Source organism: Helianthus annuus, chromosome 15 (genome assembly GCF_002127325.2).
Source record: "Helianthus annuus cultivar XRQ/B chromosome 15, HanXRQr2.0-SUNRISE, whole genome shotgun sequence".
Lineage (NCBI taxonomy): Eukaryota > Viridiplantae > Streptophyta > Magnoliopsida > Asterales > Asteraceae > Helianthus > Helianthus annuus.
The window spans coordinates 24,761,634-24,833,722 of record NC_035447.2 but is presented as its reverse complement, the minus strand read 5'-3'; the positions used below and the strand labels follow the sequence as shown (position 1 = coordinate 24,833,722).

General features: G+C 35.8%; 2 protein-coding genes and 2 non-coding genes across 6 annotated transcripts; all 4 read left to right on the top strand.

Moving 5' to 3' along the window:
- Positions 1–9,708: 9,708 nt before the first annotated feature.
- On the top strand, positions 9,709–13,860 carry LOC110911035 (cytochrome P450 85A1). Of its 2 annotated transcripts, none has more exons than XM_022155597.2 (8): positions 9,709–9,980; positions 10,543–10,864; positions 11,295–11,444; positions 11,518–11,763; positions 12,394–12,480; positions 12,569–12,647; positions 13,268–13,499; positions 13,608–13,855. In XM_022155597.2, exons 1-8 carry the CDS (start codon positions 9,790–9,792, stop codon positions 13,693–13,695), a joined length of 1,395 nt encoding a protein of 464 aa, XP_022011289.1. In that variant the 5' UTR covers positions 9,709–9,789; the 3' UTR covers positions 13,696–13,855. The 2 variants fall into 2 exon arrangements, with proteins under 2 accessions (XP_022011289.1, XP_035839629.1); XM_035983736.1 differs by lacking the exon at positions 9,709–9,980 and adding an exon at positions 10,271–10,424 and having other exon boundaries at positions 13,608–13,860.
- A 7,382-nt stretch (positions 13,861–21,242) lies between these two features.
- Positions 21,243–21,349, top strand: LOC118487797. Its single transcript, XR_004882740.1, has one exon. It is a non-coding gene; the product is annotated as a small nucleolar RNA R71 (small nucleolar RNA).
- A 30,162-nt stretch (positions 21,350–51,511) lies between these two features.
- On the top strand, positions 51,512–51,613 carry LOC118487700. Its single transcript, XR_004882643.1, has one exon. It is a non-coding gene; the product is annotated as a small nucleolar RNA R71 (small nucleolar RNA).
- Positions 51,614–59,878: 8,265 nt separating this feature from the next.
- Positions 59,879–71,532, top strand: LOC110911036 (truncated transcription factor CAULIFLOWER A). 2 transcript variants are annotated; one of them, XM_022155598.2, is made up of 8 exons: positions 59,879–60,161; positions 60,251–60,454; positions 64,145–64,226; positions 64,829–64,893; positions 68,529–68,628; positions 68,709–68,750; positions 68,915–68,956; positions 69,490–71,532. In XM_022155598.2, exons 2-8 carry the CDS (start codon positions 60,270–60,272, stop codon positions 69,601–69,603), a joined length of 630 nt encoding a protein of 209 aa, XP_022011290.1. In that variant the 5' UTR covers positions 59,879–60,161; positions 60,251–60,269; the 3' UTR covers positions 69,604–71,532. The 2 variants fall into 2 exon arrangements, with proteins under 2 accessions (XP_022011290.1, XP_022011291.1); XM_022155599.2 differs by having other exon boundaries at positions 59,884–60,161; positions 64,148–64,226.
- Positions 71,533–72,089: the final 557 nt, after the last annotated feature.

The window sequence follows — 72,089 nt, the reverse complement described above, 5'->3', positions numbered from 1 at the left end:
CCAATATGCAATAATAAGATGATATTAAAAATTACATAATAATACTTATTCAGCTTAAAATTACAACGAAACTTTAAAATCTAACAACACCACCAAGAAATTTATGAACCTAACAGCAAAAATTTAGTGCTTTTAGCTTAAAATTTAGTGCTTTTAGCTTTAAACTCCATCAATGTATATCTTCGACAATCGCCATGAACTCCACTGAAGTACTTAATGCATCAACATCAGGTTTCTAGAAACCTGATCTCTCGTGAACAGATCAAGATGCAGTATATGAAAACACTTCTTCAACTGTTGAAGAGTAGCCCTGTCCTCATATACGTAATCCTTATCTTTGTTCATAAAGAGCTGCTTTAAACCAAACTTTATGCTTCTTTTAACACAAAAAAGGCAGGAAAGCCCATTACTCTAGTAAGATAAAATCTTATCTTACAGCAGTAGCAGATCCTTTCTTGCGTTTAGTAGGAACTACTGCGGGTTCTACATCATCATCATCTGCCCAAAAGCATATATATAATCATCATTTAAATGTACATTATTAATAATCTTTCTTTGTGTTTAATTTAACTTTATGCTTCTTTTAATACAAACCTATAATAACCCACAGCAGATTGTATGAATTTCAAACAACTTGGATTAGACTGAAATATAAACCGAGAATTAGAGTATATCACTTGAAAATTAAGAATTCAAAATTTCAAAACTGGAGTAGCAAAAAACACATACTTTACACGCTGTTGAAACAATGACACTGGAAACAACTGTAGAACAATCATCATCATCATTATCATCTGCAGCAGACCATTCACAATCATCATTTAGTCATAACTCAGATAACAAAACTTTAGTAAAAATCAAAAAGAAAAACAAACATAATCATATATATCACATTACCATGATCAAGGCAAACCACATATCCCCAAAATTTTTTCTGAAAGTGGGACAGAGAGAGCTTCAGTTTTCTGTTATCCTTTATGAACAAATGCCGAGTATTGAGAAGAAGGGATTTGAGGGAGAGATACATTAGAAATGTGGTTTGAAAATACAAAAGTAGAGAACACGTTTATATAAGAAGATAATTGACAGAAGTGAGTGAGTGACATGCATTAATTGAGAATTACATATCCCCATGCATTTTGAATTTCAAATTACCCGCAATTCCAAAACATCTGCTGCTAGGTATACATTTGCCAAAGGAAGCATCTGCTACTTTCTTATAGAAGAGCAGTGGTTTGCCCTTTGGAATGTGGGCCAGACCATTTGAATACACAAGACAGTGATCTGAAATCAAATTAAAGTGATTTATATATTAGGCATTATGATGTAATAATGACATAAGAAAAGCCTTGTTGGACATGGTCTCCTGCTGACACATCAGATTTTCTTATGTCACTTGGATTTCTCCTTTTATAGAAAGTATAGATAAATAATAAATTAATATTAAATATTATCATACTTTAATAAAATAATATTATCCTTAAATCTAAATTGTTAATTTAATATATTTTTAAAACAAATACCTCTCTTTCCTACTTATCTTATATTAAATATATAAATAATAAATTAATATTAAATGTTATTCTAATTTATTAAAAATATAACTTTTTTATTATTTGGTATACAAAATTATATTTATTCGACATGTGTAAAATGCGGGGTTTTGAAAAATATAACTTTTTTTTTATTATTTACTATACAAAGTTACATTTATATAACCCATGTAATACACGAAGTTTTTAAAGATATAACTTTTTATCATTTGCTATGTAAAATTAGATTTATTCAACACGTGTAATACACGGGGGTTTTAAGATATAATGTTTTTATTATTTGGTAGATTTTTCAACCCAACTATATACGAGTTTTTTAAAGATACGACGTTTTTAGTATTTAATATACAAAATTACATTTATTTAATATGTGTAATACACATGGTTTTTAAAGATATAACTCTTTTTTAGATCTACGGGTTTTTAAAGATACGATGTTTTTAGTATTTAATATACAAAATTACATTTATTTAATATGTATAATACACATGGTTTTTAAAGATATAACTCTTTTTTAAATCTATTCAACACGTGTAACATACGGGGGTTTAAAGGATGTAATTTTTTTTATTATTTGGTAGATTTATTCAACCCGATTATACACGGATTTTTTTAAACATACGACGTTTTTAGTATTTAGTATTCAAAATTACATTTATTTAATCTGTGTAATACACATGGTTTTTAAAGAGATAACTTTTTTATTATTATTTGATATATAAAATCATTTTTATTTAACCCGTACAATTTACAGGGTCCATAAAAATATAACTTTTTATTATTTAATATATAAAATTATATTTATTCAACCCGTGTAATACACGTGGTTTTACCTAGTAAACTTATAAGTCTAAATCGCATTTTAAGTAAGATAATTTTATATGTTTATTAATATATTATTTTTACTTCAATAAAACAAGATATAAATCTGAACTATAAAGTAAGTTAATAATATAAATCTGAACTATAAAATAAATTAATAACAGAGTAAGTGACTAAAAAGATCTAAACTATAAAATATTCTTATATGTTTTTTAATATATTATTTTTTTTAGTTTCAATATAACAAGATATAAATAATTATGGGTGCATTTAGGCATGTAAACGAATCGAACGAACACGAACATAGGCATGTTCGTGTTTCTTCATTTAACTTTAACCGAACACGAACACGAACACGAACATATAATCGAACACATTTTTATGTTCGTGTTTGTTCATTAAGAAATCGGGCATGTTCGTGTTCGTTCGTTTAAAGCCTAAACAAACAGTTCACAAACATAAGCGCACACAAACAAACATAAATTAATATGATTGAACAAACATAACTGAAGATAACTGAACAAATATAAACAAACATAATTTATCATTAGTGAACACAAACAAACAAGTCTAATATATTACAGTTTTTCCGAAAACACATCTAAATGTGGGTTCATAGATGCTAAAATTAAGTTGGTTTTTATATAAATATTAAGTAACGATCTAAGAAAAATTTTAAAATTTCATTTTTCTACTAGAAAACTTAATTACTAATTAGTTATATTCATATAAGTAGTTAGAAAAGCTAATATTCATATAAATATAACTATTTATGTATTTACTAAAATTTAAACAAACGTTGAAGAATATAAACGAACGTTCACGAACATTAATAAACGAACACAAGGTGTGTTCATGTTCGTTCATTTAATTAAACGAACAAAATTTTTTGTTCGTGTTCGTTTGTTTATTAAATAAACGAACATAAACGAATTTCCCGCCGAACAAGTTCACGAACAGTTCATGAACGTTCGGTTCGTTTACAGGCCTAGGTGCATTCTCAAAGTGTCGAATATATTTTTAACTAATGTAGTTAGTAAAAAAAGAAATATATACTATATTGTCTGATTTATATAAAAAACAAGTAAGGAATTATAACAACAAACCGTATACACATTTGAGTAAACTTTTCAAATTTTAATTAAATACATAATTACGATGGTATAACTACACTTCTTCAAATCACATGTAGGTTTTTCTGTTTTTCAAAATAGGTTTTATAAAAAAATATAGATTATTTTTAAGATTCTTAAAAAATAAGTTTGGCGAGAGACACAATACCATGATTTGATCAATAGTTATTTAGTAAATTAGATTTATCTAATAAGATTAGGAGTGAGAAAAAAAAATTAAAAACACCATTTTGATAAATACTTTTCCAACAACACTATTTTGGTAAATACTTTTTCCACCAACACCATTATGGAAAAAAACTCCATTTTTTGTACTCTTTATTCATCGATTTCAGAACAAAAGTTACCTTCTTCATTTTTTTTCCATTTATTGATCTACAATAATACACAACCCATAAGATAACCAAACATACAAACTTAATGCATATATGCATTAACATTAATTCTCTCATTACTATATAAATAATGCATATGTGCATCAATATGAATGACCTTAGTGATTTTATAAAAATATTTATATGGGTTTTAATTTTATAATTGTAGTGTAGACGGAAGGGAAATTGTATAACATTTGTAATATATTACGGATGGTAGTGATCGTATAGGTTTTGTCAAGAAATATGACATATGCACATGTGAATTAATAATTGTTATTCAGATTAAAGAAAAATCAATTTTTTTATAAACAAAATGTTGCGATTTTTAATAGAAATTTAAAAAAAGTATTGTGTGTTTTTAAGCTTTTTTAAGTAGTTTTGGTTGTGTTCACACTTGTTCTCTTGGTTCTCGCGATAAAGGTGATTCTCGCATGAACCCTACCTGTCGCCGCCACCACCACCGACCCCACCTACCACTGTTACCCTCTGCTGCCGACCATTGGCGCCACAGCCGACCACCCCCACTGTCACCCTCGTAGCCGTTGCCACCCGTCGTTATCGTTGACCATCGCCACCTTCTGCCACTAACCACTGGCACCACCGCTGACCATCGCCTCCACGCGCCACCACCATTAAGCACCCACCGGCACCGACCACCGTCGCAATCCACCGCTACCCGTCGCCGCCACCCCCACCACTACCACCCATTACGACCACCACCATCACCCACTAGCGCTACATACCCCTGATTTTATTCATTCGTCTTTACCATACCAAATAACACAACTTAATGATTCATTCCATTTTCACGTGGTAACCAAACAAGACCATGTATAACATCCGCCAAAAACAGATCTTATAAAAAACCGACTCATTTGAAAACCGTATCCTAAACGAATTAAATAAAAATGAGAATTTTTATTACTATTTGTTATCTATAATAGTGTCAGGTGGCATAAGGCTATGGGGTATACTTTCACGCCCCTTAACTACATCTAGGCACCACATCACCTATTTGACCCTCTTTCACTTCACCGCATACCAAGGAAATGGTTTAACCCCTAACGCCCCTTAAAATTAATTAAAATACATATATATAGATATAACATGTTGTTGTGTGTGTGTGTACAAATTTTGTAATGCTTGATTCTCTCACTCTCTCTCTCCTAGTTAACTTCTTAACATGTGAAGCTTTTAATGCCTCTTAACACCTTTCAGGAGCGGTTTAACAGGTGTTAACGGATGCCAACTAGGATTAACACCTATGGATGTTAGAGTATACCATGTGGCCTAATTGACAGAAAACCCAAACTTCAGCGCGTTGCACGAGTCATACGCACCTGTTGACCTCACCCCCCCCCCACGCGCTCTAATGCTCCTCACTCAATAATTTTTCATGCTCTACAAGACCCCACTATCCATTTCTGTGATAGAGGACATTATGAATCTGGATTTAATTTTTTGTTATTCTAGTGTTCTTAGTTTATAGAATTTGGGGATTTTGATCTTAGACGTGTGTTTATAGAATTTGGGGCTTTTTGATCTTAGACGTGTGTTTTAATTTGAATGAAAAATGAATGTTGAGTGACCTGTTTGGAACACTTTTAAAACTTAAGTGACCTAATTGTAACACTTTTAAAATTTGGTTAGTATTCTACAAAATTATCTTTTTCATCTACATGGCAATCAAATATCTTACTCAACAATGCCAATTTAGAATGGTATAAAATTTGTAAACACAAGTTATGCAATCAATTCGTTATTTTTATTATACATTTATACCATAACTTTTATACGTGTATATTTGGTAAATTGTTGTTATTTATGATGTATGAATACCTGAGATATATCTTTAATTTAAAGCCATTATACAAGAAATTTTAAGTATCTTACTCAACCATGCCAAATTAGAATGGTATAAAATTTGTAATAAAATTATGCAATCAATTAATCTTTTTATTTTTTTTTGAACAACAAATTTGTATCCCTTACGGATCATTGGAGTATCATCGTATCACCATCAGAACCACCCGGTCATATCCATCTCCATTAGGCAATAATATCTATACACCAATTCAGGAGGAAACCTCTAAGACTTATCTCACCCCCAAGATGCCACTAGGCTACCATAAATTTTAGGCCATAGGGTGTGGTCATAACCCTCGTGACCACTATGACCCTCCACGTTAGTTCTATGTAGCTCACCTTTAATCCATCATCCAAAACCACTACTCTAAGGGTGTGGTCATGACCCAAACCACTAGCCCCTTATTTATTTATTTTAATTTATATTTGTCTAAAGAAAAAAGAAAAGATTTCTTGAAAAATGGAAAGAAGGACCATGGTTGCCATGGTTTAATCCATGCAAACCATGGTGGATCAAGGAAAGGGGTGGTGTAGCCTTCCATTCATGCTCCTACGTGGCGAATCATGTCCCAACCATGACCCCACACCCTTTAGCCTTAGAGGGTGTTTGGGATTGAGTTTAAAAATGACTTATTAACTTATAAGTTTTTTGAAAAAAGCCAATAAGGTAATAAGTCATTTTCAAAAGTCAGGATTTGAAGCTTATCCTTCTAACTAGTTAATAAGCCATTTCCAAACTCAATCCTAATATCCCCTTACGTGTATATGTGGTAAATTGTTGTTATTTATGATCCATGAATACCATAGATAAATTGTTAATTTAAATTCATTAGGCCATGCTCTAACATTTATATTGTTAAGAGATTGAATTAATTATTATTTTCTTTTTTAGACTAAAAACCACTAAAAGATAGGGTTAGATGAAGTTAATGGGATTAAACCATTTCCTTAGAGTATGGCAAAGTGAAATGGGGAAAAAAGATTGACGTGACACTTAGGTGGAGTTAACATAGGTTAAAGTATACCCAAAGGCTTTATATACAAGAAATTTTAAGTATCTTACTCAATGCCAGTGTTGCAATAATTGCCAGGCGCTAGTCGGTCGGTGAGGTACCGACTAAGAATTAATCAGATTAAGATTTTTTGTGTAATTTTCAATTTTGTATGTATATCACATTTTTATCTGTAATTTTTTGAAGTAGACATGTTCTATCACCTTCTTCGACTCATATTTTGTAGAATATAGGATTAATTGCCGGAATTTGCAAGTTTTGGTTGAAATCTGGTCGGAATTTTAAAGTTTTAGCCAGAATCACTAGATTGCCACAGATTTTTGGATGATTAGGACCAGATTCGACCAACTAACAATTAATTACAGACTAAGGATTAATCAGATTAAGATTTTGTATCTACTTTTCAGTTTTATATGTATTTACATATATTTTTATTTGTAATTTTTTGATGTAGACATGTTTTAACACCTTCTTCAACCTATGTTTACAGGTTTTAGCCAGAATCGATAGACTGCCACTGATTTTTGGCTGATTAGGACCAGATTTGACCGCCTAGCGATTAATTGGCCGATCGGATAAAAATTTCTCAATGAACCTTCGACTAGCAATTAATTAGAGACTAGGTGAGATTTTTACAACCATGCCAATTTAGAGCCGTATATAATTTGTAATAAAAGTTATGCAATCAATTCATTATTTATTATGCCATAACTTTTATTCGTATATATTTGGTAAACTAATAAACTATTGTAATTTATGACGCATGAATACCAGAGATAAATTGTTAATGTAAATCGATTTCGGCTCAGAAACGGTTTAACCAAGTGTAGGGGCGTCTCTGAGAATTCATATACTCAGTTCGAGCTTTAGAAATGTGCCCTTCCGTAATGTTTTATTATTATTATTATTATTATTATTATTATTATTATTATTATTATTATTATTATTATTATTATTATTATTATTATTATTATTATTATTATTATTATTATAAATCAAATGTGTATCGGGCTCACTAAATCAAATGGATATTGGGCTAACTTCTAAACCATAAAAATTGTTTTGTAAATTGGCATATCTTGGAGTAGTATGGGTATGCTATTTAAAAAACAATTAACATGTATATTTATCGGAGTTAAGAAAAAACACGTGCCCCTCTAAATCACGGGCCCTATGTGGTGGTCCTCCCCGCACACCCTCATCACTGCCCATGACCGAGTGTATCAGGTGGTTCAAACGGGTGTACCGAGCGGTTTAACCAGTTCTATCAGACGGTTCAACCGGTACAACCAGCCAGTTTGAACCGGTTTTTAAAACATTAACTATACAAGAAATTTGTATAATTATGTTTCAAAATGCGAGTTTTTAGGGGATGTCGCTTGCATTATAGTTGTTATGTATGGACAGTGACCCCAATACTCGTATCATATCATTTATAGTTTTATACCCATTTGTTTTGCAAGTGTCCAAGAGCTAAACTTAGAGTTAAGTATACTTATCACCCGCGAGGTTTAAACATTACTACAAGATATCACAAAATGTCACTCTTAAAACATCCAAACAAAAATATCATTGTCAAGACATTCAAACAGAAAGTTTAAAAACATCCTAACTTTTTATTCATCAGATATGCTAGTTGGTGATTAATATCATAAATATATTAAATACGACTTGTGATTGGAACATATATATCGCGTTTGTTGATTTTCATAGCACGGTCGTGATCACGTGCTATGACCATGACGGATACTCATGTCTACCACCGCCCCAACCGGTAACCTGCCTAGTTATTTACCAGTATCTACTATTGCTCGTGAAAACTCATATATTTACACACCGTTAAAAGCGGGTTTACCTGATACAATATTTTTTTCTCAGTTATTACAATCCTTATGAGTATACTTTAGTACTATTTTATTTTATTTTCTTTTAGAAATTTTATCTTAAAACAACCTTTTATATAAGAATATAATTACGTTGAAAACAAGTTAATGACCAAGATTTCATCACTGTGTTACGTGACTAGTTTGTTGGGAAAAATTCTTACTTCCTGCTCTTAATGGGCTAAGGCATTGACCGTTTGGGCCTCCACAATGATGATAAAAGACTAAAAATAACTCAAATGTTAATATAAACTTGCTTAAGAAAATAAAGAATATATACAGCCAAAAAATTGTTTAAGTTTTCTTAAAACACTATTTATCTTTAAAAAAAAAGTAACATATATTTGTAAGACTACTACTACTATAACCGGGTTTATAACTCATAGAATGCTCAACATTTTTTTTGTTTTCATTTAACAAATGCTTAGAATTTTTTTTTTTTTCAAAAATTTATAGTATTTGATATAAAAATAAATACAAATCTGTATAGATTCGATTAGCTAAAGTTAAATACAAAATTATCAAAAACTGAATTGAATCAAACACAATATTTTTCATATTTATTAATCAAAAAGTACATTACTTTAGCACATTTTCATAAAAACAAAACATGTTCAAAATGTTTGTGATATTTTGAGAATACTGAATCTTTGATAAAACAAAAGTAAATCTTTTGGCTAATGCTCATTTACATTTTGATTTCCATATTTATTCTAGAAGATCATTCGGATTTTAGCAAAAAAAAAAGTCAATTTTAGTATTTTAGCCTTTTAAGAATACAATGGTTAACTATGATTTATATTCATTTTTATTTTTTGCATATATATTGTGTATTAATTAGTAATTATTTTTAATGCGAATTATTTGAAATCGCATTAACTTTATACTAGGATCTAAATATTGTGCATTAACTTTAAAAAAAATACTCAATAAAGAGGAGTGAAATGACCTTTTTGTACAATAAATCACACCCCTTTACCTCAACACATGGCACCTCCCCCCTCTATCCCACCATCAGGGCCTATATATACACATTCTTGACTAGCAAAAACCTTGAGCAAACCCCTCTCTCTCTCCTCTTCTTCTCTCACTCTACATATACATACATACATATATCTATACTCATAAAAGAGAGAGCACCCATGGCTGTTTTGACTGTGATTATTGGTGTTGTGTTGGGCCTTTGCATGTTGAGCACTGCCCTTTTAAAATGGAATGAGATCAAGTATAGGAAGAAAGGTCTACCCCCTGGTACCATGGGCTGGCCACTCTTTGGTGAGACTACTGACTTCCTCAAACAAGGCCCCACCTTCATGAAAAACCAAAGAGCAAGGTGCTTGCTTGCTTCCTTCATCTTCTTCAAAACCTATGGGGGTGTTTTAGTAATTTCACTTTGTGTCTTTGTTCTTGTTGACACTGTTGCATTACTTGCATATAAACATATTTATTATTATTATTATATTATTATTATTATTATTATTATTATTATTATTATTATTATTATTATTATTATTATTATTATTATTATTATTATTATTATTATTATTATATACCCAAGTGTATATGTGTGGTTGAAAATTGAAATCACATTCTTATGAAAATTATATAGAAAAGCTAACATCTTTTTTCATCTTGAAAACATGCTCCATTTCAGTTTCACTTTGGGTGTTTTTGTAATTTCACTTGTTTCTGTTTCTTGATGAAAAGCTACCTTTTTCTTGATCTTGTTCAGAAACCCATCTTGGAAATCCACTTTTGAAACAAGAAAACTAAAAAGGCAACCTTTTTTAAGGCTTTCTTGGAAAACCCAACTCAAAAATGCATCATTGGACATGGATTAATGTTTCACTTCTTGATTTGACACAATTTTTTTCCCTTTTTTTTGATGAAAACAGGTATGGAAGTGTGTTTAAATCACACATTTTGGGATGCCCAACAGTTGTTTCAATGGATCCAGAGCTAAATAGATGCATACTCATGAGTGAATCCAAAGGAATTCTTCCTGGTTACCCTCAATCAATGCTTGAAATTCTTGGCAAATCAAACATTGCAGCTGTTCATGGTCCTGCTCACAAGACCATGAGGGGTGCATTACTATCACTTGTTAGCCCCACAATCATCAAACAACAAATTCTCCCCACAATTGATCAGTTCATGAGATCCCATCTCTCTTATTGGGCCAATCAAATCATTGACATACAAGAGAAAACCAAAGAGGTATGCATCATTTCATTGTAATGTATTCTACAAACTTCGATTTACCTGGTCCCATTAGTCAGCAATTAGTCAGCAAAGTACTAACAAGTTTATGAGTTTATGGGTTATTTTTTTTATTATTTTTTTTGGTTAGCAGGGTACTGATAGTATATGAGTTTTACCGCTAACTAACGGTTCTCATCTTTTTTTTTTTAAATTAAATTATACAAGATTTTCATTAAAACAAAGACGATTACAGACTAATGGCAGGTAGATGTGCAACAAGCTGCGCCGCTACCCCCTTCTGAATTGCAAATCCTACCCTGTTAAACACAAAATTCTGCCCCTTAAAATGCGCGGTGTTCTCATCTAAAAAAAGTACAAGAAAGCTTTTCATATGGACTCTGTTTCTCAATCTTTTATTTTTAAACATTTAAATATTTCATTGCAGATGGCTTTGTTATCATCACTGAAACAAGTATTTGGGAATGAATCTTGCTCATTATCCAAGGAACTCATGCCTGAGTTCTTCAAGTTGGTTTTGGGGACTCTTTCGCTTCCGATTGATCTCCCAAACACCAACTATCATTGCGGACTGCAGGTCTGAAAACGTTTTGTTTAACCGAACAATCTCGAACAAAATTCGGAGCTAATTTTTTTAAATTTTGTTGCAGGCAAGGAAGAACATTGTGAGAATGTTGAAGGGTTTGATAGAAGAAAGAAGAAATTCAAAAGAAACACATGAAGATATGCTGAGTTCATTGATGAATGGTGGAGAAAATAGATATCAATTGAGTGATGAAGAGATAATTGATCAAATAATTACCATTTTGTATTCTGGGTATGAAACAGTTTCCACTACCTCAATGATGGCAGTCAAGTATCTCCATGATCATCCCAGAGTTCTTGAAGAACTTAGAGTAAGTTTTTAATTTATTCAAAATGCAATGTTTTTTTAACTGGACCGGACTATGAACCGGAACCGGATGAGTTTATCAATAGTTTTTATTTTTATCATATAATTTCAAAACACTTCAACAACCAAAACAAGAAATTACAAACAAATGACAGGCCGGTAAATGGGCAACAGGCTGCGCCGCCACCCCGTTTTGAAGTGCAAAACCTATCCAACTAAAAACGAAGCGCCTAAAAAAAGGTCGAGAAATTACTATTCAAGAAATTACAAAAATATTTTAACTAAACATTTATAGTTTTGTGTAAATTTACAATTTTAGTTATGTTTTGGTTTAGATTTTTTTATTTGATAAAATATGGATATACTTAGAAAATAAAATATGAAGCATGCAAGTAGTAAATAAACCCTTAAGTTTGAATATAATATAAACATATAAAAAGTAGAATATAAAGTATGAAGCAGTAAATGACCCCTTAAAATCTTAAATGATATTTTGAAAAGAAAAAAAACAGTGAAAAATAAAATAATTAAGAAAACCGGTGACCGGTCAGATGTTGATAAACATGGTGAAATGGTATTATTATTATTTTTTCCAAAAATTAAAATTTAAAATTAAATCATAAAATTCTTGCAGAAAGAACATATGGGAATCAGAGAGAGAAAAATGGCAGAGGACCCACTTGATTGGGATGACTACAAGTCCATGAAGTTCACTCGTGCGGTAGGTTTTTATTATTTATTTATTTATTATTTTATTAAAGTTTTAAAGAACATATTAATTTATATTATCATGTGTGTGTGTGTTACAGGTGATCTTTGAGACCTCCAGATTGGCCACAATTGTTAATGGAGTTTTGAGAAAGACAATGAAGGACATGGAGCTTAATGGTGAGTGTATGCATGGTTCATGATGACATTATAATTTGAGATTGATTTGAAGTTTGTTGTTTAATTGTGTCATCATCATCCATTCATGGACCCTACCACACATCATAATCCACATGGCGTGGCTACTCTTCCAGCTTGGATTACTTGATACCATGACCCCTCTTTCTTCTTCTTCTTCTTTTTGATTCAATAATTATCATATATTTTTTAAAATAAAAGAAAACAGGATCGTAAGAGTGTCCATAAACCGTTGAAACTGGTTTAGTGTTCATGCCAAAGTAAGTTGGCTCGTTTGAGCTTATGGTATTTGGTTCACGGTTTTGTTTTGGTGGTTTAGCAGTCATGCTAAGGGATTGGAACTAGAAATTGACCGTAAAAATAAAAACTATCAACTTTTTATTATTATGTTTTTACCTTTTTCTTCTTTTTAACGTTTTTAAAATATACAACGTGTTGGTTTTTTCGTTTTTGTAACCATGTACATGTTTGGGTTTGGGTTAGAATTTTTGTCAAAGCTGGTCGAGCCAGACTGTGACCATCCCTACTAGATAACGCAAGGTTGGAATAGTTTACTTAAAATTATAGCTTGTAAGAACTCAATGAATTTCATCTTTTTGTAGGTTTTGTTATTCCTAAAGGATGGAGGATATATGTATATACAAGAGAGTTAAATTATGACCCGTGTTTGTATCCGGATCCACATACCTTCAACCCATGGAGATGGTTGGATCGAAGCTTGGAGACCCAAAATTATTTCTTCATTTTTGGAGGTGGAACGAGGCAATGTCCTGGAAAAGAACTTGGCATTGCAGAAATATCAACTTTCCTTCATTACTTTGTAACTAAATACAGGTAATTGTTGTTAATTTTAAAAATTAACCCATATTTATTTATATATTTATTTTATATGTTATAAAACTTATGAGTAGTAAATAATTGGGATTTAAATAAAAATCGCAGGTGGGAAGAGGTGGGAGGAGATAAGCTCATGAAATTTCCAAGAGTTGAAGCACCAAATGGACTGCATATTAGGGTTTCAGATTTATAATCATAAAAAAAAATTAATAATAATAAAATCAAAGAGTGAACATGTATAAATGATTGAAGTGATGGTAGTAGATTTTGACACATTGCTAGAGATTGTACAAAATAATTTTTCTAACAATGTAGGGTTTTCTATTATGGATAACTTATTGAACTTTTTCTGATCTTATGTCCATATGTGTTTTTGTTTTTTATTTATGAAATTTATATTCCATTATGAGAAAACAAATGAACTTTTGATGAGAACTCAAGGTTCGTATATATCTAGAAACCTGAAGACCTCTTTATTATACAAGAAGTAACTTTTGATACTAGTAGACTAGTAGTAGTAGAGTGGTGGTGGTTAGTGGCGGACCCAGAATTTTTTTCCACTGGAGTCCCATTTTTGCTGTTAAGATTTTTTACAATTAAACGTTAGAATTTTCAGGTCAATTGTTGGTCAGGGCAGGGCTAGAAACATAATAAATACAATATCAGATAAAACTATATGACCATTACTCATTAGAAAACACACAGTAAACAAAAGAGGTCATTGAAATGAAAAAATACATCACAAATATTTTAAGTTGTTCCTACGAATATCAAACGTATATAACTCAGCCAACCTTATCTTTTAAACATTAGACACACAAAAATTATCATCCGGACTCAAGTTACTGTACGTAAGTAATTCGGCTGTTACCTCGCCAAAGCGTTCGCCAAACTCTTCTATTTGCATATTTCAATCTAATTAATAATGATTAAATAATATTGGTATGTTGTTCCCAATAATGATAGCCATGATGGCAGCAATTAATCCTCCTAGAATTATTCAAAAATGCCAAACGTCAAGTGGGTTGCTAAAAAAGAAACAAAACACGCTACAAAAAAAGGGTCGAACTTGAGACCTATTTGTTTATTTGTTTGGGGAGAAGGGATTTACCACCACACCAAGTTTATTATTAATGCTATGGGGTTCAATGAATTATTTATATAGGGTCCTTAAAAAATTAACATACTGGTTCTACTAATTTTTTAGAAAACATTGGGGTCCGGAGACCTCGACCCATCCGATGTGGGTCCGCCCTTGGTGGTGGTGGTGGTAATAACAAGAAAATGGGTAAACTCTATAAAATATTTTAAACATATATTGGAAGTTAGAAAAACAGTCGGGTACATTTCTTTATATGGGTCAGGATATACTAGGAAGTTTATTTGGGTAGGAAGACTAGGAAGTAATCTTGACCATCTATTAAATAATTAATGGCTAAGATTAAATGGGTGAAATTGAACAAAAAAAGAGGCGCGTGAGTTAGTTTGAGGGTATTCTAGTCCGTCCAAGTCAATAGCTTCCTCCTCCTCCAATTCCCCATCGTTTTTGAAACGTTAATAACTTTTTCATACGACAATATTTTTTTATAAAAATTGCACCATAAAAACGAGCATTTTTTATCTTTAAAACGAGCACACTATTGCTATACTCTTGATTTTTTTTTCGAAAACTCAGATGCGTAAAACGCAATGGATAGAACAACACACTATAACCCAGGTTCTAAAACGCAATCGAGTTTCATATGGTCGTGTTTATGTTTTAACATGGTCATGTTTAGTTTTTAGCATGATCATGTTTATGTTTTAGCATGATCATGTTCTTTGCACTCAAATTCTAAAAACGTACACTTTAGGTCTAAAACGTAATGGGTTTCACATCATGGTGACGTTTCTCTTTTAACATGGTCATGCATTTGTTTTAACATGGTCATGCCTCTGTTCCAACATCCAGGTTCTAAAACGCAATGGGTCTAAAACATAATGGGTTTCACATGGCGATATTTCTCTTTTAACATGACCATGCCTTTGTTTTAACATGTTCATGTTTATGCTTTAACATGCCATGCCTTTGTTTTAACATGGTCATTCCTCTGTTCCAACATCCAGGTTCTAAAACGCAATGGGTCTAAAATGTAATGGGTTTCACATGGTGATGTTTCTCTTTTAACATGACCATGCCTTTGTTTTAACATGGTCATGCCTTTGTTTTAACATGGTCTTTGTTCCAACATCCAGGTTTTAAAACGCAATGGGTTTTAACATGGTCATGTTTATGTTTTAACATGGTCATGTATTTGTTCCAACATGATCATGCTTCCATTTTAAATGATCATGTTCTTTGATGTTCTTTTACACTCCAGTTCTAAAACGCAATGAAACCCAAAATCAAGATTTACAATACAGATTCTAAAAAGCAATGGAGTTTTAACATGATCATGTTTATGTTTTAACATGGTCATGATTTTGTTTCAACATGATTATGCTTCTATTTTAGCATGATCATGTTCTTTGCACTACATGTTATAAAACACAAAATCAATATTTTGCACTGTAGGTTTTAAAAAGAGTTTTAACATGGCCATGTTTATGTTTTAACATGGTCATGCTTTTGTTCCAACATGACTGATGTGTGTCGGTGTGTATATATTTTTAGATGTATATTTAAGCCCTTTTTACACTTTTAGCCAAGTTTTAAATTTATAAAACACGATATTCCCTAACACTAAACACACATATGGGCAAGTGCACCCATCGTGGACGTAGTATAGTGTTGGTAAGATACCGAGGTCGTCCAAGGACACAAGAGCTTTTAGTACCGGTTTATCCTCAACGTCTAATCAAATCAAAAAGGTTAGAAAAATGTTTTAAACTAAGAAAAATAAAAACTAACTAAATGCTGAAAATAAAAATAAAATAAAAACAGATAGACAAGATGAATCACTTGGATCCGACACGTGTATTAGTATAACCTTTGATTATTTTCGCACTTTTGCACTTGTTTAAGAGATTATCTTAGTTATTGTAGTAGGCCCCTCTTTTGAAGGCGACGTTACCCTCAACCCAGTAGTTTGAGTCAGCAAGGATACAATCCTAAAGGGTCGGATTATTGAAAGATAATGAATTAAGTTATTAATGCAAATTGTGGTAGGCCCCACTTTTGGCGGTGACGTTACCCTCGGCTAAGTAGTCTGAGTCAGCAGGGATACAGTCCTAAATAGCCGGGTTATAGTATTAATAGTAGTTAACTTATGAGGGGGTCAAAGAGTTTGGATCCCCGCCATCCAATACCTATAGGCATTGAAGGAGATCCTACTAAAATTGACCCAGGTCCCAAGCAGGACCTCTAAACGCTGAACAAGGGCAAGACCCTTACCAAACCGTTCCCTTAACCCCCGACCAGGTAGCCAACATACCTCCATATAGACCGTGGAGATATGAATGGTGAAAATCTTTTATTTTATATAGACAGTAAAATAATGCCAAGACACCACGGACAAACGATAAGGAAAGATCACCTTCAACATAAGTAACTAGTTATTAAAGTCATTAATACAAAACCAAATAAAAAGTGCAAAAGATTAAAAATAAAAAGTATTATACTAAACACTTGTCTTCACCAAGTGATGTAAGAGACTTAGGCAAACATGGCCTTGATTGTCAAGAACTCTTACGATCAATCTTGGATCCCGAGACGACTCACACACTCTACGATGGACAATGGATGATGGTGGTGGATGATGGTGTTATGGTGGTGGTGGGTGGTGGATGAAGTGTGAGAGAGGTGGTGTGTCAAGGGATGAGAGAGAATGAAGCCAAGCTCCTCTATTTATAGGCTGAACAGAAGGCTGGACACGGCCCCGTGTCCGCTGGACACGGCCCCGTGCCCGTCTGACATTCTCTCACTTCATTAATTGTAATTGTGAATTACAATTAATGCGCCAGCTGTACTTTTACCACGCCCCCGTGCCCGCTGGACACGGCCCCGTGGTGGGCGATGGAAGCTTCTACTGGTTTGTCTTTTCTGCTGCTTCCTGGGCACGCCCCCGTGTTCGCTGGACACGGGGCGTGTTCAGACTCTGTTTCTTCTCCTTTGCTTTGGGAGGTGTCGTTGAGGGTCCGGGCAGTCCACTTTTGTTCCTTTTCTTGTATTTATAGTAGAATTAGTTGTCTTTTTGCTTCTTTTGTGATTTTGAGCTCATTTCATCCTGAAAATACAAAAGGAAGACAAAAACACTCTTTTTCCAACATTAGTACTTAAAAAGGGTTAGTTTTATGCCTTAATTGATGTGATTTATATGTTGCATTTTACACACATCAAATACCCCCACACTTGAACTTTTGCTTGTCCTCAAGCAAAACTCTTTAAATGTGGCTTACACTCCCAAATGGAATAGGTAGAAGAGAAGTTTTTTAGCTTGTCCTTAGAGTGTCGGGAATCCAAGGTTTTTATAGGTTTTATTTTTATTTATTTACAATCCTATTCGTTATGATTTATTTTGAACGTTTCATAAGATAAATTACTTATTTGGGCATAGCATGCCTTATTAAAATTCCATTTATATACAAGTTCACATACCTCACGGGAGATCACTCAACATTCGGCCGAAGGTGTATATTTTTAGTGAATCACTCGAGAGCGGCATGGAACTTACGCCTTCCATAGTCTTGCCAAGCAATCAATCCTCCTCCTTTTTAACTTTTTACCTTTGTAAATATCAAGAGGACTTTTTGGGGTGAAGGGTTAGGCTTGGGTTAAAGGTGGGTGGTTGGTTAGTGGTTAGTAAAAAGGGCGAAAGTCGTAACAAGCGTCGATTTTCGTGAAATACCTTGTTTTTAGTGACTTTTTATTTTTGAAGTATTTCTCCAAACAAGCTTTTATATAGCTTTTGTTTGTTTTTGACTTCATCATAAATTTTTTTTTTTTTTTTGATCGTCACATAAAAAGGTGAGTTTACGAAAAAGCGAGCTTGTTACTAAAATAAAGGGTGAAAAATAAAAAGGTTTTTGGTGGGTAAAAAGGGTTTTGGGGTAATGAAATGAAAGGTTTAGGCTCAAAGGGGCTATCTAGGGGGATTTTGGGTAGGTAAAAAAAATGAAAAATAATGGTTTTGAAAGAAAAATGGTTAGTCCTAATGCCTCCATCATTTACTTACTTGGGTTTAAGTTGGTAAGGACCGGGAATGTATCGTCGTGGCAAGTTCTAGATTTGTAAGAACCGAGCGGCTATTCACACAAGAAACGAAAAATGAGCATTTAATCTAAATATGTGTATTTTTATGCTCAATAAAGGCTCAAAACTCACTTTTGTGGGAATGGGTTTTTAATGTGACCAAGTATATATAATCGAATTTTTAACTAGACTTGTTATACCGTTTCATAATTTTCTTATGTTGGTTCTTTTTATCATGACGCTATCGGTTGTAAACTTGTAAAAATATAACCTTTTTAGAACTTGTTATTCCCAACTTAAAGTAAGACAAGTAAATAAAAAAAAATGAAAAAGTTTTTGAAAAAAATTTGGGGTGTTTAGCGGTTCCAATAGAGTTTTGTGTAAGGCTTGTGTTTAGGATTTTGCAAAATTTCAAGGTTTTAGCATCCCCCCCACACTTAAATTACACATTGTCCTCAATGTGTCCAAAAATAAAGTTTTTGGTTGATTAGAATGTGTAAAAGTGGGTTAAAAAGCAAAGATTTATGTTACTGGCATCCTGGACACGGCCCCGTGTTGACCGGGCACGGCCCCGTGGTCAAGTGCCAGTAACAAAAATTACAGAATTGAAACAGAAGCCTGGACACGGGGGCGTGTCCGCTGAACACGGCCCGTGTCCAGTTACCTGAACTGGGTGATTTTCTGCAGGGGGCTCAGCACGGGGCCGTGTTGGTTGGGCACGGCCCGTGTTGAGCCTTCTGTGATGGAGATTTGTGTCGGGTTGCTCTGTTCTTCTTGCATGGTTCCATTTTTCTCGTTCCCTTTTTCATCCATTACCACCATGAGTGTGTTTTATTCTGCAAAAACTAAAAGATTAAACTAAACTAAGGATAGTTCCGCGGAATGCCTCCGTGGTACGCCACGTTTATAAGGGTCCTTGGCTAGACCCGATTCGGGGTTATATATCTTCTGAGTGGGATGCCTGGCTTCCCATGTTACACCGTCGGAGAGCGGCATCCAGGCTCGAATCAATAACCTTCATGTAATTGACTGGGTCGTCGTCCTCTATTCTCTTCCTAACTCCGAACTTCATCTCATCATCCCCATACCTCAAAGTGAGTGTCCCGTCATTCATATCTACCACTGCTTGTGCTGTAGCAAGGAAAGGTCTCCCCAGTATAAGGGGGACCTCGGTGTCTTCCTCCATATCGAGTATGACAAAGTCAACTGGATAAACGAATCTGCTTACCCTTACCAAGACATTCTCGATGACACCTTGTGGGAACTTGACGGATCGATCAGCGAGTTGTATGCTTATTTTTGTAGGGCTCGTGGTTCCCAAGCCAAGCCTTTTGAACATTGATAAGGGCATGAGGTTAATGCTAGCCCCTAGGTCGGCCAAGGCATTGCGAACGGGCGATTCCCCTATTGAGCATGGAATCGTGAAACTTCCGGGATCGATTTTCTTTTGGGGTAGTTTATTGAGTACGAGGGCAGAGCATTCTTCGCCTAAATTAACTAATTGCAAATTTTCAATTTTCTTTTTATGTGTAAGGAAGTCCCTCATAAATTTAGAGTATTTGGGCATTTGAGTTAGGACTTCGATAAAAGGAATATTGACATGCAATTGTTTTAACAGACTTTCGAATTTTGCGAATTGCTCATTGGTCTTTTGACGAATTAACCTACCGGGGTACGGAACTCGAGGAGCCTTGGTAGGCTCTGGTGATGGAGGAGAGTTCTTTTCCTGCAGAGGTGTTGGTATTGTCTCTTCTGTAGGTGGCGGTACTTCTGCAGGCCCCACGGTGCGGTTTCGTAGTGTGATGAGGTGAACTTGCGCCTTTGGGTTTGTTTCGGTATTGCTAGGTAATGCGCCTTGCGGTCTCTCGGAAAAGTTTTGAGCTATTTGATTTATTTGTTTTTCTATGTTTTGAATGCTAGCTTGTTGATTCCTAAAATTGGACTCTAATTGTAGAAATCTTTCCGAGTTTTTCTTATCAGTGTCAGAGACGAGGCGAGATATAGTATCTTCGAGCCTTTCTCGTCCACCTTGTTGTTGAGTGAAATTTTGTGACTCATTTCTTGATTGCTGAAAGTTTGTTCGTTGGGTTTGTTGGTTACTACTATTGTCGGGTTCCCTCCAACCAAGGTTTGGGTGGTTTCGCCATCCTTGGTTGTAAGTTCCCGTTGGAGGACCCGACGGCCTAGGTCTATTATCAATGTAGTTTACCATTTCTTGTTGATCGTCCGTTTCTTTCATGCAACTCCAATTTTCATGTGACCCACCACACCCTTCACAAGCCATAACCGAGACTGTTTTTGTCATTTCTATTTTTTTTATTTTTGAAGAAAGGGCCTCGATTTAGGCTTGTAAAGAAGTGCTTTCGTCGACCTTATAGGCGCCCGGGGCGATAGACTTATTTCCCCGGGGGGTGTGCCATTGAAAATTGGTTTGAGCAATTTCCTCAATCTGATTATATATTTCATGTGGGCGTCGGTTACCTAGAAGTCCCCCGGAGCTAGAATCAAGTGTCTGCCTAGTGTGTGGCAACAATCCATTGTAGAAAGTGGATACTTGTTGCCATATTGCGAGGCCGTGATGGGGACACTTGCGTAATAGCTCCTTGAACCTTTCCCAAGTTTCATATAAGGATTCCCCGTCCTCTTGTGAGTATGTATTAATTTCAGTCATTAATTTAGCAGTTTTAGCAGGAGGGAAATACTTATATAGAAATTTTTGGGCTAGTTCATCCCAGGTGTTTACCGAACCAGCTGGGAGGGCGTTGAGCCAAGCTTTCGCCCGGTCTTTTAGTGAGAATGGAAACATACGGAGGCGGATGGCGTCGTTTGATGCTCCATTGATCCGAAAGGTATCACATATTTCTAAGAAATTAGTTATATGTAGATGGGGATCCTCGTCCGCAAGCCCGTGGAAGGTTGCGGAGTTTTGGAGCATTTGTATCAAATGCGGTCGAAGCTCGAAGTTATTGGCTTCGACATTCGGAGCATTGATAGCGGCGCCTAGATTACCTACGGTGGGCCGTAGATAATCCATAAGGGTACGTTGGTCCGCCATTGGAGGTGGATCACCCGAAACCTTCTCTTGGTTTTTGGCTTTTAACCTTTTTCTGAGAAAGCGTTCGGGTTCTTCTAATGGTTCTTTTATGTCTTTATTGGAACTGGAGCTCATACACTACGAGAGGTTGGCGTCGGGTTCCAAGTCCTGCAATAAAAACAGAAAAGAATGTTGGTCAGAAGGTTCACCACGGCCCCGTGTTGAGCGAACAGGGCCCCGTGGTCGGAATTACAGTGATTGTTTTTCAGATCCCAGTTACTGGAAGTTGGACACGGCCCCGTGTTGCACCGGCACGGCCCCGTGGTCAGCCTTCTGTAACTTGAAAAACAAAAAACTGCCAGTAACAATGCTGAGCACGGCCCGTGTCCGACCAGGCACGGCCCCGTGCTGAGCTGTGCAGAAGCTGAAAAATTAAGAAAAAATCCTAAAAAATTAAAGAAAAATAAAAATATGATTAGGCCGTTGATTCCTAACTTTCTTAAAATCCTTGTGTCCCCGGCAACGGCGCCAAAAACTTGATGTGTGTCGGTGTGTATATATTTTTAGATGTATATTTAAGCCCTTTTTACACTTTTAGCCAAGTTTTAAATTTATAAAACACGATATTCACTAACACTAAACACACATATGGGCAAGTGCACCCATCGTGGACGTAGTATAGTGTTGGTAAGATACCGAGGTCGTCCAAGGACACAAGAGCTTTTAGTACCGGTTTATCCTCAACGTCTAATCAAATCAAAAAGGTTAGAAAAATGTTTTAAACTAAGAAAAATAAAAACTAACTAAATGCTGAAAATAAAAATAAAATAAAAACAAATAGACAAGATGAATCACTTGGATCCGACACGTGTATTAGTATAACCTTTGATTATTTTCGCACTTTTGCACTTGTTTAAGAGATTATCTTAGTTATTGTAGTAGGCCCCTCTTTTGAAGGCGACGTTACCCTCAACCCAGTAGTTTGAGTCAGCAAGGATACAATCCTAAAGGGTCGGATTATTGAAAGATAATGAATTAAGTTGTTAATGCAAATTGTGGTAGGCCCCGCTTTTGGCGGTGACGTTACCCTCGGCTAAGTAGTCTGAGTCAGCAGGGATACAGTCCTAAATAGCCGGGTTATAGTATTAATAGTAGTTAACTTATGAGGGGGTCAAAGAGTTTGGATCCCCGCCATCCAATACCTATGGGCATTGAAGGAGATCCTACTAAAATTGACCCAGGTCCCAAGCAGGACCTCTAAACGCTGAACAAGGGCAAGACCCTTACCAAACCGTTCCCTTAACCCCCGACCAGGTAGCCAACATACCTCCATATAGACCGTGGAGATATGAATGGTGAAAATCTTTTATTTTATATAGACAGTAAAATAATGCCAAGACACCACGGACAAACGATAAGGAAAGATCACCTTCAACATAAGTAACTAGTTATTAAAGTCATTAATACAAAACCAAATAAAAAGTGCAAAAGATTAAAAATAAAAAGTATTATACTAAACACTTGTCTTCACCAAGTGATGTAAGAGACTTAGGCAAACATGGCCTTGATTGTCAAGAACTCTTACGATCAATCTTGGATCCCGAGACGACTCACACACTCTACGATGGACAATGGATGATGGTGGTGGATGATGGTGTTATGGTGGTGGTGGGTGGTGGATGAAGTGTGAGAGAGGTGGTGTGTCAAGGGATGAGAGAGAATGAAGCCAAGCTCCTCTATTTATAGGCTGAACAGAAGGCTGGACACGGCCCCGTGTCCGCTGGACACGGCCCCGTGCCCGTCTGACATTCTCTCACTTCATTAATTGTAATTGCGAATTACAATTAATGCGCCTGCTGTACTTTCACCACGCCCCCGTGCCCGCTGGACACGGCCCCGTGGTGGGCGATGGAAGCTTCTACTGGTTTGTCTTTTCTGCTGCTTCCTGGGCACGCCCCCGTGTTCGCTGGACACGGGGCGTGTTCAGACTCTGTTTCTTCTCCTTTGCTTTGGGAGGTGCCGTTGAGGGTCCGGGCAGTCCACTTTTGTTCCTTTTCTTGTATTTATGGTAGAATTAGTTGTCTTTTTGCTTCTTTTGTGATTTTGAGCTTATTTCATCCTGAAAATACAAAAGGAAGACAAAAACACTCTTTTTCCAACATTAGTACTTAAAAAGGGTTAGTTTTATGCCTTAATTGATGTGATTTATATGTTGCATTTTACACACATCAATGACCATGCTTCTATTTTAGCATGATCATGTTCTTTGTTTGTAAAACGCAATGAAACCAAAAATCAATATTTTGCACTGTACGTTCTAGTTTCTAAAAAGCAATGGAGTTTTAACATGGCCATGTTAATGTTTTTACATGGTCGTGCTTTTGTTCCAACATGACCATGCTTCTATTTTAGCATGATCATGTTCTTTACACTCTAGGTTGTAAGACGCAATGAAACCTAAAATCAATAGAGTTTTAACATAGGTTCTAAAAAGCAACATAGGTTCTAAAAAGCAATGTAGTTTTATCATGGGTATGTCTTAGTTCCAACATGATCATGCATCTGTCTTAAGCATGATCATGTTCTTTGCATTGTAGGTTCTAAAACGCAATGGGTTTTAACGTGTTCATGCCTTTGTTCCAACACAATCATGCTTCTATTTTAGCATGATCATGCTTCTATTTTAGCATTATCATGCCTTTGCTTTAACATCCAGAAGAACAAAAATGAAAAGAACTTTAACGAAAACATAATGAGGTGAAAAGCGCAATTGAGGTTTGATAACCTAAAACGCAATGAAAATAAAAATAACACAACTTACAAAAGAACTCCGATTAACGAAAGTGGACGGAGAAAGAACTCCGATACACCGTGAGGAAACTTGTTGCGGTGGCAGTAGGTGGTGGAGCGGTGGCGGTGGATGGTGGAATGGTGGTTTCAGATCTGAAAAACCCAATAGGTGGTTGAAGGTGGTGGTGGTGGTTTCAGCTCTAGTTTCCGGCAAGATGGTGGGGATCGTAGGTGGTGGTGGTGTTTGTTGTGATGTGGTAGTTTATGGTTTTGAAAATTGTGGATTTGAGTATACGGGGAAGCGAAATGAATTGCAGATGCTGAGTTTTTTGAAGATGGTGAATTTTGACTAAAATGCATCTCCTTATGTTTTTTCATCTTTGCCACATGTCATCTTCTTATTGCTTCCTATACTTCCTAGTTCCTACCAAAACTAAACTTTCTATTTGATCTTTTAACTGCTTTATATACCATAAATTAAGAAAAATAGCGTGCGTAGTTTTTCATATTTCTCTTTTTAAAATTCGATCATTCTGTAATTAAACACCCTCTATATTAAAATTTGATTATTCTGTAATTAAAATCCTCTATTTATATTTTATTACTTTAAATTGAAAGAGTTTTAATCTAGGTTTAATAGTATTTTATTTTACTTCGTGTAGAGGTTTTTGTCTCTTAGTTGAAATTGTTAGGTTCAATAGATGAGCATCAAGTAATTTTAGGATATTTGGATTAGTGTAGGAGGAGTGTAATGGGTTGGTTAAAATTTAAACAATCTTATATTAAAACTATATATAAAAAAAGTCAACAACCAAGATTTTAAGGGGGATGGATGATCGATGATGGATCTCAAAACGGAACAGCCCTTAATGGGCTAACACATGGATTTTTGGGCCTCTTGACTCTTGAGGGATTCTCAGCACTCACAAGTTAAACAAGCCTAAAAAGGATGATATACTTTCATGAAATGTGTTCTGTCGTTCAAATATAGAAACGGCCTTAACAAAAAACGAAGGGAAAAAGAAAGCAAGGCAGGCCCATCCTAAAATCCAACGTCTACTTTTCCGGGAAATAAAAAAATTAAATATTTATACATATTTATATACAATTCTTTTAAAACAAAAACTTACAAGAGTTTAAAATCTAATAACATTTACAACTCAATATTAATTAAAAAACCCAATAACATTTACAGACCTAACTAACCGATGTAACCCGTCTGCAATGTAAGAATATATTTTATGAATATATTAACCTAGGTTAGAACCCCGTGTATTATACGGATTGAATAAATGTATTTTTATGTAATAAATAATATAAAAATATATATATCTTTAAAAATCTTGTTTATTATACGGGTTGAATAAATATAATTTTATTTATCAAATAATAAAACAATATATAATTAAAAATCTCGTTTATTATATGGGTTGAATAAATGTAATTTTATATATTAAATAATAAAAAATGTTGTATTTTTAGAAACCCCGTGTATTGTACGGGTTGAGTAAATTTAATTTTATATATAAAATAATGAAAAAACTTACATTTTTAAGAATCTGATGTGTTATACGGGTTGAGCACACATAATTTTATATATCGAACAATAGAAAGTTATATCTTTATAATCTCTATGTATTATATGGATTGAATAAATCTAATTTTATATGCTACGTAATAAAAAAAAAAGTTATATTTTTAAAAACCTCGTGTATTACATGAGTTGCATAAATATAATTTTGTATGGTAAATGAATTTAATAAAAAAATATATCTGGTGACTACTTTTCTTGATGTATGTAATCATTTTTCACATGATTTGCTTCCTTCGATTTTTTTCACTTGTTAACATTAATTAATTTTACTTAAGTTATTTCTAATTTCTATATTCTTAATGATATTTCCCTAACAATTTATCTATCTTTTTTCTTTAATCTCCAAAATAACATCTTTAATTTTACTAAATTATTTTATAATATTACCCACTCCTTTAGAGAATTTATTATTATTATTATTATTATTATTATTATTATTATTATTATTATTATTATTAAATCGGATAAATATTTTAAAATATTAGATTATCTCCTATACGAATTGTTTAAATTTATATTAAATTTAATTTTATAATTATCTATTAATTGATGGCTTCAATGAATGACATGTGTCCCTTTATTGATTTCTTTTATTATATAGTATAGATATGACCTTAATATCATTTATCTAGTATATTGACTATCGACATTATTACCCCTATATTATTAGATGGTAATTATTCAATGGACATAATTATCCTTACTAGATAAGCATAAGGTTTTCCATTGTATGTATAAATAAAGATTAGGGTAAATTACTTTTTGAGTCCCTGAATTTTATGGTTTTAACCAATTGAGTCCAAAATCAAAAAGTTTAACGACCTGAGTCCCTATAAGCATTTTCTTTAACCATTTGAGTCCAAATTTCTAACACCATCCACCAAGTCTGTTAATTATAATGGTAATTTGGTCATTTACACACAAAGTACAAGTCTTATATGAACATGAATCCAAGGAACAAGTCTTTAATGCATAAAGCTTTAATATATAACATATATAAAAAAATAAATTACATATATATAACATACACCAGCACGGCAGCACATACACATCAGCACACTTTCTCCCTCTCTCTACACCACCAAACCGCCACCATCTCCACCACTGCCCCACCATCATCCCCACCAAAATCATGCTCCAAATCCAGAAACCCTCCACCACTGTCTCACCTCCACCACCAGTGCCACCTCACTGCCACCACCATCCCACTATCGCCATCTCCGAACACCCACCGCCACCGTCTCACCCCCAACTGCCAAACCTTTTCACCATATCACGACCATCTTCATCCACCATCATCACCGAAAGACAGAATATTAACTATAAAAGGCTTGAAAGTGTGCAATATGTCGGATCTAGGGATTTTGTACCTTATAGGATCCGTTTGGTGGTGCGATTACAGTTGGAGAATTGTAATGTAACGGGCTCAGATCTGATCTGATAGAGCTCAGATCTGTTTGGGGCATTTCCGGTGTCGTTAAGGTTTCACTACAAAATATCAAAACAAAATTGAGTAATAATAATTAGGGCAAAACAGACATCGAAGAGTATCTTCAGTGGTCAAACGAGAGAGACGACCGACGAAAAGAGTGCAATAAGGATCTTCTCTGATGATATTCGGATCGCCAAACGGATCCTCTGTAACAAACTAGGAATTCAGCGAAGAAGAAGAAGATGAATAAAAAGAGGAAAAAGCGTACAATTTGATGTTGTTGTTGTTGTTGTCTTTGTTTCTGTTGTTAATGGTGTTCGTCTGTTGTATGAAGTGATCAGGGTGTGCAACGGAGAGGGATGGAGGTAGTTTAGAGAGAGAAAGGAGGAGATGAGAGAGATGTAGATTTAGAGAGAGATAAGGGAGATAGACAAGTGATGTGTGTGTGGGTGATAAATTAATTTTTATTTTTATGTTTTTAATTATAGGGGTAATTTGGTCATTTAACAATATTTAACAAAAAATTCTAACAGTGTTAGAAATTTGGACTCAAATGGTTAACGAAAATGCTTATAGGGACTCAGGTCGTTAAACTTTTTGATTTTGGACTCAACTGGTTAAAACCTATAAAACACAGGAACTCAAAAAGTAATTTACCCTAAAGATTACTAAAGAGGTTTAAAGGCTAATGAATCATAACATCACCACACAATTCGTCCTCCTCCGCTCTCTCATAAATTCCTGGGTTCCTAACATACCTAAGCCATCTTAACCGTACTCCTTAAACATGAACTCTATGATTTAATAATTAACAGGTACATATGTTCGATCTTCTTGTTTCTATAATATTTTAACAAAGAATCGATAAAATCAGTTTTATACACATATACTATATTAAGATCAGAAACAAGATGTGTTTATTTAAAACCCTAAAGATAAAATCGGTTTTAGACACATATACTAATTTTCAAATCTGATATCATGCGTTTTGTTTTCATGGGTTATCATATATGATAAACTTGTTTTAATCTCATTAAAACTAATAATTTTGAAATATGTAAATAACTACGGATTTACATCAAAAAATGTTGAATTTACATCTAAAACTGATGAAAATCACATAATTAGGTAACTAATTTAGATTAAATTATGTTACTCCTATATTTTGAAAAACCACGTCTCCAAGATTTTATTTTTTTTAATAAATTGATCGATTTTCAAAATCTAACAATATCATGTATATACTTTAAATCCCAAAATTTTCAAAATTAGATAAAAATATTATACCTTAAGTTTAGGAAATCTGCTTGTGTAAAAAAAACCTGCTGACACTCTCCTAAAGTTCTAAATGCAAATTTAGACATGTCAAACAACACTAAAAATCAAAGACATCAGTTGTCAGGAGATACTGATGTCTAGCGACACTGAGTTGGCTGGCACTAAAGTCAGCGACAATGATGTCAGCAAGCACATATACCTGGCGACAACCGACAATGTGTCTGGCGACACTCATGTCTACTGGCGCAGTGTCAACTGCTGACACTCATGTCTTTTGATTAACATGACGACACTAAGTTTGGCGACACTTGCGAAATTTGGCGACAATGCGCTGCCCCTCGCACTCCCCAACGAACTCACCACGGAGTTCAATCCGTGATAACAGATGGTTTGCTATTAACTAACTGATTAGTTTTTGTTAAACCTCACATATTAAATGTTTTTACAAAACTAAACTTGCTTAACTTGAATAACACTTTAAATGTTTCACTTATGCCTAAAGGTGATGTTTTACATTTATCATGTTATTCAAGTCTAACTGAGCATTGTCACTTACTTAAATGAATATTCTAAGACTATTTGATATTCCCATGACATGTTGGCTAACATGCATAAATATTTCACTTCTGCCAAAATGTGATGTATTACATTTACTTCTTGCAAAACTAACTTATGTCTGACAACTCAGTTCTGTCCAAAGTTGATGTGTTACAATTATTTTGCACTATTTTTCCAAAATGCGTAAATAGTTTAATTTTTGCCAAAGGTGATGTGTTTTTGTTTAAGTAGAATTTAACTTAGTCTATTGGTTTTGATGTTAGTAATAGACTTATCAAAGTTTCATTATAAAATGGTTCTTGTTTCTCCTTACCTTGGATTAATTACCCCATAGATCACTCTAAGTTCTTCTTGTTAAGTACCTTATTCGTCTCATCTTATTCCACTATAGCTCCTAATTGTGGGATTCCACTCTTGACCGGTGATAACTTTGCTACTTGATAAGACTCCTTTATGTTGACTCTTGCTTTACTGGATTTTTATTTTGCACTGAGAAAGAGAAAGAGGGTGCCCCTCCACCACTCACTGATAAAAGCACTCATGTTTAGCAGATGGTGTCTGAGAAATGGGATAGGTGCAACCGTATCTCTTATGTTTATGAAGAACTCCATTAGCATTGCAATCAGAGGGGCCATTCCAGACTCACCCACTGCTAAAACTTATCTAGCTTATGTGGAGGATCAGTTTAAGGGGAATGTTTAAGGTGCATGCTAGAAATCTTATACTGAAGCTGGAGACTACAAAGTATGATGGCAGGAGTGGTAATCGTGAAAACATCATGATAATGAACGACATGGCCCATAAGCTTGAGGGATTAAACATGGAGATAATTGACGAATTCCTAGTGCACCTCATCATGACCTCTCTTAAGGCTGCCTATAAAGCCTTCAAGATCAACTATAACACTCAGAAGAACAATTGGATGGTGAATGAATTGATTATTGTGTGTGTGCAAGAGGAAGAGTGCATGAAGTTGGAGAAACCTGATGTTGCTTACCTAAAAACTACCAATTCTAAGAAAAGGAAGAACACTTATCAAAGAAAGGAAGTTTCTAAAGTCCAGAAGAATAATATAGGTACTACCTCCAGCTCTAAGAACTCCACTAGGAAGCCTCACTACAAGTTCTGTCGTAAGGAAAAACATAAGTAGAAAGATTGCCTAGACTCTAAGTAGAAAGAGTGCCCATGCATTTATGAATCAATATTTTCCAAGCAAATTCCAACATGCAATGCCTTCCATATGCAACTTGTTTACATTCTAAACAGACATACTTCAGCATAAAATAGTAAAGGAAATATAAAAGCACACAATGATAATAAGCAAACAACCATATGCACACAATAGTGTCAAATGAAACCATAGTAGCATACCCCAACAACTAGACATAAAATACAAATAAGACAGAGAAAATAGACCAAAGTGTCTGAAAACCAACATATACAACCAAAAGATGAAAACAAAAATATCTACGGTGGCGATGGCAGATGCAACTGAGGCATCAGGAGAAGCTTTGTATGTTTGAGCTCGGCAATACATTGGATAGAATCCATCATTTACCTCATCCCTGCCCTACCCTCTACATACAACCTATTAAACCTTCACCAACAACACCAATATCAGCACCAACATCAACACCATCATCCTCATTTGTCCTAGAAACATATACAACATCCACACCCCCACGTGGACCTCTACCGCTACGAAGCCATATCCTTTAAGGGGAGGTTCCTTTATAATAACAAACTCCATTGGTAAGGGTTCTCTAACATCAATAAAACGAGGACCATCAGGTGTATTTTTAAGAATTTTCATCTGTATGAGAGTGGGAGTATGAATACGATGTCTTAGCACAAGCACTTTAAGAAGCTCCCACTTTATGGCAGGTATAACACCAAGCCTCACTACAATCTTAGAAATCCACACCCACCACCTATGCTAGTAGCTGCATTACGAGATATACACTCATCAAACATATAACAAAGAATGCATTTGTAGATGTATACCTCTCCCAACTGTCCTTACTCATGGAAATGGAATGGACAACACCTTGGTGCATATACTGATTCATAGTGTCTAAAAACCAAGCTACCCTACTACCCATGTGGCAAGTATAATCTTCCACAGTCAACCACCACTCCTTCAGCTGATCCTGGGTAACATCACCCCTCCTAAGCTCCTCTCACAAAACTCTACTATCTCTACACTCCACATATACCATCTCTACACTCCTCATATGTATATAAACCAATAGCTAAGGCCCACTGCCTCATAGCCAAGCTAACTAGTTGACCACCTAAGCTGAACATAACTATACACTCAACATCTAACAAGTGTATATACCAATAAACGAGAAAGTAGAATAGAACTCCAACACAAGCTCCCTATACACCTCTTTACTAGCTCTTAGCAAGGTCCTCCTTTCGGGAGTGAAAATCTACTCTAATATATCTCTCACTACATCTTCCCCATCAATATCCTATATATATAGCCCTCGATGCTAATACCTCTTGACCTTCTAAGAAGCACTATACGCTCAACTCTTAGGTGGAAATTGTAACCACATGTGAGTGTGAAGAAGTATGTATGCAGGACTAAAAGAATGGTCACCACCAACCTGAGCATCCTCTGCGTGTGCACTGTATGCACTAAAAGTAACACATAAATTATATCAAATAAGGTATAAAAACAACCTTTTTTAGTACTAATGTTGGAAAAAGTGTGTTTCTATTTATACTTTTGATTTTCAGTATTAAATTTCACTCCTAGTTGGTTCATAATTGGAGTTTAAAAGTTTTAAGAGATAACGAGCTAAAAAAATCAAATTAGATATAAAAAATAAATATTAACAAAAGCTACATAGTTTTGTAGTATTATGTGAATTCAATGAGATGTACTGTTATATAAAATCAAAGAATTCTCAAAACTAATTCCTTTTGACATTTATGGCAGGCTACATTGAGAATTATTTGGCAAATGAATTAAATGGAATTATGGAGATATGGGATTGCAAGACACGAGGATAAGGAGTTGAACAACTGAAAAAAAAGTCAAGTCTGCCATTTATTATTAACTAGTTGATGCCCCGTCCGTGTTGTGTGACGGTGGCCAAATAATTCTCAATCAATTAAAAAAACACTACTATAATTTTGCTAGGAAAAAAAAACTAAAACGATATTTTTCCGATCAGGGTAAAACTGTAATTTTTCAGGACTAATGAGCGAGTGTTAGGCGGATCCTTGACACGGATTAAAATTAAATCGAGTCAACCAATTAAAAAAAAATGTTTTCTACATTTGCTAAAAAAACTAAAACGATTGGGAAAACGTAATTTATAACTGAGGGCGAAATCATAATTTTAATTCCGGGATAAAATCGTAAATTAAATGCACCAATGGGGGAATGCCAGGAATCTGCCGGCATGACTGTAATTTTACATTGGGGGCAAAATTGTAGTTTCATCAGGAAAATAAACAAAAACGTGGATAAAATGAAAATATAAGTTGAGGGCAAAATCGTAACTTGGCTGTGAGAAAAAAAAAACTAATGACAAAACTATAAATTTATACGGGGCAAAATCGTAATTTTGAACCGAGGGCAAAATTGGAATTTTTAGCTGGGAGCAAAAGTGTAAATTTATTTTTAAGTGGGGGTAAAAACATAACTTTGAACTGATGGCAAAATCGTGATTATAAGGGAAAAAAACTAATGGCAAAACTGTAAATTGAAACGAGGCAAAGTCGTAATTTTGAACCGGGGGCAAAATTAAAATATTTAGCTAGGAGCAAAAGCATAAATTTATTTTTAACTGGGGGCAAATACATAATTTTGAACTGATGGCAAAATCGCAATTTTAAAGAGAGATAAAATCGTAAATTTATTTGAACAATAGGGGAGTGCCAGGCAGGTGGGTGACACTATTCCCCTTCGGCTCCTTTCCTCCAATAAAAAGAATGTTTTTTGAACGGCAAATTTGGATCACTGACGGACCACTGGAGTATCATCGTGCCACCAGCAGAACCAACCGATCATGTCCATCTCCACTAGGCAATAATGTCTATACACCAATTCAGGAGGAAACCCAATAAATCTGGGAAAAACCCCCTTTGTAGGAATCGAACTCATGACCTAATGGTCATAAGCCTTATCTCACCATCAAGATACCACTAGGCTAGAATACCATGGGTTCTCTTTTGTTGTAGTTAGAAAATGAATGTGCAATATTACAACAACATGCCACGTTCTATTTTTTTATTGTTGGTTGGACCGATGGAGCATCTCTATATAAATGGGCTTGGCCATTGCGATCCGTTGAACATGTGATGTCGGCCACCTATGGTTTAGAAAGAAACTGGATGAAGCCCACTACACTTTTTAGCAATCCATGTCAAATGCAACATCAGAAGAGGGCCGCACATGAAAGGCAACTCAGCGAACTCTTGGAATATATATACACAACGAACAAAAAGAAATCGGGCAGACTTTAGAGGGGGGACTCCAGGGGTTCTCTAGGAGGCGACAATATCAGGCGGCTGCCGTATGAACCGACGGGATCAAGAGCGGGATTTTAAGAGGAAGAAGAGATTTGATTCAAGAACGAAGTTGGGTTCGAAGGGTTAAAGATTTGACACATCGTTAGTCTTTATTTTTTCGGTTCTTTTTCGTTTAATCTTGTTTCATTCATGATTCTTGCTACTAAATATTATTCTTTTGATTATTCGAACATGATTTTTGGCTAGTTTGATCATTCCACCTAGGTTTTGATGAACTTGGAATTTTTGTTTTGACTTTTATTTGATGTTTATCGACTACGACGTGTTTTGATTTAAAATAACTTTGGTTTGTTGCTGAATATGATTATGTGTGCTAGTTCTTGGCTGTGATTATTGTTTGGTTGTTGATTTTTGATGTGTTTAGAAAGAAGAAATTCACCCTAGACATATTCTAGTCACTTACAGGTTGTTTATTCCGGGTTCTCGATCTAGAGTTTGGTTTTAGAAATAATCCAAGGTGACCAAGTTAATGAGATCAGCTAGGCTAAAGTGTGCATCCAATCTTGATGATTAGAAATATGATTTGGGATTGCTAGGTATGTTCTAGGCGTTGTCTGCTAGTTTGAACACTCGATAGCTCGGGGTTCTTCTATTTATTCGCGTTTAGTTGTTCCTAGATATTTGGTGTATCAAATTGAGGTTAGCTTCATATCTAAAAGATTATTAGGGTGGTTCTCTTCTAATTCTAGTAGTTGTGGGATTCGGTGTCGATAGGTCGAGTCAGACCATTTTAGCACTTCATTACGTGTTCTAATTGTTCTTCATAGTCGGTTTCTAGGAACTGGAGAGTGGGGGTCCCGCTCTGAGCTGACTAGTTACTGTAGGACTTAATTATCCTTTGCGGGAAGTTGGTTGGATTAGATATCAGATCTTTAGTCGATTGTCAAAGTCATAAGTCATTACACGTTCTAAGGGATTCATTGTCTAGGTGGTTTCTCCTTCTGATTGATTTCAAACTCGTGTTCCCAGTCGTTTGGTTATCTTAGTTCGTCTTAGTTAGTTTAATTTAGACATTAGTTAATTAAAGCCCTCCAAACAACAAAACAGTTAAGTACAGTTAGGTTAGAGTCAGTCTAGTCAGAGTCTAGTAAACGTAGTCAGTAGAGTCTCGTGGGTTCGATACTCAGACTTACTTAGGCTATATACTACATTGACCGGTACACTTTCCGGTTGTGTGGTCTAGGTTTAGAGAGTCTTAGTTATAAATTTAAAACTTAGAGAGTCTAGCTTAGGGTTTAATTTAGTTAATTTATTTAGACCACTTTTAGCACATCAGAGCTTAAATGTACAAAAGGAATAAATTAACGGTAAAAACCACCATGAATACAAATGAAGGGAAGTTGATACAATATACCAACCCTCTGAGCTTCACCCCAAGAATAAGAACAACAAATCAGAAGCCAAGCATGGGCCGTGCCTGCCGGGCACGGGGTCGTGCCCCACCAAAGATTTCATGAAGAAGAAGACAAACAGAAGTAGAAAAGGGACACAGGGTCGTGTCTCATAGACACGGGCCGTGGTCAACTCTCAGATTTGCAAATCTTGGATCATACAGCAAGTACAATGGTCACGGGGTCATGTGAGCATCTGGACTGACAAGCTCATTAGATGAAGAGAAAGAACGAGAAGGGCATGGGGTCGTGCCTACCAGGCACGGGGCCGTGTAAACCTTCTGTTTTCAGCTATAAATAGAAGTGTTTGGTTCACTTGCAACTCATCCCTTGGCAAATAATTTCTCTCACTTCCAGCACAATACCATCATCTTCCACCACAACCGTTAGAGTTAGAGTGAGTAGTAGTCTCGGGATCCAAGATTGATAATAAGAGCTTCTGTCAAACTATGGTCATGCTTGGCTAATCTCTTACATCACTTGGTGAAGACAAAATCTTTTATGTATTACTTTTGATTTCCAACCTTTGGTTACTTTTTAATTGGATATGTATTAATGATTTTAATAACTAGTTTTTATACTGAAATTGAATTTTATGCTATTATCTCTTCATGTTTTGTTGATTCACTCATTTGTGTCTTTACAGTCTATATAAAGCGCGTTAACTACGTGGAAGGGGGTTAGAAGGGTGGTTTGGGTAAAATTCTTGCCTCGTTCAGTGTATACATCCTGCGAGGACTTGATTCAAGCTTATTAGGACTTCCTCTAAGGCAGATAACATCAAATCGGGGGAAGTAAGAATGGCTTGAATCCTTTATAAATAAACTACTATTAAAACTTTAAATCGGCCTTGTGGGACTGTATCCCTGCTAACTCAGACCGATATGGCTGAGGGTAGCGTTGCCTCCAAAAGGGGGAGATGCCACATTTTGCATTAATGACTTAATTATCTTTCAATATTTCGGCCTAGCGGGACTGTATCCCTGCTGACTCAGACCAATATGGCTGAGGGTAGCGTTGCCTCTAAAAGAGGGATATGCCACTATAACTAAGATAATCTCTTAAAAATCCCAAAGCGCAGAAATCATCAAAGGATGCATAAAAGATGAGTCGGAACCAAATGATTCTTTCTTGTTTATTTGTTTCTTTTATTACTTTAGTTTCTTTCTTGATTTTTACTTGTTTAAAAACCTTTTCAAAATTTGGGTCGATTAGACGTTGACGATAAACCGGTATTAAAAGTTCTTGTGTCCTTGGACGATCTCGGTATCTTACCATCACTATACTACGCCAACGATGGGTGCACTTTCCCTAGCGTGTTTGTAAGACCCAGCTCATATAAGACGTCAATGTTAATAAAATCTTGCATTTATATATATATAAATGCAAATGCATAGTCATTTCAAAAACCGAATTAATTAAAACTTCATTCGTACCGAAGTGTATTCTAACAATAATTTCTTTTGATTTTATAATCCAAAAATCTAAATGCGAAAGCGTTGGTTCTTGGTCTGTGTTTGGTACGCTGCGCGACTTGATCATCATCCGGTTCCCTTGGTAAGAAACCTGGGTCACACAACCATCGAAATATCAGTTAGAGGATGTTTAAAACATGTCTAAACGAACCTGTATGTCAAAAATAATAAAACAACAATTTTGCCAAACCTGCCCGCCGTAAGTTACGGCCTTGCGCTGTAGCTTACAGTACGTATGATGTTTCAAATCAAACCCGCCGTAAGTTACGGCCTTATACCTCAACTTAGGACACACGTCTTCTGTTTTGTCCAGAACTGACGTAGCTTACGGCACTCTGCCGTTGCTTATGACACATGGGAGCTGCAAATTTCCAATACTACCATTTTCACTAAAAAATCCATAACTTCTCAAATTCTCATCCGTTTTGCTTCAAACTTGTTTCTAAATAATCGTAAATCATTTGCCTATGTAATTAACCCAAAATTCTTATCCTGGATTCATAACTTTTATGAATTATGCCACCGTCACCCGGTTCATGCGCATAATTATTTGACCCGTTTCAAGATTTGAGCACTAAGCTTAAATCTCAATCATTTTTTTTCATGCCACCTATTTCCACACTAAGACTTCCGTTTATCATCCACTACAACTTTATTTGTGGTGGATTGTTATAGTAAAATCATTTTATTCCGATTTTACCCTTCGGTTTGACAATTTACAAAAAATGACCCGTTAAGAGGCATTATGCTACCGGAGAGGTCTAACCAATTAATAAACTCATTTTTTTATATATCCTTAGGGCTAGTTTGCCTGATTCATCATCCGAGGGCATTTTAGTCAAATTTTAGCCCTTTTTACCACCGGAGAAACTTTAATTGTTTAGATTAAAACTAGCAAGCACTTTTAACTCGTTATCACATCTAAATTTGTTATGTCCCTAACAACATACGAATTTCCAATCATTCGGTGTTTTTAAAACTCATTTAGTCTTATTTTCACATCATGGACATGCCATTGGCTCTAATGGTCGTTTTACTCAAATACTAGATACTCCTCACTTGAGATTATCTAGTGTCCACCCTTGACTTAACCAACTCTAGTCAGACTCAGACTATAAGCCTTCACCAAGAGTTTGACCTATTATACATACCTGGCACGGGTCAAAGCAATGACCTGTTTACAATACCTTGCAAATTATTTTTCACTTGTCATGGCTTTACTTACCCGTATAATAAGCTTACCTGAAAGTATGACGCTTAATAATAACACGCGTTAAATACTACGCTCAAATGGTGATATCATCACCATTTGACCCGTTCAGCTTTTAACCATTATTGATTTATTCTTTAGACAACTACACAAGTCCCTATATCGTTTAAATCACTAACATATGATTTACTTACGATATGACTTATTTGACCCATTATGACTTACATCATTGGGTAACCTTTTTACAATCATTAGTTTAATCATTAATATGTGATTTACTTGCCTTTTTACTCGCTCGACCCATTTCGGTTTGCGTCAACAAGTGTTTATCTCAAAAATTACATTTTACTCATTTGACCCGTTTTGGTTTACACCTTAGGGTCCAAATTCTAAAATTTCTTTAGTCAATCATCAATTTGTGATCTAACATAATCTTACCCATTTTGACCCGTTTGGTCTTCACCATGGGTCTCGACTTTAACAAGTCAAGTTTATTTCCGTCTACTTCATATTTCTTATTTAGTGATTCTATTATAGAAGGTGTAAGTTTTACTTACCTTGCGCCCGTTCATGCTTTCTCGCATTTTAATCCATTTGACCCATTCCTTTCCAAGCTCCAACCTAGCTTGTCAAGAGTCAAATTATAACAGCATATCCATAAGATGGTTAGATTAGTCATAATATTTCATGACCATTCCCCTTATCAACTTTTATAGCATTTATCTCATTCAATTCCAATATAGGTCGGTTTGACTTTTAGATGTCAAACTGCCATTTGACATTTATAAATGCATTAACAAATTCATCAAAACTCATTTGGGCATTTCATCATACACTTGGTGGGTCTTATTTATAGGCCATCATACTAGGCTATTTTATCAATACTTGCTAACAACCATTCATAGGATTCTTGACCAAAGATTTTCACCAATTATTAGCATCTAGTTTTCATTTGGGCATTTCACCAAACACCTTATGTGCATAATTTTTAAGCTATCCTTATTAGCTCAAATTGTCATTATCCTACTACCTCATTACAACTCAACATTCCATAATTTAAGTAGCAATCAATTAACATGTAATTTCAGTTATGATAAGCAAATACACAATTTGACCATCATAATCATGGGTTCAACTCTTACCCAATTTTAATCTCTTATGAACACTTAACAAAATTCCTAATTTGTTCAAGTAGTTCATAAATATGAGTTAGTATGATGTTTATAAAGACCAATACAACGTCAATTTACATTATCTTGCTACAATTTCCACTAGACCTTTCTAATTCATGGATTCTCTAAACTAGAAAACCCATTAAAAGTGAAATTGTAACATACCTTAGGCTTAGTTGATGTTGTGTAATTCAATCCTTCAAACATGCAACAAAACCCACTTTGATTCCACCATTGATTTCAAGATTTTATGTTTGAAGTTTTTAAGGGTTCTTCCCTTCTCTCCTTCTCTAACTCACGACACACACATACACTCTTGTGTGTGTGTGTTTTGTGTTTTTATCTTATAAGTACCCATCTCTTTTGTTCATACCCTTTTAGCCCCTACGGTTTAGTTGTATTCGATTTGTTTATGACCCACCCCAACTACCGTCAACGTTAACTAGGTTAATATTCCTAGTTATGTACCTCATGCCAATTTTTATAAAACGAGAATGATAATTATATTTTCTAAGTTCGGGGATGCTACGACCCGACTTAAATTATGTCCCGATAGCCCGGGCCTTTTATTAACTTTATCTACTAGAGGTATTTGCTCACCCTTTATTTAACATTAAGTTTATTTATTTAAATCATAATGTTTACGGGTTAACTTTTACCACTAACGGTATTTTACACACTCATCCCCAATTAATTGGTTTAATTACCAAGTCTGTTTTTGGGGTGTTACAGTGTTGTAGAGAATGATAGTGTTATATTATGTTTTATAAATTTAAAACTTGATAAAGAGTGAAAAGTACTTAAAAATATAATAAAAATCATACGCACTCCGACACCACGTCATGCACCCCCAACAGTTGTTGCATGCTCGATTACTTCACCCAGAGGTGGTTGTGGAACAATAACATGTAGAGGCTGATGTCCGTGTATCTGTGGAAATGGTGAACTCTTTAATTCAGGCAAATGATCAGACTGGGTGCCCTCTCTATCTTTGTTGGGATCCATACGTGGTCTAACTCGTCAGCTCGGGCCAGCAATAGAGGATGATGCCATTTGTACGAAATGTTTAAAATGCAGAAGACATGATATTTTTACCCTTGTTTAGATGAGTACGACTTGTTCCCTAGTTAAACAAGTATGGGCCGTACTGTTCTTAAGATGTTCATAAGTTTCCCATATTTGAATGGGTACGACCTCTCCTCATTCTTCACGGTATGAGTCGTACTCCTTATAAAATTGCAATCTATTTGATTTTCATGAATTAAAAAATGGATCTAGCCTAGTTAAGTCCTAATAACACTGATTAACTCATCTAATCATGTTTCAATCTATCAATTTCGAGCTCAAAGTATTTCTATCTAAAACTAGGGCTTAAAACTAAATTATTACTGTTTAGCGGAGATACAAAGATGCTAAAGCTTGAATGCATGCTTGGAGATGTCGTTTAAACATCAGAGATGAATCGAAGATGTGTGTATTTTTTAGTGTGTTGAGGTGTGTGAGGGATGTGTGTCGGGTGTGCTTATAAAAGATGGTTTATATTAGGTTGGTTTATGCACTAGTTCAACTTTTAGTATTTATAAAAACATGATAAAATATGATCACACTAAAAACCTACGTTGGGAACATAATCCCTATTCCCAGGTTTCGTTTATAGATACCAACTCCTTTTCTTTCATTTTCTTTGAAATATATATTTTTCTGGATTTTATTCATCCATGGTACGCTGCCATGGCGCGCCACGTTTTAGGTCTTTGGTTGGACCAAACGTGGTTTATTATGTGTGTTGGTGCATATGTCTGTTGACTTCGTCTTGTATCGAGTCTTGTAAATAGAAATGATAGATCAGGGGACGAAGTACGAGAAAATAGTTTGTTAGGCAAAACAGGCCATTTCGCACGAAATGGATAAGGCCATTTCGTACAAATGAACATTGTCTATTTCGCCCGAAATGGCATGTGTCTATTTCGTGCGAAATGGCTTGCCTATAAATACCTGGTTTGTCATTTCAATTGTAGATTTTCTGATTCCGGTGCTGAGGTGCTGCCGAAGTGTCTCTAGCCTGTAAAACGCTTTCATATCAATAAACAAGACAGTTAATGTGTATAACAAGCTGATTCTACATCAATACGTTTGTTTCCGCCTCTCGTATTGATTAGAACTCTTCTGAACGACTCATGTTGGTCGTGCAAACGATCCTACATGTGGTATCAGATCACAGGAGGAAGATTTCTTACCGATTCAGCTCGATTGCACTGAAAATTCTGATTTCTACACCTTCTTTTATAAGCTTTCATCAAATTAATCAAGATTTTACGAATAAAATGGTTTGATTTTCACATATAACGTGCGAAACACTATTTTAACAAATCCTTGAAAGAATCAGACCTAAAATCGACATAAATCTTGATCAATTGTGCCAAAATCATACCCGATCGTGTGACGTCATCATAATTTCGTACAAAATAGGCCATTTCGTGTGAAACAGATTTCCATTGCGCACGAATTGGACTTCCAGACTTCATTTCGCATGAAATGATCCATCCCGTTTGACAGGTGCCATTTCGCTTGAAATAACCCTCCATTTCGTACGGATTGGGTTTTAGTGATATCATTTCACATCAAACTGTCCATTCCGTATCAAAGGTGTGTTCATTTCGTGTGAAACTTGTTAGTTTGCTTGAAAAGTATTTTAGTTTGTACGGATTGGGTAAATATCACATCAGGTTGTTTGAAGTGTGGTAAAAATGTTTGACGAATACGAAAACGATAATCTTGAAAGATTAAATAATTGGTATGAAGGGTATTGGGATAGTAGTTATACAGATGTGAAAAAGGATGGTTGGGTTAAAAGATTTAAATGTTTTTTGTGTAAGAAAGATGAAATAGTGGATGAGTTGGAAAACCGGTATGAAAGCTTACTTGAACATTTAAAAAGGTACGAGATAAGGTTGTCTAATGATGAAAAAATATTAAAATTTGCAGATGCGTTACCTACAGAATGGGATGAATTTTTGAAAAAACTGAAAGAGGATTCTAGATTCTCAGATTTATATCAAAATGTATTCATCAATAAGCTTAAAACACACAAGTATGAAAATGACAAGAAAAAGAAGGATTTGATAAATGAAATAGAAAAGAACTTAGAAAAAATAAGTTTGGATGTGATGGTTGAAATGAGAACAAGAGTATATACGTGTCTTACAGCAAAAAATGTTATGAAATATGATATTAAGAGGGGTTGTTATATTGACGAAAATTTGAATCCTCTTGATTTTGTTAAAATTTTTTGTGCAGGTACATACAAGACAGAGACAAAGGTAATTTCAAAGAATGAAGAATCCGAGAAAATTGAAACTTCAAGATCTGAATTTGTGTGCTCAAAATGTGATAAATCTGAACCAGACAATGTCAAACTTCTAAAAGATGTGGAGTGTTTGACATTGGAAAACAAAAATTTAAGAGAAAATGAAAAAGAATTTCAAAATAAAATAAAAATTTTAGAAAAAGAAGATGTTTTTTGGATAAAATTAGAAAACAAAGTTTTAAAAGAAAAAGAAACAGAATTTCATAGTCAAATAAAAGTTTTAGAAAATAAAAAAAAATATGTTTTAGATAATAATAAATTTGAAAATGAAAAGGCAATAAATTCTCATCTTGAAAAAATCACTCAACTTGAGAATGAAGTTGAGATTGCTAAAAATAAAATTGATGATCTTGAAAAGAAATTGAAAGGTTTTGTGACCTCATCAGTGATACTATATCAATTATGTCCAAAACCGATCAATGAAATTCCAATAAGTGGCAATGTCACAAATTATGACAAAGTCATAATTGAAGATTGTGATGATAAATCTGATGATGAAGATGAGAAAAAGAAAATATTTTTGAAATTTCAAGAAACTGTTTTACAATCTACTGAAAGAGGTGAATGCTCAAAGCAAAAACCTTTCCAGAAGAATGTAGAACGAAAACAAAATGTCAAAAATTCGAAAAATTTTCAAAACAACAATAAAGGATCACCAGTTCAATCATCCAATCATTATAAAAATCCACAAAAAGTTGAAAATCAAAACTCACAAAAAGTTGGTAATAAGTGGTGCAGGTTTGACCACAGTGCTCAAAAGTCAAATCAAGCTTACAGGAAAAGTCAGGATTACCACATGGCCAAACAATGTCACGATCTAAGTGTTTGGTTTGAAAGTGGTGAATGGTACGATAACAGGGTGTGCTACAAATGTGGTTTTCAAGGACACTTTGCTGTTAACTGCCAAAGTAAGAGTTTTGAGACAAGAATATGCTATGAATGTCAAATCAAAGGTCATATTGCCAGAGATTGCCCAATGAGATCAAAGAGAAGATCGAGGGCTGAATCTCATAAAATAGTGAAGAACTCAGTCAAAATTGAAGAAAAGCCCAAAGAACAGAAAGTGAAAGAACAGAAAGTCAAACTTTCACAAGGGCAGAAAGATAGACTGAGAAAGAAAAGAAAGAAAGCGAGGGAGTATCTTGAAAAGATTTTGTCCTCGGGTACAAATGTTGATTCAGATAAAAGTTCTGATAAATCGATTTACTCAACAAAAAGTAAAACGAATTCATCAGATACAAATCTGAGGACAAAAGAGAGGATAAAAAAGGAAAAATTGACTAATCAAACTGATAAAAAATCAAAGAAAGTTAATTTTTGGATAAAATCTTTATCAAAGTTTTTGAGTATAAAAGAAACTGTGAAAGATCATTCATGTCACAGGTTGATAAATTTGGGAAACCTAAATCTTGTAAGGATTGGGTTCCAATAAAGGATGGCGATGAATTTGTTTTCTTAAAAACAAAAGAGCCATCTTCTGGTAATGAATTTGTTTCTACGGAAGCAAAAGAGCCACGTTTTGGCGATGAATCTGACTCGTCAAAGTCAGAGGAGCCACAAATTGAGATAAAAAGTGATGATTCTATGTCGACAATGGATGATGCAAACTTTCCATCATTGTCAAACGGAAATTTAAAACAAAAAATTGGCAAACCCAAGGTCCGTCAGGATTGGGTGGATCTTTTTAAATAAAAATCCTGACTTGCCTGAACTTTCAGTTGATAATTGGGGAGTAGGAATCGGCATCTTTCTTGAGAAATTCATAGGTTGGTAATTGTGATATTTCGATTTACAAGTGGTTAATCAACGACATTAAGTTGTACTTGATTTAACTTTCGTACAAGTGGTTGAGAAAACAATGTGATGAAATAAACTCCATGTCTGTGAAATAACAAACAAAACTAATTTTCTGGAAAAACCATTTTGATTAAAACAAACTTAAGTGTTTTAAAATCATAATGGGAAAATAGTTTGTTGTTAGGGGGAGTTCTGATTGTTTATGCCAAGAGGATGGCGAATTGAAGCAATTCGAATCAGTTTATCAAATTTTCTTTACATGCTTTTGAATTTTAGGGGGAGTAAGAAATTTCAGAAAATCCAAAAACATTATAAAATTTGAAAAATCCAAAAACATGATAAAATCTAAAAAGCCAAAAACATCGAAAAATTCAAAAATGAGTTTTGTGGTGAAAAAGGGGAAATGATAGTACATCAGTGGACTATCACAACATGCTAAAGAAATGGAAAGTCAGAATGATTTTAAACAAGTCTCGCTAATGATGTGCCAGTAGGCTTCACACAGTTAGTAAATTGTTTACGAGATATAAACCTAAATATCAAAACTTGCTTATCTCGTGGGGAACATCTCTCGGATATATGGGTAACTCCGAAATCTTGTTTGAGAGATTGCCTGATTCTGAGATACTAGGTCTTTATATTGTTTGATATCTGGGGTATTATACCTGGTCTTCTGATATTGTGGAAACAATGGCCTAGACCTCGTATAATACTTTAATGCGATTTCAAAGCTCTCCATCTGCTAAAAATTGAAAAATATCGAAAGATATGAATCGATAAGCAGTTGAAGAAAAGATTCTCTAAAGGGAACACACCGAAAGTCGAGCCTTCATCTCTTTGATCGAACGGTAGTTCGTACCTGAGCTCTCAAGGTCTCGCACTAACCCGAATACAGATATCAGATTGGTATACTCACCTGTAAGACTGAATCTAGGGAATTTTGATACAGGAGTATATTCTGAGGTGGAACACATGAGTAAGTTAGTCTTTAAAACATTAATTCGTATCTTGAATCAATTGAAACTTGTGTAGAAGTTTAAGTGGACAACAATACTGACAATCAGAAGTGAATTTGTTTAAAATTTAATGATTAATCAAGATCAACGGTGTTGGTGATTTGTCTCAAAAACTGATATGATCCTCTTGCACAAACTCACAAAAATATTGTCTATATATATATTTCTTTTCTGCATTTTAAAAAAAAAAATCCAAAAAGATTTTCAGTGTGTTTTAGCATAAAATTTTGAAAAATCAAAAGGATTTTATTTCATTTTATTTTCGACAACTGGTGTTGAAGAGTTGATTTTCAAAATTCCAAGTGCTAAACATGATGAACAGAAGATTGGGAGAATTTCTTTGAGATGTGAAATAAGTTTGAAATGTTTAAATGGTTCATTAATTTGAATCAACATTTTGAAAATTACAAAGTCAAGAAGCTTATCAATGTCAAAATTGTTTATTTTACAAGTGGTAGAGGATTGTGCAGGTTAAAGCCAGGTTTCTGATCCTGTTGGTACGAAGAGCCAGGAGATGTTTCGAAACCTGTGAAAGCCTGTGCAGAGTTTGAGTCAGGATACGATCTTAAGGCGATAGCAAAATTCCAGACTGCGATCCCAGTTTGTCGAAAGGGGGATTCTGATGATGTTAGAGCCAGAATTAGATCCTGGAACAGCGTTCGAGAAAGAAAAAGTTGCAGATGCTGAAGAACTTAACGAATCAAAAGACCTGATAAAGTTTTTGGAGAGCCAGGTTGCGATCCAGGAATAGACAGGGTGAGATTCCGAAGACAAGAAGAAGATAGAGTTTGAGGATGCTTACAATGGAGAATATTTTGGAAAGAACAAGAAGACTGATCAAGATTGAAGAGTCGACATGCTGAAGACTCGTACCGAAGACTTTGTCAACATCCAAGGGGGAGTCTGTTGGTGCATATGTCTGTTGACTTCGTCTTGTATCGAGTCTTGTAAATAGAAATGATAGATCAGGGCATGAAGTACGAGAAAATAGGTTGTTAGGCAAAACAGGCCATTTCGCACGAAATGGATAAGGCCATTTCGTACGAAATGAACATTGTCTATTTCGCACGAAATGGCATGTGTCTATTCCGTGCGAAATGGCTTGCCTATAAATACCTGGTTTGTCATTTCATTTGTAGATTTTTTGATTCCGGTGCCGAGGTGCTGCCGAAGTGTCTCTAGCCTGTAAAACGCTTTCATATCAATAAACAAGACAGTTAATGTGTATAACAAGCTGATTCTACATCAATACGATTGCTTCCGCCTCTTGTATTGATTAGAACTCTTCTGAACGGACTCGTTTTAGTCGTGCAAATGATCCTACAATGTGATACCAATTGAGGATGCTGAGCATCCCATGAGCTTGCACCTTTTGATGGCGTATTCCAAACTTGTGTCGATGGCTTCTGCACTCTGCAACGGGTCTTCCTCCATTCTTTATCAAGCTCCAAATTTTATTTCTTTTTCTCCGAATCTTTGCGTGAGCTTGCCGTCACTCATATCGACCATTGCTCTTGATGTGGCAAGCAAGGGTCACCCCAAAATGAGTGGCACTTCTATGTCTTCTTCCATGTCTAAAATGACAAAATCAGCTGGAAAAACAAAATCACCTACCTTAACTAGTAAGTTTTCTACTATCCCTTCTGGATACTTAACCGATCCATCGTCAAGTTAGATTGTCATCTTTGTTGGGACTGGTTCTCTAATTCCTAGTCTTGTGAACATGGATGCTGGCATAAGATTGATACTTGCCCCCAGTTTTGCTAGGGCATTTTTCACTGCTAGCCCTTCTACGGAACAAGGAATAGTGAAGCTACTCGGGTCAGCTGCTTTTTTTTTTTTTGCATTTTGTTCAGCAGGACCGCTGAGCATTCATCCCCTAAGTCTAAATGATGTATTTGTTCTAACCATTTCTTATTAGACAAGAAATCCTTCATATATTTTGTTTAACTAGCTACTGGGATATGGAACTCATTGTCGAGTGTGGCTATTGGGAGGTTTGTATGGCTCTAGGGTAGGAATGGTATGTTGGTTTTTTCGGTGGTGGGAGAAAGATTTGGTGTGGTTTCATGGTTTTGATTGGTGGATGAAGTGGGTGGTTTTTGAGTGGTGGTTAGGCCTGTAAACGAACCGAACGAACACGAACATAGGCGTGTTCGTGTTCGTTCATTTAACTTTAACCGAACATGAACATGAACACGAACATATAATCGAACACATTTTTTGTTCGTGTTCATTCATTAAGAAATCGGGCATGTTCGTGTTCATTTATGTTCGTTCATTTAAAGCCTAAACGAACAGTTCACGAACATAAACGAACACAAACGAACATAAAAAAAATTAACTGAACATATTTGAATAAACATAAATTAACATGATTGAAGAAACAAGTCTAATACATTACATTTCATCCGAAAACACTTCTAAATAAGGGTTCATAGATATATTAATTAGTTTTATATATATATATATATATAGGGGACCGCTAAAATGAAAACCACCTCCAGTTGTAAGAACTGCGCGAACCACTTTCTAGCCATTAGATCAAGATGATGGATGGATGAGATTAAAAATATTTAAAAATAATAAAAAGTAGTTTTTATCTTATTATGTCCTTAATATTTTAATTGAAAAGTGTATTTAAGTAAAATTACTTTTTTTGTCTTTTTATATATATTATATTTAATTGTCTTTTTGTCCTATTCATTAATTGCTTTTTATTACTTTTATTTTTCAAACATAATTTCTTTATTAAAAAATTTTTTTAAATTCAGATTTTTTTAAAAGATTTTTATACTTTTTACAATTTAAGTTTTACGTTAAAGTTTTTACGTTTTACGTTTTTTTGACGAGCCGTTTTAACGCGCCGTTTTTTACGCGCCGTTTTTCAAGCGTCGTTGTTTACGCGCCGTTTTTTTACGCGCTGCTTTTTAACGCGCAGTTTTTTACGCGCCGTTTTTTTAGGCGTCGTTTTTCTCAATCGGCGTTTTTTTAACGCGACGTTTTTTACACGTTTTTTACGCGCCGTTTTTTCGACGTTTTTTAACACACCGTTTTTTACGCTCGGCGTCGTTTTTCTCAAGCACCGTTTTTTTTTACGAGCCGTTTTTTACGCTCGGCTTATTCACGCGTCGTTTTTTCAACGCGTCGTTTTTACACTCGGCTTTTTCACGCCTCGTTTTTTGACGCCCCGTTTTTTACGCCCGACTTTTTCACGCGATGTTTTTTCAACGCGACGTTTTTTTTTACATTAACATTATTTACGTTTTACGCGCCGGTTTTTTACGTTAACGTTTTTTTACGTTTTACGCGCCGGATTTTTACGTTAACGTTTTTTTACGTTAACGTTTTTTTACGTTTTACACGCCGGTTTTCTACGTTAACGTTTTTTACGTTTTTACGTTTTACGCGCCGGTTTTTCAATGACATTTACGTAAAACTTTTTACGTTTTACTAAAAAAATTTACGTTTTACGTTTTACGAAAAACTTTTTACGTTTTACGGAAAAAATTTTACGTTTTACGTAAAACTTTTTACGTTTTACGTAAAACTTACGAAAAAAATTACGTAACACTTACGCTTCACGTTTTTTACGTTTTACGATAAAAAGTTTACGGTTTACGTTAAAAAGTTTTACGTTTTACGTTTGACGTAAAACTTTTTACGTGCACTTTTTTCGTTGTACACTTTTTTCGTTTTACTTTAAAAAATTTAAACTTTTTACGTTTTAAGTTTTACGTTAAACTTTTTACGTTTTACGTAAAAGTTTTTACGCTTTACGTTAAAATGTTTTACGTAAAACTTTTTACGTTTTACGCAAAACTTTTTACGTTTTACGTAAAACTTTTTACATTTTACGTTAAAAAGTTTACGGTTTAACTTTTTTTTTACGAAAAAACAAACGCACGCAGAAATCGCAAACTCGGGAGGTGTCTCAGATATATTGTTATGATCATCGACTAGCGGGAAAATAATAAAAAACTAACAACATCAAAACAAAAGTTTATATCGAAAAAAAACGGGGTTTGGCTCAGATTATCCGATAATCAAAAGGCTGCAAAAGTGGGGTTGCAGGTTAAAAACCCTACCCTCCGCCGTCCTTGCCGCGCCATCGTTATCAAAATCTACGTTTTTTTTTTTGCATCATCGCCACCCAAAATCGATTGTATCAAAACTCACAGATTCAAAGAACACCAATCACCAACAGATCAATACCAACAGATCTAAAACCAACAGATCTAAACCAAACAGATCAATACCAACATATCAAGCCCACATATCCACTGATAAAAAATCACCAGAAAATCAAGAAACATAGTTCACTGATCAAACAAAAATCACCAGAAAATCAAAAATCATTGATCAAAAATCAACAAGAACAAACCCATAGAGTTCATCAGATAAAAATCTAGAAACCCTATCAAACAAAAATGAAACCCCATCAAACAAAATAAAGAAACCCCATCAAAAATCAAGAAACCCCCAACTCAAACCTGGATCCGGGGACCTCCGCCGCTCACGGCGGCGCTGCCTTCATCCACCGCCACCGCCTTCATCCACCGCCACCAACCACAAATCCACCACCACCAAACACCAGTCTCAAAGGGGGCGGTGGAGAGGAAAGGGAGGCAGAAGATGCCGCCGGAGAGACGCCGCCACCAACCCCCAAATGTTATAAACAAACATAACCGTCGAACACCGGCTCGGATCTTGAAAACAATGGAACTCGAAACACCGGCGACATCAGACTATGGGGTTATGGTGGTGTTCTGGTTGAGGATCGGGGATGAGGCGGAGGTAAAGGCGGTGGTTCGATGGAACACCGGCTCGGATCTTGAAAACAATGGAAATCGAAGCACTGACGGCGGATAGGAAGGTTTTTCTTTTGATTTGCAGGGGGTGGGGATTATGATGATTGAAGGAGAACCAGGGATGAAGGAGAATCGGAGGGGATGAAGGAGAACAGGGATGAAAGTATGTTTATGAGAGAGAAGACTGACATTTATAAAGGAAGAGAGAGAAACTGACATTTTATAAATGAGGAGAGAGGGTGACATTTGGAGTAAATGACCATAATACCCTTTGAGTTGTCATATTCTGATTGGTTGAGAGTGGTTCTCGCGGTTCTTACAACTGGAGGTGGTTCTTATTTTAGCGGCTCCCTATATATATATATATATATATATATATATATATATATATATATATATATATATATATATATATAACTACTTATGTATTTATTAAAATTTAAATGAACATAAACGAATGTAAATAAACAAACGTTCATGAACATATATGAACGAACATAAAAGAATATTCACGAACATAAATGAACGAACACAAGGTGTGTTCATGTTCGTTCATTTAATTAAACGGACAAATTTTTTTGTTCGTGTTCGTTCGTTTATTAAATAAACGATCATAAACGAACTTCCCGCCGAACAAGTTCATGAACAGTTCATGAACGTTCGGTTCGTTTACAGGCCTAGTGGTGGTGGTATTTGTGGTAGGTGGTTTTTTAGTGGTGGTGGTATTTGTGGTTGGTGGTGTGGGTAGGTTTTCAGTTGTTGTTACTTGAGTGATAGGTGCAGAGGGTACATCAACAAACCACAGGGACGAAAATTGAGGTTTACTCTTATTATTATTATTATTATTATTATTATTATTATTATTATTATTATTATTATTATTATTAATGTTATTATTATTAGATTCCTTCCATCCAAGGTTAGGGTGATTCATCCATTTCGAGTTGTAGGTGTTGCTGAAAGGACCCTGTGGACGTGGCCTGCTATTTACAAAGTTGGCCACTTCTTGTTGTTGTCGTACTTGGGTGCAACTCCAATTTTCATGGGATCTACCACACCCTTTGCAGGCCATTACAACAGAATTGGTCTTACTTGCTACAAGATTTTTAATTTTATTTGTTAAAGCTTCTATTTGGGCTTGAAGCAATGTGCTCTCATCAACTTTGTATGCACCACGGGCTTTTGATTTGGCACTTCAGGTTATGTGCCATTAAAAGTTTGTTTGGGCTATTTCCTCAATTTTGAAAAAAATACTTCCGCAGGTCACCTATTTCCCAAGATTCCTCTAGAGTTGGAATCCAGGATTTGACGAGTTTGGGGTAATAGTCCATTATGGAAGATGAAAACTTGTTGCCATACTTCTAGTCCATAGTGCAGACATTTTGTTAAAAGTTCCTTAAAACGTTCCCATGTTTCATATAAATATTCCCCATCCTCTTGTTCGAAAGAACTAATTTCAGTCATTAGTTGAGAAATTTTACACAAGTGGGAAATATTTATAAAAAAATTCTGAACAAGACCATCCCAAATAGTTATGGAACCATTAGGAAGGATTTTTAGCCATGCATTTGCATTATCTTTTAATGGCAATGGGAACAATATAAGTCTAAGGGCATCGTCCGATATGTCATTACTTTTAAAAGTCTCACATATTTCCAAAAATTTGGAAATTTGGAGATAGGGGTCTTCATCAGGTAGTCCGTAGAATGTGGATAAGTTCTGGAGCATTTGGATGACGGGTGGCCGAAGCTCGAAGTTGTTCGCATTCACCCAGTCAGTTGTGATTGCAACCCCGAATTTATACAGGCTTGGCTTAGAAAGTCCATAAGGGCTATTTCCTCTATCATTGGTTTGTCTTCTATTTATGCCACGAGTCTAGTCCTTTGACAAAGTCTGCTACGAAAGTATCATTCTGGTTCGTTGATGAAAGGGTAAAGTGCTTGTTCACCGAGGGGTAAAGGTCATGCACCACCTGCACAAGTAAACAAGAACGAATGCGTAAACAATTCCAAAAAATAAAATAAAACAGAAAAAGTATTCTGCTGGAAGTCGAGGCACAACCCGTGGCAAGAAATCTGACAGAGTTTACTTCTGGGCTCGAGGCACGACCCGTGTTGTCACACCCTCAAAATTTCCACATGCGGAGTATTAATGTGAGGCGTGCAACTGCCCAGGATCCAACCACTAATTATTTTGAACCGTTTACAAAATGTGCAAATTATTCCAAATGATACGATTGGTGATTTAGGTTAAGAGTTTTAAAAATGTACTTTATGTTTGCAGCGAAAATGTAAAATAAACTTATCACGGTTAGAAACCATAATTTAAACAAATGCACAAAACGTACCACTTTCCAAACCACACACACTCCATCCATTGGCAACGTCCGTCCGCAGCTGTACCTGTAGATCTGCAAAGCATGCAGTAGGGTGTCAACATAAAGTTGGCGAGTTCACAGTTATTTAGTGTTGTTCCAAAAACATAAGTTTGTTAAATTACTTTGTTCTTTATAAAATCATGTCATGGGGAGCTACCCCACTATTTTAAACTACTAGACATGTACCATACCGACTACTGACTGTAGTTATGTTGAGTGCCCCGAGTCAATGTCTATCATCATTGACCAAGTGCCCAAGTATATTAGTCCACTCCCGTCCTCCGCAGCACGGTGTGAGGCTTGTCAAACCTAATAGCGCTATTTAACTAATAACACGTTCGCCATTGGCCCGACGATTAATCGGTATAAAAATGAGTGGGGACTTTCAGATAGAGTTCCGTCTAGTCCACTTAAGACATGTAATATAAATAACGGTTTCCGTCCCTCACTAGGAGGACGAGGTTGTACGTATTCTACCCAAGGAGAATACGCAGGTTGTATCCCACCCAAGGGGGATAGTTGTTGTTTGTTCCATTCCCAAACCACCGGGAATTGCATGCTTTTCAGAAAAGTGTGAACTTACCTTAGATTAGCTCGGAAGATTAAGTTATGGAATGAAATACGCGAGGTGGAACCGGTCAATCACGTCCTAACATGATTACCGTTTAAGGGTTCGTGGGTGTGCTCACGCGTAAACACGAATCCTACACGTAGCACATTTTATCATACAATACTAAATATCATGCATGAATTTATCACGACATAGCTTAGCGACAACACAGGTGTCACGGAAGACTTAAAATACTCTTCAATAAAAATTCAGCAATATAGTGCATTTTCGGACAGTTTTCAGAGTGTTATCCGGAATAGTTCGTGTACAGAAAAATTCCCAAAAAATTACAGGACGTGTCAATCGAAGCATCGACTACTATGTAAAAATTTGGTGACCAAAATCCTTATGGATTTTCTGTGACAAATCTTGCGCTAAACAGTGATCAGATTCGTCGTAATTTGACCATGTTTGCCGAATTATTTATTTAAAAATCTACGTTTATCCGATTGACGAAATTCCAGTTGGAGGTTTGCATAGACACTTAAGAGCATCTATAGTAAATTTTCAAGTCTACACAGTAAACACATACCAAGTTATGACACAAAACGTGAGCTACGTTTTCTGCAGAAAAATGCAGCTTTAATTGTTGAAACGAAATAATTTGATTAAAATAGAAATCGATTCCAAAAATCATGATTCCAGCGCCATTAGAAGCGTATTTCGAAATATCACATTATAGACTCAATAAAATCCAGTTTTTTTATATTACGACATGGTTATAGCCAACTGAAGTCGGCTGTAACTATTGGACAGCCTCCTGTTTCACTTATACACTATTAAAACGGGTTTAGTGATCATGTGACCCATTAACACTATTTAATTCAGATCAGACATGCCATATATCGTAGCAAAAACCTCGAGAATCGTCAAGATTATCAAACCTAAACAACCTTTATGTGTCCATGCAAACCACAACGATAACCCAAAACATCATGCTTGATATTCATGCATTCTACGCTACTAGTTAACCTTGTAAGCATCATGATCATCACATATATATACCAACACAGCCATAATAACTCGATCTAACACCGAACATACATATAACATTTAGAATGTATAAACAAAATAATCAAGAGGCAATACCTAGCAGCCTATGGAGATTAGATGTGGTCTTGAAGGCAAACTTGAAGTCCCATGGACTCTGGTTGTTGTCGACAGAAGCAAGAGGAGAGAAAGATTGGTAGTTGGCAGGTTAGGGGTTATACTTTTAAAGTTGTGTGATAATAATCATTAGGTTACGTAACTAATAATGGGGCAAAGGGTGTGGGCGGTTTGGGATTTAATATGGGCTGAAACAAAATAAGTTTGATGTGGGTTTATTGGGCCGCAAGTAATTAAAGTGGAGCAAGGGAGTATTTGGTTTGCGATCAGATGCTTGGACTCGACAATAGGAAGTAATTTTATTTGTGAATCAAGCTAGCAAGCTCATAGCTCAATTAATTAAGCTTGCTAGCAGATAGGTCTTTTATCTCTCATGAATTCATGTTGGTAAACAAGCAAGCAAACACACACCTAGGTGACAAACTCTACCGTGTATTATAACCAAGCTAGCAAGCATGCACCTCAATTAATTAAGCTTGCTAGCACACACCTCAATTATCTCTCATGGTTTACATGGTATATATTGTTAATTAAGCTTGAGGCGTTTGGGCCAAAAGTGTGAAAGGGGCGGGGTACGTACTGAGTTGGGTCGATCCCATATGGTCGGGGTTCGTTTCGAGTTTTAAATAATATGCACACACTTAGTAATTATATTTTACAAAATAAACTAAATCATAAAACATAACGGGAACTGAATTAGGAAAGATGCCTAATTTTCCGGGATGTCACATTATCCCCAAGTTTGAGTAAGTATAAGTTGAGTCACTAAGGAAGTGTGAAGTTTTTCTCAGGCTGTCACATCATCCCCCCGTTGAAAGAATTTCATCCCGAAATTCAGTTCGTGTCATCTGAAACTGGTGCTTTGGTTGCAAAAAGGTGAGGGTACTAGTCCTTCATTTGGTCCTCTCTTTCCCACGTGAACTCCGGTCCACGCTTAGAGTTCCAACGAACTTTAACGATGGGTATCTTGTTGTGTCTCCCCGTCTTGACCTATCGGTCCATAATCTCGATTGGTTCTTCAATGAACCATAGTTGTTCGTCCACGTGGATCTCATTTGATGGAATGATTAGTGTTTCATCCGCCAAACACTTTTTCAGATTTGATACGTGAAAGACATTGTGAACTCCGCTGAGTTCATCAGGAAGATTTAGTTCATAAGCTACTGGCCCAATCTTTTTCATGATCTTAAACGGGCCTACGTAGCGCGGGTTTAGGTTGCCTCGCTTCCCAAAATGAATAGTACCCTTCCAAGGTGAGACTTTTAGTAAAACCCGGTCCCCGACCTAGAATTCTAGAGGTTTCCTACGCTTATCAGCGTAGCTCTTCTGACATTCACGAGCTGCCGGGAAATTTTCTCCGTTGAGGCGAGTACGAGTTCTGGGCCAGTGATTTAGCTGTCGCCAAATTCAGCCCAACATAAAGGTGATCGGCATTTTCATCCGTACAAAGCCTCAAACGGAGCAACCTTAATACTGGTATGGTAGCTATTATTGTAGGAGAACTCAACCCAAGGCAGGTGCCTCTCCCAGCCGTTACCAAAGTCAATAACACATGCTCGTAGCATGTCTTCAAGGGTTTGGATGGTGCGTTCAGTTTGACCATCCGTTTGTGGATGATAAGCAGTGCTCATGTCTAGACGCGAGCCAAAAGATTTGTGCCTCGCTTGCCACAATTCAGATGCAAAATGCGGGTCACGATCAAAGATGATGGAAGTTGGCACTTTGTGCCCAGCGACTACTTCCTTCAAATAGATATCTGCTAGCATCGAAAACTTCTCGGTTTCCTTGATCGCTAGGAAGTGCGCAGATTTAGTCAATCGATCTACGATCACCCAGATGGTGTCGTTCCCTCGTTGTGATTTGGGTAACCCGGTGACGAAATCCATGGAAATTTGCTCCCGTTTCCATATTGGCATCTCTGGTTGTTGCAGTAATGTTGATGGCTTTTGGTATTCGATCTTGACCCTAGCGCAGGTCAAGCATTTGCTAACATGGGTCGTTATGATAGCTTTCATGTGGGGCCACCAGTACAATGTATTGAGATCATGGTACATCTTGTATGAACCAGGGTGTACCGAGTAGCGAGCACTAAGTTCATCAATGCCCCAGACAGGATAGGATAGGATAGGATAGAAGCACCTCCTAGCTTACCTTTTAATTGCTGTACTTGAGAATTCCTGAGCATCGTACGTTGAAAACTTAACATGAGGTTGTTTGTGTTGTAGAAGTTCTAGGGTAAGGCATAGGTGTCGATCGGATTCCTACTGGTTCTTGGAGTAGATTCGGATGTCATCGAAGAAAACAAGTGACAAATCTGTCAAGGCAGGGTAAATTTGAATGTCGTGACTGGGAACTTGTATTGGTCGCATTGAGTTCTAAGGACAGTGGCTTGTGATATCTTCATATCTGTGGTATCTATGGCTCGTTACTCCTCGAGTAATGTTCGTAGAGAGTAACTCGTCCAAGCGAGGGTTCGTGCAGAATGACGTTGGGATAAGAATCATAGAATTCGAGAAGTACATCGTGAATAGATGTGAAAACATGCAAAAAGGGTAGTCGCAATCGATGCATAAACGTTTAAGGACCGGTAGCAAAGGTTTACTTGATGTCGAGGATATAGCTGGTTGTACGTAAGTTGTATGAGGTTAAAATAAAGAACGTCGTTCGCTGATAAAAGTGTTACGTCGACGGTTTTGGCACAACAAGAATTAACCGGAGAAGAATGGTTGTCGCACGAATTTGTAGTGTTAAGGTTCACTGGAATACCTGTCAAAGTTTTCGAGCTCGCCCGTGTGAGAAGGAGGAATAAATCACCTTAATCCATGATCTGAAATGAGTTTTGCAATCTATCAAGCCGGTAAGTAACCAAATTCGAAAAGGTTGTTTTAAGTCGTGCAGATGAATTCGAAACAACACCTGCGTCATCAAGGGGTTTCAATGTGAGGACGCGAAAATATGTTCGAAATGGGTGATCGTATCAACAACACATCACCATCTTCTGGGTTCAAGAAGTGATAACCAAGGATCGAAAGTCGAGCTTACCAAATTTGCCAAGCTAGAGCGAAATCTTATTAGGGTTTCTGCATGAAGAAGGGAAGATGTAGTGTCACCGTGATAAAGGAATGACAGATTAGTCTAAATTGATAATAGTAATTAGATATCGTATTAAACGGTAAAAATCGGCCAATGCAAAGGCTAGTGAAAAGATTCGTATAAAAGAAAAACTCACAGTGAATAACGACTCTTGCTATATAAGGGGTAGGGTAGTTGTTTAAGCCATCGTTCTCATCTGTGGGTGGACTAATTTGTATCTCCGTCGTCCAATGTCCGTAAGACCATCGAACCATTTGAGGAAAATCTTTTTGTAGAGTTCGATATGCTAAGGTGTATATCAAGTTGGACTAGGAATTTACCACATGACAGGGTAATGGGTAGCATTGCGATCGGTTGGGGTTACGATATGATTGATAGTGTCGCCATATGGAAAATACATGCCGTATATACTTTTCATACTCGATACAAGCGAACAGGAAATAAAACAGTGTAGACACAAATAAAACATTCCCAGCCAAATAGTAAAACTCCCTGTCATCAGTCGGATGAGGAAACAAGCCTCTCCATCTAAGTTAGATAAGAAAAGAAATCCGTGAACAAAAAGAGAGTAAATGATGTCATCGGTTCTTCTCAACTTCGTTAGATGTTTTGCGTTTCGCTTTTAACTCTTGGAGTTGTGCGTGAGCGTGTTGCAAACTGTTTCATGTTCCGAGCCCCAGTGTTTGCGGTTTGCCTCGTGTAGGTGACCAAGTTGTTGTGTTGTTGTGCCCTAACCGCTCGTCTCCTTAATAACTCGCGATTTAGAGATGTCTCTCCTTGGGTGTTTCGCTCTCGTGGCCTCTCTCTAAGACCTGTAGCAGGCTCCTCATAAGTAGGTATCTCTAGTAAACGTTTCTCTTGTCGGTTCATTCTAGCCCAGGGGTGAGAACGGGAAATTCGTGGTTCAAGGTTAGGAATGACTGGTTCCTTGCCCTTAGCGTGTTGGGGTTTCGAACTAGAGTTGAGAGAATTCATTTTTATTTAGAGCATATTATATTTACATATTTTTGTTCATGTACGAATCACACTGTTGAAGTAAAAATACACATATACATATACATCATGCACAAGGAACTACCAGATAATACAATTACCATGTAAGCATCTAAGTCTGACGAACCTTGCAATCCGGAGTGTGGTGTCATTGTGGTTTCCAATAAAGAACGGTTATAGTCCGGTTTTCCCTCAAAAAGACTCTCTTTTAAAATCGAGTTCACTATAACCAATGGCTCTGATACCAATCTCTCACACCCTCAAAATTTCCACATGCGGAGTATTACCGTGAGGCCTGCGACTGCCCAAGATCCAGCCACTAATTATTTTGAACTGTTTACAAAATGTGTAAATTATTCCAAATGATACGATTGGTGATTTAGGTTAAGAGTTTTAAAAATGTACTCTATGTTTGCAGCGGAAATGTAAAATAAACTTATCACGGTTAGAAACCATAATTTAAACAAATGTACAAAACGTACCACTTTCCAAACCACACACACTCCATCCATTTGCAACGCTCGTCCGCAGCTGTACCTGTAGATCTGCAAAGCATGTACTAGGGTGTCAACATAAAGTTGGCGAGTTCACAGTTGTTTAGTGTTGTTCCAAAAACATAAGTTTGTTAAATTACTTTGTTCTTTATAAAATCATGTCATGGGGAGCTACCCCACTGTTTTAAACTACTAGACCCGTACCATACCGACTACTGACTGTAGTTATGTTAAGTGTCCCGAGTCAATGTCTATCATCATTGACCAAGTGTCCAAGTATATTATTCCACTCCCGTCCTCTGCGGCACGGTGTGAGGCTTGTCAAACCTAATAGCGCTATTTAACTAATAACCCGTTCGGCATTGGCCCGACGATTAATCGGTATAAAAATGAGTGGGGACTTAGGGGCCAAAATGGTTAGTTATAGAGACCATGGGGGCAGATATATTAAAAATTCTTATTTTGGGCTAATGTAGTAAAAGTGATATAACCACAAGGCCAAAAACGTAATTTACTCTTTTAATTAATTTAATTGCTACTCTTGAAAATATCTTCCTAAGACCATGTGTAGTGGGGCATTATGGGGCATTATGGGGGCATTATAACAAAAAAAAACGCCCACTCTTCCATTACATAGGGCATTATGGGGCATTATGGGGGAAAAAAATTTGCTTGGGCATTATAATTATAACGCCATTTTGCACTTGTTAGAGGTATGACTTGAGTTGACCCACCAATGAGAAATCACTTTGTTTTTTTGTTTTTTTTTTTTAAGGATTGAAAGGGGCATTATCCCCACTACACCACTTTATGCTATAATGCCCCATGCTGACTGGGTTGCCACGTGTCAGATAATGCCCCATGGTGGAGGCATTATAACAAGTTACCACTACACATGGTCTAATTACTTGGATATTTCTAGATTCAATCTCTTTATACGAACCTTAAAAATCTAACCCAAGGTGAGAACTAAAGAGATGGCCCCAAATTGACAAAACCAGATTACAATGGCATAAAAGCAAAGAACCAATCAAAACTAGACAACACATCCTTCCAAAACCACTTTGGTTTAAATTCCATCAAAAGATGTACACCAACACCAACCACTCTCTCTCTCTCTCTCGCTATACAGATTTCATCAAATAGTGAACATACACCAGAATAGAAACTAAAACATTCTTCTGCTTCTTTACTTCTTGCAAAACATACATACCAAAGTCTTGTTCTTTCTTTTTAGGGTTTTCTGTAAAAACCCAAGAAGAATAATAACAAGTACTTACCATATCAAGATCAAGATCAAGATCAAGGGATCATTGTTCCGACAAAAAACCAAAAAGAAGTAAGCCAACTGAACCAGAAAATCTTGATCATCCTTTTAGGGTTCAGATCAACATGTTATATATCTTGTTGTTGTTCTTGTTTTTTTAGGGTTTTGATCAGTAAGAAAATGGGGAGAGGGAGGGTACAGTTGAAGAGGATTGAGAACAAGATTAGTAGACAGGTGACATTCTCCAAAAGAAGAACAGGCTTGTTGAAGAAAGCTCATGAGATCTCAGTGTTATGTGATGCTGATCTTGCTCTTATTGTTTTCTCTCCTAGAGGCAAACTCTTTGAGTTCTCTACTCACTCCAGGTCCATTTTCTATGAATTTTGTTTCTTGTTTATTAACTCACACTGTCAATACAATCTTGACTAAAAACACCTTTTTAGAGTTTTTATTTTTTTACTTTTTTTATTTGTTTTATGGTTCTACCAGTGAGTTCAAGTGTTTGTGTGTGTGTTATTTTCATTGATTTGCTATTTTTGTTCTTTTTTTGCATGCATCTATGTGATAGTATTTCTATCTATATTCATTCCATCTTTGGGGATCATTAATCTTGTTGTTTTGGGGGGTGTTTTCTTTCCATTTGTACTTGATTTGTTATGTTATGAAGGTACCATCTGTAATATAATATTGATGTGATAAGCATCTCTTATATTTGTTTTAGTGGGGGATATATGCTGAGGGAAAATACAAGAAATAAATGGCAGACCTAAAAACACTACTTTCAAATATTTTGAACACTCTAGTTCTCAGCTTAGATTGTTTTACACAGGAGCCCCAGTTCTTGACACAACAGAATGGTTGACTAACAGGATCCATTTAAAAAAACTGATCGGGTTTGGGTTGACCCGTACAAAAAAACTTTATAATTTTTATTTTGTTTTTTTTTTTTTTCCGTTTTCCATTTACATGGTTAGTTATCCATTTACATGTTAGTTTTGACATACCATATTATTTACACTCATATTCACCATTAAACACATTATCAATAACCCGCTTACAATCCAACAACCCGTTTACATGGTAATAACTCGTCAACAAGTATGACTCATTTAAAAAACGGGTTAATCGGGTCGTGTTCGGGTTGACCCAAATTTATGTGTGACCGAGTTAGGGTTGAAATCTTTAACACGAATAATAATATAAGGTCAAGTTCGGGTTGCACATTTCAACCCGCCAACCCACTAACTCGATATAATTTAAATCCCTAGTTTTATACTTGCAACTTCTAGATCACAAGAAGTATCATGCATTTTGCATATAATAAAGATATAAAACTTTATTATAATTTTTGAAAAAGTATATAATTACAGGTAGAGGATTCTGTAAAAAGTGCTCAAAGTGTGAGAAGTGTATTATGACACTATATATAATACTATATAACACCATATAAACACCGTATAACAATATGTAACACCATATAATACCATATAACACTATGTAACACTATACATCTATCATAGACATGTTATCAGACAACTATAGTGTTATATTTGTTATATAATGTTATATAGTGTTACATAGTGTTATATGGTATTATATGGTGTTACATATTGTTCAGGGCCGTCTCCGAAAATGTTCGGAAATTTTTAGGCCCTGTGCGAATAGAAAATACGGGCCCCTAAATATAATTTTTTAAAAAGAACATATATAAAAATTATATATATGAAAATGAATTAATGTCATTTAATGTAACTTGACAAAATTAGGCAATTAATGTCTTTTGCCGAGAGTAGAACCCGTGTCTTCTTATTATTAAAGTGACCAGGGTCGTCTCTGAGAATCCAACAGCCTTCTAGGGGCCTGTGCAAGTAGAGAAGAAGGGGGCCTATTTATAAACTTATAAAAATAAATAATGTGACGATATATAGGCCCCAAAATAAACCAAAACTAAACATATTTAAGATCTTAGTGCATTATAATATGCTTTTTAGACAAAAAGTTACTAAATTAATATTGTATATATAAAACTTAAAAGTATATTACAAATCTAGTTATATAAAACATCTAAAAGAGAACAATTATGAGTTTAACTAAAAATAGTGGATGACATTTACTAAAAGAAAATTAAAAATAAGTGCCATATAGAAAATAAAAAATAAAAGAAGACTATTGGGATAACTAAAAACAATGAGTGACATTTACTAAAGGGAATAAAATAAGAGCCATAAAGGAAAAAATAAAATATAAGAAAGCTGGTGGGAAATATTAAAACCTAAAGAATAGGCTGATGAAAACCAAAAAAAAAGTAAAGAACATGTTTCGAACTTCAGTTTCTTATGTGCAATAATTGGGGAAAACCACCAGAACATTAATCCATTGATGTTCAAGATCCTGCTAAAAAACTTTATATACACAAAAAATATATATATATAATTATGGGCCCCTTGAGAGTGTGGGCCCTGTTCGATGGCCCACTCTACACCTGGCCCAAACCTGCCCTGATATTGTTATATGGTGTTTATATGGTGTTATATAATATTATATACAGTGTTATAATACACTTCTCACACTTTAGTCCCTTTTTACACTATCCTTACCCATTACCATTAATTACAAGCATAAAAATAATGGAACAATTAATTTTAGTATGTACGAGATTTACAAAAGCTTTTTAAGCAAACACTACATGAGTACGAGATTTACAAAAGCTTTTTAACCAAACACTACATGAGACAAAGGTACAAAGGTCATAGAAAGAGTTCATAGCCTTTGTTTTGTACGAGGCAGAGATTTAAAATTAAAAAATTAGGATGTCGTAACAAAATTGATACAGTATTTTTTAAAACATGTAAAAATGCGGTAAAGAAAGGTTTACTTCGTAAAAATAGTGTAACCGTAGTTGTAAACACCGGGTTCTTTCACTTGGATTTTCCTTTTACTTTGCCTATTTTTGTTTAACATATATAATTGTTTTTCTTATAGCTTGTACTCCGTAATATGTATGATTTAGTTTTTGTAAGTTTCATTTTTTAAACTTAATTTGAAACTGAGTCAATGCTAAAATCGTTGATGTGAGACCAATTAATCAATTGGTCGACTCTTATACGGATCTACAACTCTAGAATAATAGCGTACTAAGAAAATATTTTCAAGGGTGGAGATGAGGGGTTTAACCAAATTTTTAAAGGGTATGGGCAGAATTTTACTCTATAAAATACATTAATTTTTTTCAAATGATAACCCACCCATCCAACCCTTTACTAGGTCCGCCCCTCTGCTCTAGAAAAATAACTATCATATAATACGTATGAAATCGTCGGAAGCCCACTTTTCGAAGTAAATTCCAATAAAATCTGTCGGTGCAAATTTTTTCAGTTTTTTTTTAACGGCAAGGAACGACGTGCCAACCACCGTGACTCCGGGTGTTGTGGCCAAGGTCGACTACTCGACCGCCCCCTTGGCTCTCCCAGATGCCCAGAAACACGACCTCGACCCGCCCGAAGGCACGACAGTGGAATAATCGATAAAACATCGCCTCCCATCCAAGACGAACCGACGCCATCCGTATTCGCCCTTCACTTGGATGCCGCAGAAAATAATGGGGAGAGTGGGAATCAAACCTAGGTCACAAGGAACACCAAGTTTTTCCTCAACCACTCCACCACTACCTCATTGGCAATTCTTTTCAGTTTTCTAATTGTGTTATTTATTTTAGTTAACTCTACAACGTTTGTTATTTGAACGAATTTATTATTTCTATTATGGTCTTCTATATCATTTTTGTCTTTAGTTAATATGTAGGTCAGTCAGTTTGATCAAACTTAATTTTCGCTTATGAGTGAAGCCTATAAATAGAGATTATTAATATGTAACGCTTAAAATAACTCATGATATTGTAATTTGTTTTCTCCATATGATTTTTATCTTAAGTTTGCCTGAACTACCTAACACTTTTTATCACTTCTGACGCATGTCAGTAATTATACTTATGTACAAAATAAAAATAACTTTTAATCATTTGAACATAACCGTGTATGATGATGTTTATTTTGTAGCAGTATGGAGGCAATACTTGAAAGATATGAACGATACTCATATGAAGAAAGGCAGCTTACTGAATCTGAATTAGAAACACAGGTAGATATATGGATGTACTTCACTTGATTGTCTTTAGATTTTTTTTTAAACCATCAAAGTAACATGTCCTTTGTAAAATACAAGAAAAATATTGCATGTTAGAGATTTTTCCTATGGCTCTTCAAAACCTGGGACTCTTTGTGCATCTTTCATCTCAACTCTCAAGCATTTTTGGACCCGAAACGGATAATAAAATTGAGCCCTTTTCGTCAGAAAAATTAATTTGCTTTCAATTCTATAATTCATATATCATGCGTGTGTATGCATATAATAATAAACCACAAGCGCCAATGATGGCCAGTTCAACTGGTCGAAGGTGGGAAGGTTTGCCCATTATGTGGGGTTCCAGTCCGGGAGGTCCTAAGGTCGAATCCAGCGGTGGGCAATTCCTGGCCCGGATTGTTGTGGCAGCCCCTGGATTCCTACTTGGGACTTGGGTGATATAAAGGCAATGTCCTTACCAGGTGATGTAGCCGCCAAAAAGAAATAAGACCGCAAGCCTTAGCGTCAACAATCCCAACCCCCAAATTACCTACATTTGAAGGCCATAGGGAAGTTGGGACCGGGCCCTGCATATAAGTTGTTTTGTGTTTTGTGTGCAGGGACGCTGGAATCTTGAATCCTCCAAGCTAAGAGCGAAGATTGAGGTCTTAGAAAAGAACATAAGGTATAAATACAAGCTCATTATATTTCGGCTTTAAATTCATGTTTGTTATGAGTATTGTAGTTATGTTTAGTTTCTAAGTGGTAGATAATCTACCATATAGTGGATAAGTAGCATGTAGGCATCTTTAATTTTGTTTTATATACTTAGGGGACTAGGGGTGGAATCACTAGTGATGGATTCCATCACTCCCACTATCCAATCAACTAATGTCATGTCATCAACCATATTTCCATCACTAGTGATAGAAATGGACTAGGGGTGGAATCACTAGTGATGGGGATTCCAATATACAAGTATTAATGCACAATGTACAAGTCATACCCTATAAAACTCAAAAGTTCAACGCGTTATGGCCAGCACGCGTTTACATTTCCACGCGTTATATTGTTGGTGGCGGCGGTGTAGCAAAAGCCCATCACTCGTGATGGGGGGCCGAACACGGACCACCCCGGGTCCTCTTAGGAATTAATATATAGGCTGTGGGGTCAATCAACCAAGATGTTTTTTTTTTTTTATTGTAACATATATCAATAGATTATCTGCTAATATTTTACGGTTTTTCCACCAATATTTTACGATTTTTTAACTTACTAAAAAACTATTTATACATATTTCATTTGAAAACAAAGTAAAAAAAAAATGAGCTTTGAATTTGATTAAGCACTTTAGTTAATTCTTTCTAAATTTTTTAAACGTCAGATAATTCTTTCTAAATGGTTATTGAATGATGCATTGACTTTTTGTGATATTTTTTCCCTAAAAACATTCATTGTAGTTCTTAGTTTTATTTCTAATTACAATGGCAAGTTATCATTATTTAATTGACTCGACCAAACTAAACTAAGCTGAAAATTCAAACATCGAGTTAGGAGACACGCGAGCGCTCAAAAAAAAATCAACCTCTATGAGAAAAATCCTAAACACCTTCTATAGTTTGAGAAAGAAAAATACAATTTCACATATTAATTGTTGGAATTAATCTTGATGTTGCGGGTTATTTCGGGTTGAGTACGGGTCGAATAATCAACTGGGTCAGTTATTTATTTGTGGTTTATTTATTTATGAAGTTAAGTTATCTAATGGGTCAAGCAAAAATGAGAAATGGGCTTGAAGTATTTCTGCACGTGAGAGGAGTCCAAAAGGTTGACCGACTCTTTAGAGCATGTGAACGTTGGGAAGTTTGTTGAAGTGCACGATTATTTAGGTTGACTTGGTTTTTTTTTTTTTTGAACGGCCGACAGAAAAAATTTTTATTACCCGGTAGCAAGATGCTACACACCAAAAAAGTACACCAAATTACATTACACACTCAAGCCAAACCAAAACACAATATCTCTACTACATCATAAACGCCCTAGATTAAACCGACTCCAATCTTCCCATGTTAATGTTGGTGCCTTAGCTCGATTTTTGATCCATAAATATGCCACCGACTTTATTTCATCCAGAGTTCTTATGAGATTTGGGGCCGCCTGTCTGAATACTATCTCGTTCCTTAGCTTCCAAATACACCAAAAGGCCACCAATACTACGGCATGAATGGCTTTCTTTTTCCGCAAGCCCGAGCTGAGATCATGTAGTGTGAGAAGATCCTTTATTCCAAACGTTATAACCGGTTGTAGCTTAAACCAACCCGCCAAGTTCAGCCAAACCATTTGTGCGAAGTGGCACGATACAAAAACATGATCGCTCGATTCACCGTACTCGCCGCAAAACACACACATTTGATCTTGAACTGGTACGTTCCTCCTTGCCAACGCGCATTTAGTTGGAAGCCTTTCCATTTCTGCCCGCCAAGCTACTATACTAACTTTTTTAGGGACCCAGTTATTCCATTCGAATGCATCTCCGGGGCTGCCGCGTCCAGCCGAACTTAACAGTTTTTTAATGCCAGCAACCGAAAAGACGCCAGCATCTTCATACCTCCATTTCCAATAATCTGCAGCCGCGGACAAAGTCACGTTTCTCAACAATGCCGTTAGCTGCTGAAACTGAACCGCAGCATCTGGGCCGAGAACCGGTCTAGACCAGGCCCAGATCCATACCGGGTAACCGCCTGTAATGGACCAGCGATCGGAAACCAAACAGTTTTTAACTTGCTCCTCCTTGAATAGGGCCGGGTACTTGATATATAGAGGTTCCGGGTCGATCCAACTATCCAACCAGAATTCCGTATTGTTACCATTTCCCACCACTACTGAAAATGCGTTTTTTATATCAATGTTAGCTTCTAACAAAGGTCGCCAGATATTATATATGTTCTTCCACGGTCCAGCAACAGAAATTTTCTCCGGGATACTCTTCCACACCCTCGCGTTATGATGAATAGCCCACACTACCCTACGCCATAAGCCCGTTTTTTCCGACCTAAACCTCCACCACCATTTTGCTAACATGGCTAAATTAGAATCCTTTAGCGATCCGAAGCCCAACCCCCCGTATTCAATTGGTGCAATTGTTCTATCCCACGCAACCCAATTCATTCTAGCTTTCTCTTCCGATCCTCCCCAAAAGAAGACCCTACGGATCCTATCCAAAGCGTCTATTACTTTAACCGGCGCCTTGAACAAGGATAAGTAGTATGTTGGTAAAGCATTAAGCACGGACTTTATCAATGTAATACGCCCCCCATATGACAATGTTTTCGCTTTCCATAAGGATAATCTATTTTTAAAAGTATCAATCACCGGTTTCCAATTTCGCGCCAAGTTCATATTAGCACCTACCAATAGACCGAGGTGTTTAAAAGGGAACGTACCTTTTCTACACTTCAAGACTTGTGCCATTGCTTCTACTTCCCCCTCATTTACCCCCACGCCATATATACTACATTTGTCGAGATTGACTTTTAATCCTGAAGCTAAGTAGAAACACCTCAGAATCCGCCTCAAATTATTTACATTTACTATAGACCACTCCCCAATGAACACGACGTCATCCGCGTATATCAAGTGTGACAAATAAGGCCCCTCATTCGTTACTTTTATCCCATTAAACAGACCAGCCGAGGTTGCCTTTTTCATTATACCGGTAAGTGCTTCCATTACAATAACAAATAAGAAAGGAGATAACGGGAGATTTATTATTCGCATGGTTCCAGTATGTGTGTAAGGCTATTTATAGCCCTATGGTTAATGAATATAGTAATCAGTTTTTCCCACTTCGTTTTCTTTCTTCAAGTTCAGTTACACATATATATTAGATAGTATTATTTGAGTGTGTATAGTGAGTGATCTTGAGGGCCTGAACCAACATTAATATCTTCTCCCTCTGTATTAAGATTAGTCTGAAGGAGTCGCAATACTAGAATGTAAACATATCAAACATGTGTGGGTTAGTTTTGTTAGGAATATGATGACATTTTCTTTGGAATCTTAAATGCTTAGATATACATACATATATATCCTTCAAAACTTGTGTAATCTACTAGGCGAATCTCATATTGGTCGTGCCCAAAGATACATTGGGGATTATAAGAAATGTACGATATCAAATACCACCAATGCGTTTTGGACACACACTAGGTGTCGAATTTGGTTGATATACCATGCAAACACATGATACAACACCTATACATACATGACTTTTGGGCTTGCCTTTATATATTAATGTATATATTTGAGTATCTTAATTAGGAACTATGTCGGGGAAGACCTCGAGCCCTTGAACCTTAGAGAGCTTCAAAGTATAGAACAACAACTTGAGACTGCTCTCAAACGAGTAAGAACAAGAAAGGTATTAGCTCCAACACTTTTGATTGTTAATTCGTTCCTCGTTTATTGTTTTACTTCATAGTTTCTAGCTTCTTTTTGCAGAACCAAGCCATGCATGAGTCTATCTCAGAACTCCATAAAAAGGTAATCTACAAATCCGTCGCTAAGACATCAGCGAATACTCTGTTGCAAAACTTTCGTCGCTAATCTGTTTTGTGGACATATTTGCGATTAAAATTGAATGTTTAGAAAAATATTTCAGATGTCACACTCGATAAATGTACTTTTTGAAATATTTTTTTTCACAGGAGAGAGCACTCCAAGAGCAAAACAGTGCACTCTCGAAGAAGGTATATTCCAAATCTTTAGTTTTCTTTTTTTTTTTTTTTCTAATTTAATTTGTTAACTTTCCACTAGAAAATTTAGTATCAACGATAAAAAAATCAATGAGAGAACACTGATGAAAATGTCAAAAAAAAAATCTGAAAATATATCTTTTAAATCTCCATCGATAATCCTTTTGTAATCACCGTCGGATTGTAACTTCGTCGAGGACTAATTTGTAGCGTTGTACATTAACACTTTTATTCCAACCAAAGTGTCAAAAACTTGTTGGACTTTATCGATTTGTTCACTTAATCGAATGGGCCAGTGGTATAACTGTCTTTTTAGTTGGGTTTATTTATTTCAGAAGTTTTTACTTATGGAGTCGTATTTCAGGTTAGAATATGGAGTTTTTATATAATTCCTGTTTGAGTGAAATTATGTTTCTTGTTTTCCAAGATGTTTGGTTAGTATAAATAGATGGTTAACAAAATTAAAAGACAGATGACCATTAACAACAATTAGGCAATCATAACCTTTTATACAATTCTGGAAACAGTTGAAGGAGAATGAGATGAACGAAGAGCAGCAAAATACTCAAGATCATACAATCTCTAAGGCAATGTTGCCCCCATGGTTGCTTCGCCACATGAACGAACAATATGAGATTTAAGTAAGTATGCAAGTCCTACAGTTGCAGTGGTTATGTAATGTTTCGTATTTGGATTCCTATCATAACGTATGTTGTTGGGTTTTGAAGGCTTTAATCACACAGAGGAAACTACGTACAGAGAATGTGTTTATAAAACCCTAATTTCATTCATGCTAAAACTTACATTATATAGAATAAAATACATACCCACTAACTAATAATTAGGGCCACTAACCCATTAACCCCACTATAACTTAATCTTGCTAAACACTTCAACATAAAAAACACATGACTAATTAAAATACTTGACCCATAAAAAACACACTTTTACCGACCCGACTTGACCCGTCAAGATTAATCTAACATTCACCCCCTTAATCTTGACATTTTGACCCGTTTCTTTCTTGCTCGTTGATTGAACCACATAGGTTCCGATCTTGCTCTTGCCATACGAACCGTTAAGGTTCGATTCTTTCTTTCTTTTGGCTACCGATATTCTTTTTTCTTTCTAATCGACGCCCTTTCTTTCTTTCTTCATTCTGACTGGTCTCTTTCTTACTTTCTTGCGAGGCCTTCTTTCTTTCTTGCGAAGCGACGCCGGCCTCTTTCTTCTTTCTTGTGGCGCCTCTTCTTTCTTTCTTTCTTTCTTAAGGATTCAATGATTTGAATCCGACTTTCTTTCTTGCTGATCTTGCTAGTTAACTTGCTTTAAACATGCTTCTTGCTTGCTATCCATTGCCAAAAATAACCTTGCTACTCGTTCCAAACCGTGCTACTTTCTTTCTACGTAGTTTGCCTTATTCATGCATTTTCTTGCTATGACCACTTATGGTGGTTTTCATGCTACACTTGTTAACTTTCTTTAGCATCCATATACCAATGCCACTTGATACTCTTTCATTACCGATTCAGCACCGAAAGCAGCCCACAACACCCTTCCTGGATTACTTATTTTGTCTTGCTTTCTTCTCTTTCTTTGACAATAAGTATGGCCTTTAGAGGTGCTAGGCTACCTGGTTCCCCTTTTTTTTTTCTTCCACCGTACAACCTTTTTTTTAACCCAATATTTAATCTATGACTGCATAGTTCAAATATGGATTCGAAAGTTTATCCACAGACTCCATTAACTTCAAATTTACCTCAAAAGTCAATCCTTGCACAAGTGCACAACCACCCGTATCCAATCCAATTCTGAATATTTAAATCATACTTCAAACAAAACCGAATGAACCTGGTATCTTCTTACTCTAATTCTTGCTATATTCCTTCAACTTACGTCATCTTGCTTCAATATATTGATGCTGATTATCGAGACTTGCTACTTCTCCTTTCTTTTTCTCCTCGTGACCAGCTCTATTTTCCTCATGCTTCTATCACCAATAATCTCCTTCTTGAGTACCTGCTGCGAATTCTTTCTCTCTTCTGCGCCTTCTTCAGCCCCGCAGCCAAGGGCCGCTCTCTTACTCGAAGATGACTCTCAAACCAGCCTTCTCTTTCTTGCTACGAATCAGGTATGAGCCTAGGGCTCTGATACCAATTGTCGGGTTTTGAAGGCTTTAATCACACAGAGGAAACTACGTACAGAGAATGTGTTTATAAAACCCTAATTTCATTCATGCTAAAACTTATATAATATAGAATAAAATACATACCCACTAACCCACTAACTAATAATTAGGGCCACTAACCCATTAACCCCACTATAACTTAATCTTGCTAAACACTTCAACATAAAAAACACATGACTAATTGAAATACTTGACCCATAAAAAACACACTTTTACCGACCCGACTTACCCGTCAAGATTAATCTAACATATGTATGTTCTATCATATGATACAACCAGGAGTTGCATAGGAACCATGCAAAATGTTTTCCCCTCTACTATGATAAGTGACTTTGATTTGTATAGTTAGAAGACCATCTTAAATACACTTTATATTCGGACACCTTAGGGGGAGGGGGTGGTCATCACTTGCAAAAATTCCATCACTCACAACATCCAATCAAGTTCCGCCATTTCATCAACCATTATTCCATCGCTCACAACCTTTTTTAGTGGCAATGGTCATCACTCACAACACCCAACAATAAACCCTCACACCCCCTCACATCCATTTATCACTCACACCCCCATCACGCGTTAAGTTTATCACGCCGACCTTCCATCACTCGTTGTAAATGCATGTGGCGGTGGGGATTGCACCAAGTTCCACGCGTGGAACATTTCATCACAGACAAAAATATCCACCACCCCGCCTCCCCTTAGTATGAAAATCAAAGTTATGCAAGTGTTTCAACACCAATTTTAACGGAAGCAATGCCAAGATTAAAGGTCAAATCTGAACAGTAAAAACCTACATGTTCTCTAAGACTCTAATTCAACTCTTGTTTTTACCAAATGGATTGTGGATGTTGGCCAAGACGATTTAAAGAATTGTATTAAACATGAACTCGAGATATTTGGGGAGAAACCCACAACTCTTTCTATTCAACCAAACGAACT

Bases quoted from the DNA above. Each gene is read 5' to 3' on its own strand.
- LOC110911036 (XM_022155598.2), top strand. From the start codon at position 60,270: ATGGGGAGAGGGAGGGTACAGTTGAAGAGGATTGAGAACAAGATTAGT. The intron at 64,894-68,528 runs GTATAAATACAA...TATCTTAATTAG, and splicing joins GTCTTAGAAAAGAACATAAG to GAACTATGTCGGGGAAGACC. The intron at 68,751-68,914 runs GTAATCTACAAA...TTTTTTTCACAG, and splicing joins TCTCAGAACTCCATAAAAAG to GAGAGAGCACTCCAAGAGCA.
- LOC110911035 (XM_022155597.2), top strand. From the start codon at position 9,790: ATGGCTGTTTTGACTGTGATTATTGGTGTTGTGTTGGGCCTTTGCATG. The intron at 11,445-11,517 runs GTCTGAAAACGT...ATTTTGTTGCAG, and splicing joins ACTATCATTGCGGACTGCAG to GCAAGGAAGAACATTGTGAG. The intron at 13,500-13,607 runs GTAATTGTTGTT...TAAAAATCGCAG, and splicing joins TACTTTGTAACTAAATACAG to GTGGGAAGAGGTGGGAGGAG.